General features: G+C 43.6%; 1 protein-coding gene across 1 annotated transcript; it reads left to right on the top strand.

Moving 5' to 3' along the window:
* The first annotated feature begins 11,976 nt into the window (after positions 1-11,976).
* SLC9A4 (solute carrier family 9 member A4) lies at positions 11,977-69,595 on the top strand. The gene is made up of 12 exons (XM_060169551.1): positions 11,977-12,232; positions 17,295-17,758; positions 41,625-41,884; positions 43,121-43,338; positions 46,104-46,306; positions 46,873-46,959; positions 50,983-51,053; positions 53,643-53,804; positions 59,127-59,223; positions 62,458-62,589; positions 63,341-63,428; positions 69,240-69,595. The coding sequence occupies exons 1-12, from the start codon at positions 11,977-11,979 to the stop codon at positions 69,593-69,595; spliced, it is 2,394 nt and encodes a 797-aa protein (XP_060025534.1).
* Positions 69,596-70,005: the final 410 nt, after the last annotated feature.

Raw genomic sequence — 70,005 nt, 5'->3', positions numbered from 1 at the left:
CTCCAGTCCAGTTCAGACTTCTCCTTTTACCCCAGCTTAGGTCCGACCGGCAATGGGACCGAGAGTGTGGTCTATTTTCCCCTCCTGTTCTACTTCCTCCTGTCTGCTTCGGCCTTTTCCTTCGCTGTGTTTAGAGGGAGGAGAAAGGAGAAGGAGGAAAGAGTTTCTTTAACTCAGATGATGCTCTTTGAAATTCTCTCTTACTGGTGGAATGCCCTTTCTTCTACGTGATGCCAAACGTCTGGCTCCTTCTGTTTGAGGCATTCTTGTGGGTTCTTTGCACACCCTCCCCCAACCCCCAGATCCCACCAGGAGCTCCACTGCTCCTGATGCACCTGACTCAGGTCATGCCTTCTCTGGATACCCCTCATCTCCTGCCCCACGCAGTGAAGCCCCTCATGGCCAGTTTTTCCACTGTGATTCACCCACCTCACGGGGAATCAGATGCCCACTTTCCCGCCGCTGCACCTACTGTTTCTCCTCTGGTCCAGCCGGTCTCCTACTTTCAATGATATCCTGCTGAGGGTCAGGCACCAGTCTGATCTTTGAATTCCAAAGGAAAAATGAATTCTCAAGAATTTTGGGGGGGGAGGTGGGATGAATTGGGAGATTAGGATTGATATACGTACACTACTATGTATAAAATAGAGTACTAATGAGAACCTGCTGTAGAGCACAAGGAACTCTACTCAATGCTCTGTGGTGACCTAAACGGAAGGAAATCCCAAAAAGAGGGGTTATATGTATACGCAGAGCTGATTCACTTTGCTGCACAGCAGAAACTAACACAACACTGTAAAGCAACTGTACTCCAATAAAAAATGTTTTTTAAAGTTTTTAAATTAAATTTAATTTTTAAAATTTTTGGCTGCATTGGGTCTTTGTTGCTGCGCGTGGGCTTTCTCTAGTTGCGGCGAGCGGGGGCTACTCTTCATTGAGGTGTGCGGGCTTCTCATTGCGGTGGCTTCTCTTGTTGAGGAGCATGGGCTCTAGGTGCGTGGGCTTCAGTAGCTGTGGTTTGCGGGCTCCGTAGTTGTGGCTCGAGGGCTTAATTGCTCCACAGCATGTGGGATCTTCCCAGACCAGGGCTCGAACTGGTGTCCCCTGCATTGGCAGGCGGATTCTTAACCACTGCACCACCAGGAAAGCCCCTAAACTCCAATAAAAATTAATTTAAAGAAAAGAATCTTTTTTTACTCCTCTACATCCCAGTCCCACAGATGCTGTTGGGATGACACACCTTCAGCTCTGGGAACCTTCAGTCTTCCCAGCCAGCAGACAAGCCCCATCTCTATGAGTTCTTCTCTTGGAGTTCTCACACTTGCATTGAGTCACAGAAAATGGGATTTGTCAGTGGTTTACTAGCATGCAAGTGGGTTCCTTGAGGATGAATTGTGAAAAAAGGTCACAGCTATGCTTTTTCCACATCCATCTGTGTCCTTGAAGCCCAATTAGAGGAGAAGGTTGGAAACCTCCTCTGGCCCGTGATATCGCCACATCTCACTAGCCTGTATCTGTCACTTCCACCTAACCAAAATGCCTGAATACCCACCAGCAATTCTCCTGGGCTAACAAAGGCAGCCTCTCCTTGATGTCACCCACCATCGACAGAATCAGTGCTCCTTGACATCCAATGTCAAAGCCACCCTAAGGGAATTGAGGCAAGAAAGAAAAGCAGGTGTAATTTCAGAGAGAAGAGAGGGAGAACCGACCTACTAGACATTCTTAGTACCAGTGATGGTGGCAGTGGATTGGGGAGGGAGGTGACACTCCTGAAACAGAGAAGAAAGAGGGGGGAAAGTACAGATGCTAGCTCACCACGTTAGTCTGGGTTCAACTAACGTTATGACTCATCTTCTGAGCAGCTGCGACTGGCGATAATGTGTGTAGGTAGAGTAAGATGAAGCATTTCATTTTAAATCACCTGCTGTCTTAGTTCCATCATCCGTTTCATTCATTTAGGGGATGTTGTGGAAAAGAAATTGCTTAGGAACTATGGTGAATACAAAGGGATAGAAACCTTCTGCCTATATAGAGTTCATAATCTCTTTGAAATAAAATGAATCTAAAATTCATCTGGTATCTAATATGTACTAAGCATTTCCCTCTCTGTCATATGTTATGTCACTTCATCGTCACACCATCTTTAAGATAGTCATCATCACCACCACCACCACCACCACCATCATCACCATCACCACCATCACCATCACCACCACCATCATCACCACCACCACCATCACCACTACCACCACCATCACACCATTACCACCACCACCATCACCACCACCACCATCACCACCACCACCACCATCATCACCATCACCACCATCACCATCACCACCACCACCATCACCACCACCACCACCATCATCACCATCACCACCATCACCATCACCACCACCACCATCACCATCATCACTATCATCACCATCACCATCAATATTATCATCAATAAGGCAGCTGAAGCTTGGAGGTGTTTAGGACACAACCAGGATCGCACAACTTCAAGCTTCTCTCCTCTACACTCCCTTAGGGAAGCAATCACATTAGAATTGTAAGACCATGACACTAGCCATACTCTGGAGTGAAGACCTGTTCCATTTCAAAGCCCACATTCATGCCCAGTCCCATCCACCTGCACCACCATGGTGCCTCTCCTCTCCTCCTCACAATGTGGAATCTCCCAGAGTTGATTACACCCTTCTGCAGCACCCTCTGAGTAGTAGTAGTTTGACTCTGGGAAGCGGAGACAGAGCTTGGCTTTTCTGTCCTGAAAACAGGGTCAAAGCTCTTGACTTCACTCCAGCTCAGGATGCTGGCTTTCAGTTTAGGGGTATGATGTGCCAGGCCTTGATCTGAGGTCATCCAGCTTAATTGCTAGCTGTGGGCTTGGAAAGCAAGTCATGTTTCTGGACGGCGCTGACCAATTCTCTATCATTGCTTTCTTCTTCTTCTTTCTTCCTAAAAAAAGAATAAAGTTCGAGCCCCCCAAAAGTAACAAGAGCTCAGAGGCAAGCAACAAATACTTCAGTTCCAGAAGTGCTGTGCAGATACCTTCCAGTAAGGTCAATTATACCACATACTATGGGAAGGAAGAAAAGATGTGCTGATCATTTTGTTTAAAACTATTCTTGGAGGGAGATGATTTTCCACTTCATCATGGGAAGGCACAGAACAGTCAGTTTTGCTCTTGTTTGTTTTGGAACTTTTCTAAGACAGAAGTTGCTTTGGGAAACTGAGGGTGAAAAGGAAAGAAAATCAACCCCCCAAAACTCTGCTCCCAGCTGTGCACAGCTGAAGCCCTGGGTAATAGGTGATTCCCTGCTGGGTGCACCACCCCTTAATTAGTCTCATGACGGTAGACCGGATTTGGTCGCTTAAATTACAAGGGATCCACTGGGGAGAGGATGTCATTCTCTCCCCACCACTGGACTCTGAGTAGACCGGTTTAGAAGAGCAGATGACAAGGATCACAAGGGTTCTTGGGACCTGGCACCACAGATGGTCTGAGCAAGCAAGGTTTCTACTGCTAATACAGTTATCTGGATAATTAGACCAAAAGCTTCAGATAATTCAGTAGCTTGCTGTTGACCTGAAATTCCAGAATAATTCCTTTAGTGCTCTGCTTTGCAAGTATAAGCTGAGCTTTTTCCTCCTTCATATTTCAAATCTCTTTTTCTATGTACAATTATAGTCAGGGAAGTGTCAGCAGTTCTGTGGTGCTCTGATGCCTCATGAATTGATCTTTCCCAAGGAATTAAGTTAACCAATAATTATCATTTGGATCTTATTACCATGTAGACACACCAGGAAGTGCTTGTTTCAATTAAACTATGAGGATTGAATTTAAAAGACATCTTCTTATCGATTGCCCTGACCACTCCCCCAAATGTCTGCATCCTCTTGGTTCTAATCAGGGAATCCTGCACCACATAAAATGTGTTCTTTTTTTTTTGCGGTACGCGGGCCTCTCACTGTTGTGGCCTCTCCCGTTGCGAAGCACAGGCTCCGGATGCGCAGGCTCAGCGGCCATGGCTCACGGGCCCAGCCGCTCCGCGGCATGTGTGATCCTCCCGGCCCAGGGCACGAACCCGTGTCCCCTGCTTCGGCAGGCAGACTCTCAACCACTGCGCCACCAGGGAAGCCCTCTCCATGTGCTTTGAGATTATCTTTCATGACCAGTGATGAGCAGCATCATGTTGTTTCATGCAAGAACCTGCAGCTCATGCTCCAGTTCTGACCCCTTGGGCTGCAGTATTGTATGTATATGTGGGGTGGGTCGTATCAATGGCTCCTGCAGGATCAAGCCCTCCATGGTCTTAGCCTGGCTGGACCCAAGGAGGCTATGGCTCCTCCTCCTGCTTCCAGGCCAATGTGAAGCCCCCCATTGCAAGGTGTACCATCAGGCTTCCATAGGTACTCCGTAAACACATCCGGAATATATCAAGTTAATGCCCTGTGGGTCAAAGGTGGACCATTAAGAGACAGGAGATAGTAAGGACCCTCCGGATAAATCCTTTCTCTTCTTCTGCATCTCCTGTAGAACTTTCTGAAGCATGGTGATTCCACAGGGCTTTCTGGAAGATGCCCCATGTGACCAAGGCACCAATTGCGTTTCCTTGTGAAGCTATGGCTGCTGAGTAATAACAAATGAACCCCCTTCTCTGTCCCACTTCCTAGTTTTTTAAAGGAGATTTATTGAGATATAGTTCACAATCTATACCATGCACCCATTTCAGGTATACAATTCAAAGAGTTTTCAGTATACTCGTAGAGCTGTGGCAGCATCATCACAAGTTTAGAATATTTTATCAACCCAAAGAACACTTCACAGCCATGAACAGTGGCTCTCCATCCCCTGCCTCCACTTCCCTCACCTCAGCCCTAGGCAACAACTAATCTACTTTCTGTCTCTTCAGATTTGCCTGTCTTGGACATGTCATACTAAAAGAGTCTTATGGTCTTTTGTGACTGGCTCCTTTCATTTATCATAATTTTTTCAAAATCATCCACATTGTAACCTATATCAGCACTTCATTCCATGGTATAGATATTCCACATTTTACTTATCCATTCAACATTTGATAGGCATTTGGGTTGTTTCCACTATTTGGCTGTTGTGAATGATGCTGCTAAAAATATTCATGTACGAGTTTTTGACTGGATATATGTTTTCATTTTTCTTGGGTATATATTTATGAGTGGAATTGTTGGGTCATAGGTAACTCCATGTTTAACATTTGATAAACAGATAAAACGGCACCATTTTAGATTTCCAATAGCACTTATTTCCACCACATCCTTGATCCTTGCCAGCACTGACAACATTGGTTATTACTTGTTTTCTGTTTGTTTGGTTGGCTTTTTTTGCCCAGTGTTCTAGTGAATGTGAACGCTATCTCATTGTGGTTTTGATTTGTATGTATTTCTGTATGTATCTCCCTTAGGACTAATGACGTTGAGCTTTTTTTCATGTGCTTGCTGCTCATTTGTGTATCTTTTTTTGAGAGATGTCTTTTCAGATCCTTTGTCCATTTTTAAATTGGATTACTTATCTTTTTATTATTGCATTTTAAGAGCTATTAATAGATTCAGAATACAAGTCTCTTATCAAATATGTGATTTGAAAGTATTTTTTTCCCATTCTGTGAGTTGTCTCTTTTCACTCCCTTGGTAGTATAGTGTTTTTTGGTTTTTGTTTTTAAATTTTGATGAAGTCCAATTTATCTACTTTTTTCTTTTGTTGGTTATGGGTTTTGGTGTGTATATAAGAAAGTTTTGTCTAATCCAAGATCATCAAAATTTACTCCTGGTTTTTTCCTATGAATTTTAGGGTATAGCTCTTACGTTTAGTCCATGATCCATTTTAAATTAATTTTTGTGTATGGTATTAAAAAGGAGTACATCTTTATTCTTTTATATGTGCATATTCAAGTTTTCCAGCGCCATTTGTTGAAAAAGTCATTTTTTTTTACCTATCAAATTAATTGTCTTAGAACACTTGTCAGAAATCAATTGACCATAAATATGAGGGTTTATTTCTGCTTTCTCAATTCTGTTCTATTTATCTATATGTACTTTCTGATGAAAGTGCCACATTATTCTAATTACTGTAGCTTTGTAGCAAGTTTTTGACATTGGGAAGTATGAATCTTCCAACTTTGTTTTCTTGTTTCAATATTTTTTTGGCTCTTATAGGCACATTCCATATGAATTTCAGGACCAGTTTGTCAATTTCTAAAATAGAAAAAAGACACCTAGGATTTTGATAGAGATTGTGTTGAATCTGTAGATCATTTGGGGGAGTATTGCCGTGTTAACAATATTGTCTTTTGACCCATGAACAAGGAGGTCTTTCCCTCCTTATCTGTGGTTTTCCTTTCTGTGGTTTTTGTTACCCTTGGTCAACCTTGGTCCAAAACTATTAAGTGGAAAATTCCAGAAATAAACAATTCATACGTTCTAAATGGAGCGCCGTTGTAAGCAGCGTGAAGAAATCTTGAGTTGTGTCCTGCTCCATCCAGCTCAGGAAGTGAATCATCCTTTCTTCCAGTATATATATCCTGCTGTTGGTCACTAAGTAGCCTTGTCTAGGTTATCGGATTGATCGTCCTGGTGTTGCATACAGTGATTGTGCTCAGGTGACCCTTATTTTGTTTAACAGTGACTCCAAAGCGCAAGAATAGTGATGCTGGCAATTCAGATATGCTAAAGAGAAGCCATAAAGTTCTTCCTTTAAGTGAAAAGGTGAAAGTTCTCAACTTAATAAGAAAGGAGAAAAAAAATCATATAGTGAGGTGGCTAAGACCTACAGTAAAAATGAATCTTCTGTCTGTGAAATTATGAAGAAGGAAAAAGAAATGTGTCCTACTTTTGCTGTCACGCCTCAAACTGTAAAAGTGCTTAGTTAAGAGGGAAAAAGGCATTAAATTGCACAATAAGATATTTTGAGAGAGACCACATTCACATAACTTACATTACATTATATTGTTACAATTGTTCTATTTTATTATTAGTTATTGTTGTTAATCTCTTACTGTGCCTAATTTATAATTTAACTTTATCATAAGTAGGTATGTAAGGATAAAAACGCAGTATCTATAGGGTTAGGTACCATCGGCTGTTTCAGGATCCAGTGCAGGTCTTGGAATGTATCTTCCACAGATAAGAAGACTTCTACATTTAAATCTTCTTTGACTGCTTCCAACACTTTGTTTTTCCGAATACAAGTTTTACATCTCTTTTATTGAGAGTATTCTTAATAATTTTAGTTTTTGATGTTATTGTAAATGGCATTGCCTTTTCAATTTTAGTTCGTTGTGTTCATTTTACTGTAAAATACAATTTACTTTGGTATGTGTCATATCTTGCAAATTTGCTAAACTTCTATATTAGATCTAACAGTATTTTAGTCAATTATTTAGGATTTTCTATATAAGAGGTCATGTCATATGTAAATAAAGATAGTTTTACTTTTCCCCTTCCCACTTGGACATCCTTCATTTGTCCATTGCCCTGGCTAGAACCTCTACTAGAATGCTGAACAGAAGTGACAAGATTGGACATTCTTATCTGGTTTCTGATCTTATGAGGAATTCATTTAGTCTTCATTATTAAGAATGATGTTGGCTGCAGATTTTTTATAGATGTCCTTTATCATATTGAGGAAGTTCCCTTTTATTCATAGTTTGTTGAGTATTCTTAAAATCAGTGTTAGATTTTGTCAAACGCCTTTGCCTGGTCTATTGAGATGGCCATGTGGCTTTGTCCTTTATTGAGATGATGTATTATATTAAATGACATTTGTATGTTAAAACAGCTTGCATTCCTGGGATTAATCCCACTTGATACAGGTTAGGTTTATAATTGCTATATCCTCTTGATGAACTGACCTTTTTATTTTTATAAAATGTCCCTCTTTATCTCTAGTAACATTTTTTCAGTCTTCATGTTTATTTTGTCTGGTGTTTGTGTAGCCACTCTGGCTCTCTTACCAGTTGCTTGCATGGTGTACCATTTTTAACCCTTTTACAGTCAATCTACTTGTATCTTTGAATCTAAAACTCTATCTTCTGTAGACAGCATAGAGTATCATTTTTATTATTGTTGTTAACAACTGGACATTTTAAATAACTTTGTAGTAATTCTTGATACTGATTCTCCCCCTCCCCTACCTCCAGGTTTTGTTGTTGTTTGATTATCTGCTTATTTATTTGTTTAGCTACTTGGATGAACTATTTCAGTAAAGTCTATTTCTCTACGCAGACATTAATGCTGCCCTCAGTCGGTAGAGCCTTGGCCATTCTCATGATCCCCTTGACCTCTTCCTCTCTCACCCAGGATGACAGTGAAACCGGGGTTCTCTTTTACTCTCACTGATCTCCCAGTGAAGCTTCTATCTGGTCTGATTTGTCTGTTGATATCACTCCACACCCAGTAATTGCTAGCTGAATGATCTACTGTTTTCTACATGCCTTGTGTCAGAAATTGCTCCACAGTCTGATTCAGTTAAAGTGCAGGGTAATTTTCACAGGAGTAAACTTTGAGGCCAGTCTTTGACACTTCTCTGACCCCACAATGGCTCTTCACCGGTCTACCCTTTCGTGTATAGATACCATGGAGCAACCAGCTCTTCCTACTTGCTCACTACCTAAACGTCCATTGTTTTTGACAGTGCCCTTAGGCTTGAACTTCCCTACACTCTGTTCCAAATAAAGCAAGTTCCCTTAGTGGTACTTATGGAGTTCTCTGTTCTATGGGCTGCGTCCCACTTTAACAGAACCTCCATTCCACTGCTCTGAAAAGGGATACAGGAACAGCAACCTGCTTCTCTTAGAGAGACACTCCTGCTTTATGAATCGGGTGCTGAACAGGGGCAGTAGCTCCAACTCTTCTTGGCTTGTCTCCCTTTGCACAGAAACTCAGCCCTATGAGCAAGACAGGGCGAGAGGGTTTGGGGCCCTTTATTCTTGGCCTGCCATGCCTGGGGTAGAATTGCAAGCCTGCGAGTAGGGGCTTCTAGAAGAGGAGATCTCTCAGCCATACTTGCCTGCAGTAGAGCTTGTGCAACACATTTCTTGGGGCGAGGAAGGGGCGTTGATGACAAATACTGACAGCCTGATTTTCTGGGTAGAAACTGTAGCCCTGGACAGGGAGCTGGGGTTAAAAGGGAGCCCCATCCTCTTGGCTGTGCCCATCCAGAGTAGAGTTTTCCTCACACTGAACTGGGAAGTAGGAGAGGGAAACAGTCCAGGACACAGACTCTTGCAGGTTTTACCAATATTTAGAAGATTGTCTTCAATTTCTGTATGCTCTCAGTACCATTTCCAGAGACTGAATGGTTGTTTTTGGTTGTTTTTTTTTTGTTTAATTTTTAACAGTTCTCACCAGTGATGGTTTTCCCACTAGGGAGAGCCTCCAGGGCTCTCATGCTGTCATTCTGAAAGTGCTTTTCCCTTGCTTCCCTTTTTCTCTTACTCTTGCTGCCTTTGGTTTACAGAATTCATGTAATCTTTGTCGTACACTGTTTTGTAGGGAACCCGGATTAAGAAGGCACTTTAGAAAGAACATTCAGGCAGCTGTGTGAAAGCACTACTGCATGGGTGGAAGTGATACCAAGAGTTGACCAGGTTGACGAGGAAACCTCATCCTGGAAGAAGATAGCAGGACGCCACAGAATTCTAGTTTTTCTTCTATTACCCTCCCTATAGTGGCATCACTTATCTGACACCATCAGCTATCAATTGATGAAAACATGTTGTCGTGTATTCACAAAGATTCAGAAATTTAGAGCAGGAAAAGGATACCTGGTATAGCATCTTCATTGTAGAGACGACAAAATTCAGGCTTAAACAGGTAAAGTGACTTTCTCAAAGTCAGTCAGATAATTAATGCCTGAGGACAGAGGCTTCCTAGTGCTTAGTTTTGGTCTTTCCACAGAGCACCATGGGAAACGCTCTCTCTCATTTCTTTTTAGAAGAAACATAAAATAAAATTCAAATAAAAAGATAAAATATCTATTATAAAGAAGTTGTCCATCACAAGGCTATTCATGTAACTTTTTCTGAAAAAAAAAATTGACCCAGTATAGTCATCATCTGTGGTTCACCTGATAGTCTCGTTTTAGTGACTGGATCTGGTCAATTTTAGAGGCAAACTGTGAAGGAAAGAGAAGAAAAAAAATCCAAATGTGAGCTTTTAATTCTATTGCCTTACTAAGAAGTTACGTCTAGAAGCTAGCTTTCCTTAACATTTTCCACCTCAATTTTCCAGTGATCTTCGCTGAGTGTGGGGCTGAAATGGGAACCATCTACATGCACTAATATGAATGAAGAAAAAAGATGCAAATCACCCTGCAGTTTGATATGGAATAGGTGTTGAGATAGTCTATGGATTATGAATAATAATTCTCATTCTCTGTTGAGCATTGTTCATCATTGCAACAGAATTCTTATCCTCAGATAGAATAACAGATGTGATTAATAACAGAAACTAACATTTATTAAGCATCAGTTACATGCCAGATACTTTACTTGCTTTATCTCATTTAATGATCCTAGCCACTCGATGAGATAGATATTATTCCGTTCCCTCTTTTTAGACAAGGACGCTTTGAAAGGTAAGTGACTTGGCTGCAGTCATCGGCCAGATGTAGAGGAAGTAGGAATAGATTCATGGCATGCATCTCAAAATTCTTCCACAAACAGTCTGTTATTCTGCTTCTTTTAAACAAATAGGCCGTAATAACACGATTCTTTAAAATGAAAAGTTTGGATGTGCCACAGAATTTTTCAAAACTGGTTTTCAGAGGTATTTCATGGAGCTTGTTCCTCTGCTTGTTCTTTTTTTTAATACTGTGTAAAGTTTATGGAGCGCTAGAGCTTCGTGTTTTGAATTACTGTCCAGACATATTCTATGCTGCCGCCTCCTCCTTCCTCTTTTTTTTTTTGTTTTGCGGTACGCGGGCCTCTCACCGCTGTGGCCTCTCCCGTTGCGGAGCACAGGCTCCGGACGCGCAGGCTCAGCGGCCATGGCTCACGGGCCTAGTCGCTCCGCGGCATGTGGGATCTTCCCGGACCGGGGCACGAACCCGTGTCCCCTGCATCGGCAGGCGGACTCTCAACCACTGCGCCACCAGAGAAGCCCCTCCTTCCTCTTTTACAGTGACCACATGCCACAGTTTTCCAGCACTGTTCTGGTTTCCAGCTGTGGTCTGGTATGATTATTAATAGGTCTCCTGTACTTTCACATGTGCCCTGGTTTGGATGAGAATTACGCCGTCATTCATCCTTGAACCGGTCAAGGTGTAGTATTGTGGCCGCCCACTAGGTGTCAGCAGTGTAACCCCCGCCAGAGAACTCAGGGAAAGCATTTCATTACAAAAGTCATATCTAAGCAAATAATTAAGTGTTTTTCAAGAGCTACCTGCAGCCTCGGCCATTCAAAACAAGTGAGGTAGCAGGGGGAGGAGATAAGGACGGGGTGCAGAACAGGTAGCTCCTTTTCTAGGATCTGGAAAAGAGGGAAGAATTCTCTTCCTGGTTAGAAGGGCTCTAGTGACATCTGGAATGAGCACCGTGGTGCCCTTTTTAATTTTCACTCACAAAGCGAAACCAGTGTGCAATGAGGTGAGGAAACAGCTTTGAATGAAGAAGTATTTTTGCTTCATAGATTGCTCTTCAAATCACGATCGGATGAAGGTCGCACAGGTAGTTCCCTGGGCTTTCTCAAGTCTATTGAATGACTAGATGCATTTGGGCCAGAGGCTGAGTTGCCTGAACACAGATACTTTAAAGGCGATTTTGAAAATATCTATACTCAGAACTCAATGACGTGCTCGGACTCTTCCCGGAATGACCCACGGACTGTGCGTGTTTCACCTGTGACCCAGGTAGATGCTGCCGCTCTCTGGAAACCCTCCTCACTTCAGAAGTGCAGCGCACGAAGGCACCCACAGTGAGAGAAGCCCACAGCATGGGTTTGCAGATGCTTGTGCCTTTCGGTCCTTGGAGTTGGTTGTTCTTCCTGGTGGCCCTCAAGTGTGGTGGAGCATCTTCTGATTTGAATGAATCCACAAATGCCTCTCCCCAGCATGAGCCTGATGTTCAGTTTGCTGCTGCCGGCTCTGAGCCAGCTGAGACGGTATCTGTTTTCGCACTGGATTACGACTATGTGCAAATTCCTTACGAGGTCACCCTCTGGATCCTCCTAGCATCCCTTGCAAAAATAGGTAAGGCCCCAAACATCTACCTGGTTTGGGGAGTTGTTTTCCACGTGAGATAAGGTGTGTGAAAATGCCTTGGTGATGGTGAATTAAGTGGATTTTAACTCTTGCTGCTGTTACATAAAAAATTCTATTCCTGAGTCAAGGGAAAGTCATAACTGATTTTTGTCAAGCCATTTAATACTTCAGGTTGTGTTTTGAAATTTAAGAACCTACATTTGTGATCTCGGTTCTTTTGATTTCCTCTCCTTTCAGGGTAACAACCATGTGACATTTTTTGGCATCAAAAAATCTCGAGTTCTATGCTTTAAGAAATACAGAGTAAAATATATCGAGCTTGGAATGATGCCCGTTGGAAATTTCTGGAACCGTAGAATGATTCTTCTGTAAAATGTGCTTCTTTCATTCTTGGCCATGGAACCATGGGCTTCATCAACGACGCGCATTGTTTATTCTTTAAAAGTGGCATGTGCTCCTTGAAAATTGACAGAAAGCAAGAAACAAGGCAACCAGAAGCAACTCGTATCACTCAGGGATGGGATGTGGTGGGACAGAGATGGTATCTGTCAGCAAAATCTTTGTTTACACCTGAGTCGAATGGAACCAGTGAAGCACCCCTGGTTTCCTCTTGTGACATAAAGTGGATTCAAGTTAATAGATGAAATTCGAACCAGGGTTCTTTGTGCCCAAACCAAAGTGATGGTTTCCACTCTGTGACCATTTAATTTCCAAGTTCACCCCCTTGTCTCCTTAGAAACAGCTTATTTCAGAGTGGGAAACTAATACGAATATCTTAATTGTCAAGAATAATGTGTCCTTTGCTTTAGTTATGAACTTTGTTATTTGAGTAGATAAGATTGCCTCATTGAAATAGACCCTATGAATCATGTTAGAGCTTGTTTATATGTTTCCTCTGGAACAGCTGTGAAATATGGGGTGAGCCATGAAATCGGGCAGTTAACTCCTTGGCATCAGGATACTGGGCTCTGTCTTTTCATCTAACTCCCTGCCCATGGATGTTGGGGGGTGCTGGCATATTCATTAGGTGCCCGTCATAACTGCTGTCCATTTTGAGCTCATAAGATGTGAAGATAGAATGAAATTCTTAGTTTGAAGAACTCTTGTGCAGTTTATCAAATGACTAAATGACACAGAGGGTTGCACATTATTTCTGAGAAGGGCTCAAGTAAAAAGGGGTTTCCAAAGAGATGGTATTCTCAGTTCAGAGCTAGGGGTCTAACACCTGTCATGCAACCACGTGGATACTGAGAACGTTCAAGTTGGTCTTATGTGATCTTGCGTTTTCCTTTGTCAAAAGGTCAGAGATTCTGACCCCACCCACTCCCTTCCTTTTCACAGTGATGGGTGAAGTTGGTCTGGAATCAGGAAACTAGCTGATTCCACTGACTAGCTCTGTCTTTCTTCGTCTCAGTTCGTTCATCTGTGAAATTATTGCTGAGATCTCTTTTTGGTACAAATAAGAATTTTCTAATGGAAAAGAGGCTTCTATTCTATATCAGTGAACATCTCAAGGCGCGAAGTATATGTTTTATGTTAGCATAAGACACAGGTTGTCCTTCAGAGGTGTTGTGTGTGCCCAGACTACATCTACAAGTTCAGAGTCCTGTAAGGACCCTATTGTTCATAGAATTGCTGTTTAAACGTTCTTGATGTTCATGTGGTTGCAACTCAACATACTTTAGAAAAAGAAAATAACTGAAGTAGCTTATCAGTTGGATCACGCTTATTCAAGCACAAATTCATATTTACTGGCCTTTAAGAATTCAGATCATTTTTATATTGTACATGAAAAGAAGGTCAGATTTACTGAATATATACTGTGATGCAAGTACTGGTCTTGTAGCTTTCTATATGGTAGCTTGTTCACCTAGGGCAAAAAAAATAATAATAATGACATAAAACTTGAACACTTAAGGAAACCGTATCGCTTTTTTAGATTCTATATTATAAATCTTGAATCAAAATATAATTAATAATCGCTAGTGTTCTTTTATTCCGTCATTCTATCAAGACACATTTATTGAGCACCCAGGCAAGGTGTAGGAATGATTGTGGTCCCCAGCCTCAAGGGGGAAGATGGGTGAATCTAGCGCTGCCTAATAGGTGCTCAGATAGGGCCATCTTTGACTTTCAGGCTGGACTTTGTCATTCGCGGCCTTTTAAGTTTCAGGCCAGGGAACTAAAACCTCAAAGTGACTGACTCTATTGTCCATTATGGAAGGGGAGAAGAATTTTGAAATGTGAAATTCACATAGCATTTCCCTTAAAGGGCCCTGCTTACAGGTTAAACCCTCTTCCTGCTATCACTGTGTAGATGCAACCTGGCTTCAGGCAGGTGACATTGGATCCATTTCAGGAAACTAGATCCCTGGAAGCAGGACCAGACTCGGGAGACACAGGGCCTGAGAAAATTACACTATGGGCTCTTCCGCCTACTTTACATATTTAAAAAGTTAAGTGTGGTTAAAATGAGCACGAACTGAAGAAGGAGGAGGAGAGAGGAGAAGAAGGAAGCTGTTATTAGGAAATGGACAGAGCAGGACTTTAGAAGGAGGCCTTAAGCTGATCTTGAAGCCAGCGGGCTCTGTGGTTTGGAATAATGTCTCTTGATACTCCATTGTATTAACCTGCCTGCTGATAGTGGATGGAGCAGTTCAAAGCTGTGGTGAGGGAAACCCACGTGTTTTTGGATGGCTGAACCTAAAACTTCCTAAGGAGACATTCCATGGCCCCAACACCTATGGGAGGGAGCCTACGTCCTTAGACTTGAATTTCAGGCCCTCCATTGCTTGGTCAAAATCAGTACACTTCCAATAGCCAGGACATGGAAACAACCTAAATGTCCATCAACAGAGGAATGAATAAAGAAGATGTGGTACATATATGCAATGGAATATTACTCAGCCGTAAAAAGGAATGAAATCGAGTCATTTGTAGAGACATGGATGGACCTAGAGCCTGTTATACAGAGTGAAGTAAGTCAGAAAGAGAAAAACAAATATCATATATTAATGCATATATGTGGAATCTGAAAAAAATGGTATAGATGATCTTATTTACAAAACAGAAATAGAGACACAGACATAGAGAAAAAATGTACGGATACCAAGGGGGAAGGGGGGTTGGGAGGAATTGGGAGATTGGGATTGATATATATACACTATTGTTATTATGTATAAAATAGATAACTAATGAGAACCTACTGTATAGCGCAGGGAGCTCTACTCAATGCTCTGTGGTGACCTACATGGGAAGGAAATCCAAAAAATAGGGGATATATGTATACGTATAACTGATTCACTTTGCTGTACAGCAGAAACTAACACAACATTGTAAAGCAACTATACTCCAATAAAATTTGTTTTTAAAAATCAGTACTCTTCCCAATTAAAATTTGCTCTGGCCAGATGAATCTCCTTGGTGAACGTCAAAACTATCTGGCTGGGCCATCCCTGTCTCTCCCCTCTTTCTCCTGGAGTTCTCCCCTCCTAAAATGCCTTCCCTCTGTTGTCCAACTATGTAAGTCCCACTCATTCTCCAAAACCTGTTCAACTTCTCCTTCCCATGCAAGAGCTTCTCTGATGAACAGCTGACCTGTCCATTCATTCATTTATACACTTAAGAAAGATTCTTTGAGCAATTAGACATGCTGTTATGGACAAGACATCTTGCTAAGCGCTTTGGGGAGATATAAGGATGTGTACCATCCTGCCTGAGTTGGAGGAGTTTAGAGATTAGTAGGGGAGAAAAGTCATGGACCAAAAATGGTAGAAAGGGATCGTTGTTGAACAGGTACAGATAAAATGTTACAATAATTCAAAGGAGGACATATTATTCCCTTGGGAAGAGATTGGGAAAAGCTTAGCCTCAAGGATTGAGCAGAGGACCAAAATAAGGTGGAGAGAAGGACAATGCAGGCAACGATAATAATACGTCAAGACAAGAAAGGAGGCCTCCAGGATGAAAAGGCTTGGCTATAAGGTAGGATGCATGAAGACAGTGCAGGGTGTGTGGGATACGGACTCGGGGAGAGCCCCAGGTGGCCTGCTGTGCCTGGATCTCTTGTCGTATTTGTTGATATATTCAATATACACTTCTCTGTATACTTATACATTATATTGGCTTTATCTTCTTATTTGTTAAGAACGTTTCTAAAATTTCATCAGTAGCTGGAATTGTAGAAAACATGTTTGGTCCCTCCCCCTCCCAGGACTTACAGTGGGTTGTTCTTGTCACAGGGATGCTTAACAAATATTCTCAGTTTAAATTCCATGAGTTGCTTTGTGTGGAGTCTTAGGTGGGGAATTGAACAATCAGATAACGTGGTGTAGAATAGTCATCTGGCAGCAGGATGTGGAATAGACCGGGAGGGGGAGGGAGAGGGAGGAGATCAGGAAGACACCGCAGTAAGTAGGACGAGAAGTGGGGCGGTCCTCAGTGAAGGCAGTGGCTGCAGGAGTGGACAGAAGGAGACGGACTTCCGGGGCAGCTAGTGGGAGACATAACTGATGAAATAGGTTGCCAATTGCACGAAGGGGCAAAGGTGACGGGGTCCCCATAAGAATGCGACTTGATTTCCTCTCAAGTGGCTGACTGGGTGGCAATGTCATTGGTTAAATAAAGGAAACAAAATAAAGACTTTTCATGTGTATTCATTTGTTTGTGGTGGAGAAGGAAGTGAGCTGAGGTAAGTTTGGAAGAAGCTGGGGTTTACGTCTCTGTGATAGACTCTTGCGGGAGCTTCAAAGGTGGGTTTTGCATGAGAGCAGAAGAGTTCCACCGCTCAGATCCCTCAGGATGGGGAAAACAGGAGGGCACGGCTGGCTGAGAAGATGCTGGTACCTGCACTGAGCACGGAAAGCACTTCCTCACACCAAGCCACAGCCACACGTGCAGCTCCTGCTGCAGATGGGTGCTGAGGCTGGGCCCGGAGAGGCCGCCACCTGTGTGGCTTCGAAAGGCCTCTCGCACACCCCTCCCCTGGCGTCCCGGGGGCCAGAGCCGGGTCATTTGCCGACATCTAAACGTGGTTCTCCGCTCTCCGCAGGCTTCCACCTCTCCCACCGGCTGCCGGGCCTCATGCCTGAGAGCTGCCTGCTCATCCTGGTGGGGGCCCTGGTGGGCGCCATCATCTTCGGCACCGACCACAAGTCACCTCCGGTCATGGACTCGAGCATCTACTTCCTGTACCTCCTCCCGCCCATCGTCCTGGAGGGCGGGTACTTCATGCCCACCCGGCCCTTCTTCGAGAACATCGGATCCATCCTGTGGTGGGCAGGGCTGGGGGCCCTGATCAATGCCTTCGGCATTGGCCTCTCGCTCTACCTCGTCTGCCAGGTCCAGGCCTTTGGCCTGAGCGACGTCAACCTGCTTCATAACCTGCTGTTCGGGAGCCTGATCTCGGCCGTGGACCCCGTGGCCGTGCTGGCCGTGTTCGAAGAGGCGCGGGTGAATCAGCAGCTGTACATGATGATCTTTGGGGAGGCGCTCCTCAACGACGGCATCAGCGTGGTGAGATGCGGCCCCCCGCCGTTCCCAGGGAGGCAAGGGGCCTGGCGGGTGGAGAAGGCCAGGCAGGCCTGGGCCTCAGCAGGACAGAGATGGGCCAGGGCAGTGTGGCCCCAGGTCTGGCCACTGCCCTTGGGATCTGCACAGTGGCCACGCTTACTCACTACACTGCTTGCCATCCACTGGCTTCTTTAAAGGAGAAGCAGGAGAGAGGAAGTATGATTCTTTAGCGAATTCGGTGTTTCACTGAGCAAGCAGAAACTGTGGCTAAAGGCTCTTCTGGGTCTAAGGCTCTTCTGGGTTTAAGGCCCTTCTGGGCTTTCGCACTAGGACAAGCAGTACTTGTGTCTTATTTTCTCTCAGTCACGGGACCTCACCCTCCTTCCCTTTATATGCTTTCTTTTTAAGCTCTGTTTTAGATGATGAAGTTAAATAAAAGGTAGGGGTAGGGAGAGAGATGACGGAGGATTTGCACAAATGCATTGGCTTGTGTATCAGTCTCAATTCCGTGACTCCCACGGAGAATGTGACGGAGCAGCTTTGCTTAGGAGTCCTTCCAGAGAGAGGCCGAGAAGCGTTTACAGGCCAGATCAGCGCAGAGCATTAAGGCCCAGAGATGACTTTGGCTAGAGGCGCTGAACTCTTCCTGATTGGCTGCCGCATTGCCCAGTTTCCTTACATTACTGCAAACCTTCACCAGGAGTTAGTCTATGTGATTTTATATAAATTTTGATGTACTTTTCTTATTCTTACATTTATATCACGTCACATAAGTAATACTAGAATGCATTTTCAGTGTAAAAGACTTAAATAGTACAGAATCATAAAGCATAAAACACAAAAGCCTCCGCCTGACCCTCTTCCCTCCCGCTTGGATCCAGTTTGCGTTTCTCTCCCCGTTTTTATCATGGACACATGCATATACGTACGCAGATATAGATGTATTGACACATCATTCTACATAAAGTGGGTGGCATTAAATCACATGTACTGCTTAGATGTAACAAATCTTGGACTTCTTTCTAGGTCTTTTCCACTGTTGCAGAGTATTTCATAGATTACATTTATAAAGATTTATTTAACCAGTTCTTGATGGGTGAATATTCAGGTGGTTGTCAAGTTTTCACTTTAAAAAACAGTGTTGCGATAAGTATTCTTGTGTCTGCAGGCATCTCTTTTCGTACTTGTGAGTCTTTTTATAGGATATATTCTTGGAAGTGAAATTTTCGGGTTAAAAGTAGGTATACTTAAAAATTTGAGAGATGCTGCTATAATCACCTCCTCTTCATTCAAATGATGAAGGAGGGATTCCCACCAGAAGGTTATAGAGTGACACCAATGCTAAACAGATGAGACTAATGACAAGTGTGTTCGTCACCTATACTCACAGCCCGGGGTAGGAGGCCACCGCACACCATGCCGGGCCACATGGGTGCTGCACTGGGGAACCGGGTGAGCTATCAGGGACTGCGGGAGGAACTAGTAGAAGGATGGGGTACCTCCTGGTTCCTAGGGTATGATGTGATTGACTTATTAGTTTTTATTTAACAAACTTTCATTTGATACCTATTGTGTTCTGGGCACAGTGCTAACTGCTTGGGTGGCGATGATGAATGAGACGAGGACCCCTGCTCTCTTTTTTTGTAAATGTTTATTTTATACTGGAACATAGTTGATTAACAATGTTGTATTAGCTTCAGATGTACAGCAAAATGATTCAGTTATGTATATATATGTATCTATTCTTTTTCAGAGTCTTTTTTTTTTTTTTTGCTGCATTGAGTCTTTGTTGCTGCGCGCGGGCTTTCTCTAGTTGCGGTGAGCGGGGGCTACTCTTCGTTGCAGTGCACGGGCTTCTCATTGCGGTGGCTTCTCTTGTTGCAGAGCACGGGCTCAGTAGTTGTGGCTCGCGGGCTCAGTAGTTGTAGCCTGCGGGCTCTAGAGTGCAGGCTCAGTAGTTGTGGCACACGAGCTTAGTTGCTCCGCGGCATGTCTCCTGCATTGGCAAGCGGATTCTTAACCACTGCACCACCAGGGAAGCCCATCAAAGTCTTTTGAGTAATTCCACAGGCTGTCAGGGAAGTTATCCCCAGTACACATGGATATACGAGTACTGTGCCTGGTCCCTTGATAAGGAGGGTAATTGGGCTGCGGGACCTTACCATGGGGTCAGATTGCAGGGGCAACTTGCAGTAGAGCCATTCAGAACCCTTCTCACTTTACCAAGTATATTAAACCTTAATTTTAGTTTTTATGTATACGGCTGCCAAGGTTTTCCAGAAATCTTTATGGGCTTGCATTTCCACACACGGTGTATTAAGTGCATATGTCCTTGTAGCATTGTCAACAAGGGGCATTGCTTTCTTAATGTTTTCCCATCTAATGAGCAAAAAAGGATGACACATGTTTGCTATAATCTGCATGATGATATGAAGCATCTTTTCAAAGATTGTGGATCATTAGTGTTTCTTACGCTATGAATTGGAAGTTCACGTCCTTTCAGGGTTGCCAGACTTAAAAAAAAAAATACAGGTTACCAGTTAAATTTGAATTTCCTATAAACAATGAGTAATTTTTTATCAGCATGTCCCAATTATTGTATGCAAATATCGCTTCTTGTCAATTTTTCTTTGAGACCAGTTGCTGTTTTTCTCTTTTTTAATTGATTTGTAGACTCATTAAATTATCTAAACTTTAAGCTTTAGATAAACTTTAAATTAGCTAAAGTTGAATGTTACATAAAAAGCAAACATTTTCTCCCATTCTGTCACTTAAATTTTTTTAAGTCATGTATCTTCTATCTGTAAAAGTTTTAAATATGTATGTAGTCAAACCGACTAACGTATTCTTTTATTGCCCCGGGTTTCACGTTTTGTTTTCCGAGACTGTGCCTAACCAAAGAACATCACACACGTTTTGTTTTGTTTTTTAATTTTTCTCCCTTTTACAATTAATTATTTAATTCACCTGGCACACAATTTTTTTAGTGTTGTTGTTCATAATTTTCTTTATTTTTTCTTTTTAAATTTTAATTTATTTATTTTATTGAAGTACAGTTGATTTACGTTGTGTTAGTTTCTGCTGTACAGCAAAGTGACCTAGTAATACACATATATACATTGTTTTTAAAATTCTTTTCCATTATGGTTTATCCCAGGATATTGAATATCATTCCCTGTGCTATATATCAATAGTAGGACCTTGTTGTTCATCGTGGCACACAATTGTTTTTTTTTTTTTTGCGGTGCACGGGCCTCTCACTGTTGTGAGAGGCTCATGGGCCCAGCCGCTCCGCGGCATGTGGGATCTTCCCGGACCGGGGCACGAACCCATGTCCCCTGCATTGGCAGGTGGACTCTCAACCACTGCGCCACCAGGGAAGCCCGGCACACAATATTTTATCATGAGGACTTTATGCCAAAATGGATAGTACTGGGGGAAAAAGCATTTGAAAATAATCTAAGATATCTGGGGTGGATTCACCAAGTGGAGGAGACCCACACTTGAAGTCAGAAGCCAGGTTATTTATTCATAATGAGAATCTCTAACTATTGAGCGAGATACTAGACTCATCAGACCTGCCTGTTCTTCCCTGCTGGGCGAGCATCTCAGAAAGCCAAGTTGTCTGCCGGTTGCCAGGGGAGCCTGGACTCCAGCCTGCCATCCCATTTACGTATCTCATTTCTCAGTGTGTGGCCCTCAAGCCACCTGCCTCAGAACCCCCCAGGTGGGCTTGGTGAGCACTCAGATGGCCAAAGAGCAATGACTCTGTGGGAACAGAGCCTGGGAATCTGTATTTTTAACCAGCACCTCAGAGGATGGCTGACGTTTGGGAACTACTTGTTGACGGCCTTTAGGTGGTGAGAGCTGATATATCTTGTTCTAAAACGATGCTACGTCTGGGAAAGGTCTGGGCTAGATTTGTCTCCACCTATTCTTTCTTCAGGTGCTTTCGTCCTTTGGGTTTTGTTACAGTGGAATAAGTCCCCTTGGCTGGGAACCAATTCCACCTCCTAAGGCACCCCTCTGAGCCACGATGCCTCCGTTTCACAGTTTATCCAGAGAGCATCTCATTTTACTCATATCCAAGTTCTTTGGGGTCCCTTGCTGACTGTAACCCCACGAAAGCCATGCCCTTGAGGGTGCTCATCTGTGTCAACATCAAGGCAACCTCCTGGTAGCCCATTCTGAGATAATTATCCAACTTTCCCTTCCTAAATGGTTAGAGAAATTTAGCAATGACGATATCACCTCACTTAATTTTTCACAGACCAAAAAGCTCTTTCTTGATACAACCTACAAACCTTGCTGCTGAGACATAGTCTTTGTTAACAACCCATGAAAACATGGGGCTCTTTTCCCTCTGTGGTGCTGCCTCTGAACTGGAGACTCACTTCAGCCTGAGTTTTCTCTAGACTTTACATCTAGAGCCAGTCACGGCCTGGGGTTTCTTTGCTAACTGCATTTGTTTGACTTTCCCAAAGTTTAATTGTTTCCACTTGGACTTTCTTTTTGAAATGATCATTTCCCAATAAAATTGTAATCCTCAGCTGACCAGAGTATCTGCTTGAGGGCACTGCTGTGACCTCCACGTGGTGAAGCTGCTGCGGTGCTGGCTCCGGGGTGGGGATGGAGGTGCCCACACGTCACTCGGGGTCACCCTGGGGTCACCCTGGGGTCACCCACAGCACAGTGATATTAAGTGTGTACTGGGGCACTTCTGCGTCCCTGCGTGAAACTGGAGAAGCTCGGGGCCGGATTTAGAAAGCAGTTTGAGAGCAACTGGTATTTAATGCAGTGCAGTTGTCTTTTGAGCCAAGGGCCTTGGACTCACCCTTTCATTGAGGAGGGAGCCTTCCCGAGGGCAGCCGTCACAAGCGGGCTCTTTCAGCAGAAAGTCTGAGTCATCCAGAGAGAGACCTGTGATTAGTGGGTTACATGTGACAACTTTGCAGATCCTTATCCCACGAAAAGAGCTGCCTCTCACTAAAGAGGAGATGCTCCGGAGGAGATGCAACCCTCGAAAGAGCAATGAACCTGACCCTCCAGGTCTCTTGTCCACTTATTTCTCCTTCTCGCTGAATATTTTAGGTTATGACTCCAATCATGAGAACTTCCTTAATGGTGGGCAAAGGGAGAAGAGACAAAACCCCAGTAGCTTTCAAATAATAACTAGTATCCCCAGTTGAAATCTCATGGCCAGCATCATAGCAGTAAGAGAGATGCAGCCACTATACCCAGGCCCTGTATGGGGTCACTTGTACATTTATTATTTTATTAAATCCTTAGATTTTCCTGTGAGGCTGAATTAATAGTCACATTTCACAGATGAAGAAAATAAGGCAAAGGGAGTACAATAGATTGCACAGGGGCATCCTGCCTGGCCATGACAGAGCGGACATGGGTGCCCAGGTCTGTCTCTTCCCAATCTCTTTTCTTTTATTCTTACCTTTTGAATTTTCAACTCATGGAGCTGAGAGGAACAGGAGAGAACCAATCTGTTACCCCTGAGGAGACTGGGCTCATGTCCAGTTGGTAGGGAATCCAGTGCTTTCTCCAAAACAGAACTGGCTTGTTTGGCCAAGTCCAGTATGTGGCTCCGGGCAAGATTCTGCTCATCTCTGTGCCTAATTTCTGTAAAATTGGGGTGATGGTATTACTTAGCTCGCAGGGTCACTGGAAAATTGCCTTTAAGCTGTCAGTATAGTGAGTGTTCAGCATGCAGTGAGAACTCCAGGCATGTTGGCTATTATTTTTTATCACACCAACTCAGGGACATGCATCGTGGTTGGCTCCCTCTTAACAAGCGTTTGGTTTTTGGTTTTGGGGGGTTTTTTGCAGTACGCGGCCTCTCACTGCTGCGGAGAGGAGCACAGGCTCCGGATGCGCAGGCTCAGCGGCCATGGCTCACGGGCCCAGCCGCTCCGCGGCATGTGGGATCTTCCCGGACCAGGGCACGAACCCGCATCCCCTGCATCGGCAGGCGGACTCTCCACCACTGCGCCACCAGGGAAGCCCAAGCATTTGGTTTTAAACACGGCACTGCTTCGTGTATTGTAGGCAGATCGTTCTTATATTTGTATTCCTCCCGGGTTTTCCTGCATCAATTTGCTGAGTAAGCAGCAAGGTGATGCCACCACGGTTTCTATCATCTTTTTGCCCCATGTCCCCTCCTCCACCTCACCTGGGAGGTGTCGGCATCCCCCCCTGAGGTTGGAACCCAGGCAGCCTGGCTCCAGAGCATCTCTGCTCCTAACTCCTACTTCATGCTGGTTCTTCACCCCTCCCTCTCTCCCCACCACTTTCTTTCCCTCCTTCCTCTGGTGATGTCTTCATTTCGCATCTTGCTGCCACTGTAGTCCACTCTCTAGGCATAAGGTGGACGAGAGAGTGGTAGAGGGAGCTGCAATGCAATAAAGTTTCTGAGCAGGACCCTTGGGCTAGTCACACTGGCAGGCATTTTATTTGCTTTTTCTTCTTAGAGCTTTATAACAACCTACTGTGGCAGGATTGCTGTCCCCATTTTGTGAAGGAGCAGTATACAGTGCTTAAAAGCAGAGGACACCCCTGTCCCCAGATGTCTATCAACTGAAAAAAATTGCACAACGTGAAAGTCGTGAGTTAAGTTGTCTGGGGCAAAATGTGGACCATAGCCTGGGAGATAGCCTCTCAGAGAGCTTGGACGCACTGCTCCAAAGAGGTCAGAGGGGAGGTCATATATATGTGATATTGGTGAAGGGGGTTCGTGGAGTCAAAGCACACACTTTGGCAGAAGGTTGCCGCTAGTCACGAAGAGCAGATGTCACCGTTAATGATTTTAGTCCTTTTCTAGATATGAGAAGATGCAAGAAATTGGGCTCATAAAATCTCCTGAAACTATCTACCTGGGGCACAGAGAGCCTCATTCCTGATCTCTGCCCTGAACTCCTTTCAGAGGGTGTTTGAGGTCAGCGACTGCAGAGGCCGTTGGTTTCATCCTCGTAGAACCCGCCGGCGAGCAACAATTTTCAGTTGGCACGTCTGTGCCCGCGTGTCTGTACTGGCCCTTCTTGGTCCTTTGAGCCTCTCAGGTGAATTACCAGATCTGCAGGTGCTTACGTTTCTTCATTGTTATTTTTATTATAAACACACAGACTGTCAGGGAAGTCATTTATTGAATATAATTTATTCTATGCGGCTCAATATCCAAAAGATATAGTCCCACTGCTTTTCCCAGCCCCCCATCAGTAACAACAGTTTCTTAGTATTGACCTTATACCTTTCATTCAATTTGCCCCTCTATTTATTATGCATTCTTATTGCTGGCATTAGAGCCTGAATTTCCTGACCCCTTATTCTAGAATTCCTTTGACCTCTTCTCATCTCCTCTTTGCATCCCTTTATCAGCCCAGCTTTGCTGACTAGTTCCTTGTCGACCCTCATGATTTTTCTCCGAAGGCCTCCCGCCATCATCGTAGGACCCAGCAGAGAGCTCTGAGCATCACGGATGCTGAGGCTGCCTAGGAAAGGCTGTGCCCAGGCTGTGCTGTGACCGCAGCCCTCCTCCTCTGATTCCCAAGAGTGACACTCCGCTTGAATTGGGATTTGTCAGGGAAGCTGCCAGCAAACCAGGGGGCTCTCCCTCTGACCAGCTCCCATCATGGAACTTTGGAATTGCTCCCTGAGACTAAAGGCTAGAGGTGGGATGCAACCACGGGTAGGCACGCAGGGAGAGAAGAGTCTCAGTGTCCTTCCTTGCCGCACCTTCGTGGAGTCTGTGGACGCTGTCCTGGGCACTGTGCGCACGGAGATGAGCTGAGCGCCTCTGCCCATCACTCAGTGGTGGGGGACGGTCATGGACCCTGCCGGTGTGAGGATGCCATGGCGAGTTCAAACCAAGCTAGATGGCAGGGAACAGCTTGGCAGAGGAAGCTGCGTCTAATCCAGGAAAGATTTTTTAAAACATTCATTTGAGGGTGAATTTTCCTCCAGGATTCTTCCTGGTTTATATTTTCCTACCTCAAAGAAGTCCTAGCTCCAGGAACATCCCATTCAAGAGGCAGTAAATTGTGCCCAAGAACATGGACAGTGAGGCCAAATGCCTTGGTTCTAGTCCTGGCTCCTGTACTAGTAAGCTGTGTGACTTCAGATGAGTGACTTAACCTCTCTGGGCCTCAGTTTCCTGTCCTTTCCTTTCCTTTCCTTTCTCCAGTTCTGTAAACTGGAGATCAGGTTGTTTGAGGGTTAAAGTGAGTTGATACAGGTAAGCATTTAAAACAGTGCCTGGCACAGGGTTCAGTACAAAGTGTTTCTAATATTATGATTTATAAGAAGAAATATATATTTGGGCTTTGTCCCCATTCAGGGCACAGAGTTCATTAAAACCCTTGAAATTTCCTAAGTGAAGAGAGCTGCCTTTTGTTATGCTAATGAGGCGAATTTTGGAAAGCCCCTAAGTAACCTAAGGAAGGGGGCTGGTTGCCAGTGGAATGGACTTTGTGAGTAGGGGGTTGGAGCTTTCAGTCTCCCTCCCTTAACCACCCACAATCCCCGCCTCCAGGAAAGGAGCTGGAGATTGAATTCAGTGACCCATGGCCAGTGATTTAATCAACCAATGGCAAGTAATGAGGCCTCCGTAAAAACTCTAGAGGATTGGGTTTGGAGAATTTCCAGGTTGGTGGAGATTCGGGGAGCGTGGAGCTCCTGGAGAGGGCATGGAAGCGCCTCACCCCTGCCCCAGAACTTGTCCTAAGCATCTCTCCCACCTGGCAGTTCCTTTTTTTTTCTTAATTAAAAAAAAAAAGTTTTATTGGAGTATAGTTGATTTACAATGTTGTGTTAGTTTCAGGTGTACAGCAAAGTGAATCAGTTATACATGTACAGATAGGTCATTACAGAGTATTGAGTAGAGTTCCCTGTGCTATACAGGAGGTCCTTGTTAGTTGTCTATTTTATATACAGGAGTGTGCATGTCAGTCCCAATCTTCCAATTTATCCTTCTGCCCCTTAACTCCTGGTAACCGTAAGTTTGTTTTCTACATCTCTGTAACTCTACTTCTGTTTTGTAGATAAGTTCATTGGTACCCTTTTTTCTAGATTCCCCATATAAGTGATATCATTTGATCCTTTTGTAGTAAACCGGTCATCTAGTGAGTAAAATGTTTCTCTGAGTTCTGTGAGCCATTCTAGCAAATTAATCGAACCCAAGGTGAGGTTGTTGGAACCTCTCAACTATGGCCGGTGGGTTAGAAGCCCAGGTGACAACCTGGACCTGCGATGGGCATCTGAAGCCGGGGGAGAGGTTGTCCTGTGGGGCTGAGCCCTCAACCTGTGGGATCCGACCCTGTCTCCAAGTAGATGGTGTCAAATTGAGTTAATTGCTTGATGGTGTGAGAAAGAAGCACACACGTTGGAACCTGTGTCAGGGTCGGTGTGTTATTTATAGAAGTCTACCTCCATGAGTGCCTGAGAGCCACAGAGCCTTCCTTACAGCCTAAGCGATGCCCCATCTGTCTGGACTTGGTGGTCTCAGCTTTTCCGCGAGAAGCGCTGCACACAGACCTGAACAGACTCTCTCTGGGGGAGTGTCGGGCAATGTTTTTCTTGGCCTCTTTTTATCTCCTTATTTACCTTCAATTTTTGCAGGTTCCTAGGAAAGGAGGAGAGAGGCTGCAGATACCTTTACAAGTAGACAGTTTCCTCTGGCCAAGAATGTGGGTATATACAAGGGAGGCGGAACCCAACAAGTGTGGTCTTGAGCAAATGACTCCATCCTTTTGTGCCTCGCTTCCTCATGTGTAAAATGGGAACGTTTAGTCTGACCCCAGAGGGTGTTTCTGTGGAGGCTGTGAAATCAGACACACAGACGCCGGCACCTGGTAGGTGAGGAATCAGAGTCCCGTTGCCCTTCCCGGGTTCGAGGGGAGGTTCCACGCAAGATGGACCATCTGGTTGGTGTCTGTCGGCCTGGAAATGGGGATCAGGCCTCAACCCCAGTTGGACACTAGGCGCACCACCCTCCTAGCACCAACAGGGAAACGCCCACCCGGCCCAGGGCCCAGGCATCTTCCTTCTGGCCTGACTCTCATCAAAGCCGCTGGAGGTCTGCCTGGTGAGCTTCCCCTCAGATCACAGCTGCCATTGGTCATCAGTTACGGTACTGGCCGTGGAGCCTGCGGGGGTGTGTGTGGTGCAACACACACAATAGCTTGGGTTGGCACTTGGACCAGGTTGGGCAGTGGGAGGGGCTGGGAGAAATGAAGGGCAGAGGGCAGCCCAGGGTTGGCCCCAGCAAACAAGGATGTTCGGGGGGTCAGATGTTCACCAACAGAGAAGCCAAATTTGACTGCTAAGCTTTCCCAGCTGGGAGACACCTTTACCTCACCGTGCCTGGGGTTTCAGCTGTAGGCTCTTGTTAACCAGAAGCCTGAAAGATCTGCTCCTTGGGCCCGCATAAATAATTCAGAGATGCGCTCAGGCAGTGCAGGGCCGCAGAGGGACACTTCAACCGTAGGTCGTTGGAATTCCTCAAATCTCTTTCAGAAACACTGGTTTGGTTCGTTGTCTTCTGGTTGAAGAAACAGATTAATTGAAGTCTGAGGGGTACAAGTGGGTTTTCCAGCAGCCTGAGCTGTGAGCCCCTGGTGGGTGGTTAGAACTAACTCCAGTTCGCAAGGGCAACAAGAAGAACTGATCCTCGCTGGTTACCAAGGTGTCCTTCCTTTTTCAGGAGGTAGGGTTGAGCAGATATGGAAATGGATTTGGAAAAGAAACACCTCTCGGTAGAAAAGCAAACTCTAAGCTGGGGACTCCAGACAGCCAAGAGAGTTTCCTAGTTCAGTGGTTTTCAAGAGACTCTTCCGCCCCAAAGAGCACGCCTGCATGCGTCCTCTGGGGTGTGTCAGGTGTGTCGGGCTTTGGTGTGGAAAAAATCTGCTCGGGGTCATGTGAGCAGTGCCACGAGCTGGCCGTTTGGAAGAGGTGGTGAGCAGCTAGTCTGTTCCCCCGTGGCTTCCTCAATGATTACGTAAAACGAACGGTCTCTGGCAGAACCTGTCCTGTGGCGGGCTCTGTCACATCACATCCAGGTGATGGGTCAGAGACGGAGCCGCTGGTTCTGTCCCCAGGCTGTGGTTTGCCCCAGTTCCCTCCTACTCACCTGGGATCACGTAAGCGAGCATTATACTAGCAGCACGGGAGAAAACGGAGAGCTCGTGAAATCCAACTACTTTATTTCAAAGTTCAGTCCTGTTTGATCGAGACAGAGTTCCCTTGAGTTTGAATCTTTCATTTATTCATTCGTCATTCATGAAAAAAAAATAACTGAGCAGTACTTTTTCTCAGAAACTGCTCCTTCTGTAACAGAGAAGGGCCAAATCTGACTCCATGTTGGCTCTATTTTTTTAACTTTAATCTTTGCTTTCGCTGCTTTTGTTCACTAAAAGGACACTGTCTATACACAATGGCCTGCCTCGGGGAACCCTGCCCCTCTGCCTGAAGGTTAAACCAAAGTGCCTTTGTTCAGGGAAGCATCCGGACCATGTCCACCTGCGAATGGCTGCAAGAAACAAGAAATGAACACATCCCCTCCCCGAGGCTGGCCATTCCAGGGGGTGTTTGCAAATCTTATGGCCTTTTTACTTTACTTCCTCATCTCCTCCCCCTCTCTGTGCTATAAAAGAAACTGGCATCCAAACCCCGAAAAGATGGTTATTTTGAGACACTGGTCTGCCATCTTCTCAGTCTGCCCAGCACCTCGTGTCCAGTTTATTAGCCTGTCGTGCGCCCAGCAGAGCAAACTTGGACTCGGTAACATTTCCACTGTGCAGACTGACCCTCTCAGAAGAAGCAAATCACTGAGCTAGTCTTCAGTGAATTGACATCTACTGGTCACAACTGATGTTTGCTTTTATAGTTTGAAAAGTTTGGAGGTTAAACAGCCTTAAAATGACTTTTCCTGTCCTGCAGGTGTAGTAGCACCAGATGGTGAAAGTCAGTCCTCTGGGCGTTTGCTTCAAGTTGGCAAGGTGATGGGAGGGGAAGATTGCTCAGACTCAGAGGGGCCGGGCTGGGCGGTTCCTTGAAGAGATCACGGCTGAGGAACAGGGGTGGGTGTGGGTGTGTGATTGCTATTAGCTCTGAACTGCTAAGTTTCATTTACCTACAGGCCACTGAAAAGAAATTTTAGGTAGTTTTAGAGATAGAAGTCTGGAGCCTGGGGGAAAGATTGGAGGGAGATACGTATGTAGGAGCCATTGGCAGGTAGGTGGGAATAGCAGCTATGAAATACGGCCAGTCCTCTCCCCTGCTGTTCTTCAGACTGAGGAGAATGTTCAGACTTTTTCAATTGAAAAGAATTTCCATAAAGAAACATCTTTGCTGCGCCCTAAATCAATAAAATCCTACCACTTACTTCTCTTTGTTAAATTTTCTGACCTCCGCTTAGGTCATCTTCCTGGTCTTTCTGAGATTATAAGCAGCTAATGATCAAGGATGTCAGTCCTAAGAGAGTCGGGAGATCCCATGTTTAATCTCCTGTCCTGAGTTTCAGATCTTTTTTCCCTTCCTTTAAGGAGTGAAGTATAAAAGCTTCTTCCCTTCGTCCCTTTCTTTAGCTTTTTTTTTAAATTGAAGTATAGTTGATTAACAACGTTGTGTTAGTTTCAGGTGTACAGCAGTGATTCAGTTATATATATATATTTCCAGATTCTTTTCCCATATACAAAATGTTGAGTATAGTTTCCTGCTATAAAGTAAGTCCCTGTCGGTTATCTATTTTATACGCAGTAGCGTGTATATGTTAATCCCAAACTTCGAATTTTTCTCTCCACCCCCCCCTTCCCCTTTGGTAACCATAACTTTGTTTTCTATGTCTGTGGGTCTGTTTCTGTTTGGTAAATAAGTTCATTTGTATCATTTTTTTTTCGATTCCAAATATAAGCGATATCATATGCTTTTTGTCTTTTTCTGGCTCTATCGTTCTGGAGGCTGCTACGTAACTGCTGGGTTCCTTATTTCTTAGTTAATTTCCTTTCATAGTCAAAGAAAGTGGTTGCCAAGGAACTGCTCTGTGACAACTGAACGCGCCAGTGCCCTTTCATACCAAATGGAAAATTAACGGGATTCGTTATTTAATTTCCTGTGTCAGGTTGAGGAATACAGTTTGTGTGTGTGTGTGTTATTCTCCGTACCTTTCCAGCATCTGATGTACAGTGAAGATCATTTCTGCTGTACTGTGCTGTGACTCTGAACTTACAGTGTTTTTTTTTTTAATAGATCGTTACTGGAGTGTAATTGCTTCACAATACTGTGTTAGTTTCTGTGGCAGAACAAAGCGAATCAGCGATGTGCACACACCAATGCTTTTTTACAGGTGTAGAGTCAGTACTTAGTTAGGCTTTTTTTTTAAGGAACTGGGTTTATGGCAAGCTCAAGCAATAAGGATTAATTAAAAAGATACACAAGACAATCAGGAAGACATAGATCTTCTATTAGTCCACTAAGGCTGCCATGACAAAATACCACAAGCTGGGTGTCTTCAACAACAGAAATGTATTTTCTCACAGTTCTGGAGGCTGGAGCCTTTCTTCCTGGCTTGTGGCCAATCACCTGCTTTGTCCTCGCAGGGGCCTTTGCTCTGTGTGCACTCCTGGTGTCTCTTCCTTTTCCTTATAAAGACACCAGTCCTATTGGATTAATGGCCCCACCCTTAAGACCTCATTTTAACTTAACCACCTCTTTACAGACCCTATTTCCAAATCCAGTAACATCCTGCAATTAAGACTTTATGAATTTTCTTTTATAATTTTTTAAAATTTATTTATTTATTTATTTATTTTTAACTGCGTTGGGTCTTCGTTGCTGCGCGCGGGCTTTCTCTAGTTGCGACGATCAGGGGCCACTCTTCGTTGTGGTGCGCTGGCTTCTCACTGCAGTGGCTTCTCTTGTTGTGAAGCACGGGCTCTAGGGGTGCGGGCTTCCGTAGTTGTGGTGCGTGGGCTCAGTAGTTGTGGCTCACGGGCTCTAGAGCGCAGGGTCAGTAGTTGTGGCGCATGGGCTCAGTTGCTCCACTGCATGACCAGGGCTCGAACCCGTGTCCCCTGCATTGGCAGGCGGATTCTTAACCACTGAGCCACCAGGGAAGCCCAAGACTTCAACATATGAATTTTGAGGGACATAATTCATCCCATAGAAGATGCCGCAATAACCCAGGGATAGGAAGTGCTTTATGAGGGATCTCACAGAGGCTGTAACTAGAACCTAGCTGGTTTTAGTGATTTCAGATCTTATCTTACAGTCAGCATGGACCAGGTTATGTTCTGGTAATAAACATCCCTCCAAACCTCAGTGGCCTACAGCAACAAAGGTATATTTCTTACCTACACTTCTTGTCTTCTATTGGCCAACAGAGTCCTCTGTCTATTCTATTCTATTCCATTCTATTCTATTCCATTTCATTCCATTCCATTCTATTCTTCAGGACCTGGGCTTATAGAGCAGCCATTGTATTGAGCACTGCTGGTCTCTGCCAGAGGGAAGGAGAGGAGATTCATGGAAAGCCTCACCTCTGAAACAAATGCCCAATCCCGTAGAGGACATATCGCTTCTGCTCAAAACTCATTTAAACACAAAATTTGGCCAGGCAGAGTCACATGGTAGAGGCTGGACATGCAGTCCTATCAGATGCCTTGAAGGAAAAGAAATACTGTGTGAACAGTGCTAATAACTATCATATTCTTACTCCAGAGCCCCTCCATAGATGCAACTTGGCCACTTGCTCAGACTCTGCTGCATTTTTGTAGATCTTTGCATTTCTCTTCCCTCTCCAAGTAGCTTCCACATAATCTCCTCCATCATCTGTCCTCTACTCCTTAGCTTTTATTATTCACAGTTTTTTGTGCTCATAACCCATCCCTCCTTATGGCCTCTCATAATCTCTTCATCTGCCTCATTAGACTTCTCTGTTCATCCACACCTGGTCCATTATCTCCATACTTCTCAGAAGACATGGTTGCTACAGCTCATAACTGAACAGAGGGTTCACCTCAAGCTACTTCGTGGTCCCTAGTCTATGAACACATTTCTCAAGGGTCTGTCAACTCCTGTTCTTGAATGAGAGGGTCTCTGGTTGAAAGCACTGTAGCCACACAAGGCTCCTCCCCCTCAGATGCTTTGTCATAGATGTTACTCTTACAAGGAGCCATGAGCACGGTGGCGACTGTGGTTATCAAGTCTAGGGGGATTGGTAGTCAAAAGTACGCAATCAGTTATCATTAAGCTATCAGCTCTCAGGGTCAAAGAAATCCAGGAGATTTAATATTGTGAAGAGCTTTTTCACTCCAGTTCTTAAGGATAGTTAAAAGTCAGTACGTTTAATGAACCTACATGGTTATAAGTTTTCTTAATTTATGTGAAGTGGTATAGTGTTAACCCAGAGTGTCCTGTAAAAAGTTAAGAATGTTATATTGTAGAGTACCAGTGAACATAATGCAAAGAGGTATGGCCAATAATAAAATTATAAAAGAATTCTAAAAAGTATTCAAATAATCAAAATGAATGCAGGAAAAGAACAAAACCAGAAGAGGAAAAGAGAAAACAGGTAATAAAATGGTAGATCTAATTCCAAGCATGACAATAATTATACTAAATCTTAGTAGACTAAACACTCCAATTAAAGGTCAGAGATTATCAGAATTGATTATAAAGCAAGACCCAAGTACATCCTATTTGCAGGAAACACAACTATAAAGATGCAGACAAGCTGAAAATAAATGGATGCAAAACTATACCAGACGTATGGTAGACCAGGCATTAGAATGCTGGTGTGGTTATATTAATGTCAATTAAAATAGACGCAAAGGTAGAACATTTTACAAAGATAAAGAGGGATGTTTCATAATGACAAAAAGATGTCAATTCATCAAGAACACCTAACAATGATGCACGTGTATGCACCCGGTAGTAGGGCATGAAGTAAAAATGGACAAATTTAAAGGAAGGAAATGACAATTCCACAACCACAGCAAGAGTTTTACTACTTTTCATTGAGAAAATGATAGAACAGATAGGCAAAATGGCAGCAACACACTGAGGAGCTGAGCGCTTTCAACCACCTTCTTCTAACTGATATTCATAGAGCGCTGTCCCCAGCAACTACAACACATACTTTTTTTTTTTTTTTTTTGAGGTACGCGGGCCTCTCACTGCTGTGGCCTCTCCCGCTGCGGAGCACAGGCTCCGGATGCGCAGGCTCAGCGGCCATGGCTCACGGGCCCAGCCGCTCTGCGGCATGTGGGATCTTCCCGGACCGGGGCACGAACCCGTGTCCCCTGCATCGGCAGGCGGCCTCCCAACCACTGCGCCACCAGGGAAGCCCCATACATTTTTTTCAAGTTCAAATACCATGTTCATCAAAAAAGACCACATATTTGACTGTAAAAAAAAGCCTCAATAGATTTACAAGCCGTTCAATCAGAGTGTGCACTCTGTCCCCAGCAGAATTAAATTAAAAATAAATTACATTAAGGAATATCCCAATATTTGGAAATTAAACAATACACTTCTAAGTAATCCATGATTCAAACAAGAAATTACAAGGGAAATTAAAAAATACATTTAACAAATGGTAATGATGTACCAGAGGAAAATGTATGGCTTTAAATGCTTATAGTAAAGATTTTAAAGTTCTAAAATCAATGACATATGTTCTACTTCTTCAGGTAATTTCTTCAAACTAAAGAAAGGAGAGCAAGGTAAATCTAAAGTAAGTAAAATAAAGGCAATAGTAAAAATAATAATAAATGATAATAATAGAATAAATAATAAATTAAAAGCTATAAGACATCTTGCCTGTATCTTAAGGAAAAACTTATTCTTCATAAACGCTTTCAAAAATAGGAGTGATCGGGGCTTCCCTGGTGGCGCAGTGGTTGAGAGTCCGCCTATCAGAGTGGCTAGAGCTGATGGGATATGGAACTACTGGAAATCTCATACATTCCTGGCAGGAATGGAAAACGATCCAATGTCTTTGGCAAACAATTTGGTAGTTGCTACAGACTGAACGTCTGTGTCCCCCGGAAATTCATATGTTGAAATCTAATCCCCAATGTGATGGTATTTGGAGGTGGGGCCTGTGGGAGGCGGTTAGGTCATGAGAGCGGAGCCCTCATGAATGGGATTAGTGTCTTCATAAGAGAGACACCAGAGAGCTCCCTCGCCCCTTCTGCCATGTGAGAACACAGTGAGAAGACAGCTATCTAAGAACCAGGCTTTCACCGCTGAATCGCTTTCACCACTGAATCTGCTGGTGCTTTTATCTTGGCCTTGGCACCCACCGGAATTGTGAGAAATAAATTTCTGTTGTTTATAAGCTACCCAGTCTATGGTATTCTAGCCGCCTGTATAGATGGAGACAGCAGTTTCTTACATTTTTAACTTGTATGTACAGCGCTGGCTACCCGTTCTACTCCTGTATACCCAAGGGAAATGAAAACATAACTCTGTGCAAAAGAGTTGTACGTGAATGTTCATAGCAGCAATATTCCAAGAGCAAAAGCTGGGTGGTGGGCAGAGGCAGGAAACCAATGTCTTTCAACAACTGAATGGATGGACAAATTGCGCTTTAGCCATATAGTGGAATACTACTCAGTAGTAAAAAGGAATGAACCACTGATCCCTGTAACAACAACCGCTGAGTTGAAGAAGCCAAACACAAAAGGGTCTGTACTTTATTATTCAATTTATATAAATAAAAATTAATCTGTGATGACAACAGTAGAACGGTGGTTTCCTGGTGTCAGAGTTGGAGGGAGGGATGGACTTTTAAAAAGGAATGAAGAACCTTTCTGGGTTTGTGGAATTGTTCTAGATCTTGACTGTGGTTATCTTACGGGTGTATACAGTGGCCAGAGTTCATTTGTTTTAGATGCAGCTTACCATATGTAACTCATTCCTCAATAAAATTGATCAAGAAAAATATATCAGCACGTTTGAAATCGACTCTCCACCTCTGCTAAGGCTTGGGTGGTGGGCTGCTGTCCTTGGTCATCGTTCTGTGTGTTGGAAGGGCTTTGCAAACTTTTACGGTGGTATCCATAAAGGGTTACCAGTACTATGATCTTGGGAGGTTGGTGAGCTTGTTAAAAGTAACAGGAAAGGACCATTTTCTGAGACTTCTCTGAACTGTTTTTTTGTTTTTTTTTTTTACAGCATCACGTCTGACACCAAATGTGTGCGTGTTTTTTCCCATACCCACTCTCCAGTTACCACCTTGGTGTCTTACAATTTAATTCCACGCAGAATTAGCACAAACCCCAAAACCCCACAGGCTTAAGGGCTCAGTCCCATAAGACTCTCCAGCTTCAGACACCAGTTCCGAGACTGGACCTCTCATATGTCTGACTGACTGGTTGTAAAATTGGGGGTTCTCACAACCCCTCCTCAGGTTTGACAGTTTGCTAGAGCAGCTCACAGAACTCAGAAAACCCGTTTACTTTCTATGGCCCGTTTCTTAGGAAAGATGCAACTCAGGAAGAGCCGAATGAAAGGGATGCGTAGGGTGAGGTAGGTGGGAAGGGGTGCAGAGCTTCCATGTCCTTGCCAGGGGCACCACCCTCCTAGCACCAACCTGGAAGCGTTCTGAACCCCGTTGGTTAGGTTTTCATGGAGGTTCTATTACATAGACATGACTGATTAATTTATTAGCCACTGATTATTTTTTTAACTTTTTATTTTATATTAGAATATAGCCGATTAACAATGTTGTGATAGTTTCAGGTGCACGGCAAAGGGACTCAGCCGTACCTGTGCACGTATCCATTGTCCCCCACGGCCGCTGTTTATTGAAATCAAGCTCCAGCCCTTCTCCCCTTCCTGGAGGGGGGATGAAAGTTACAACCCTTTACTCACTTGGCTGGTTCCTATGGCAACCAGTCCCCCTCCTTGGGGCGGGGTGTGGGCGGGGTGAAACCCAGGCAAGAGTCACCTCATTAGCATAAGCTCAGGAGTGGTTGGAAGGGGCTCATTACAAATAACAAAGATGCTCCTCTCCTCCGTACCACTTAGGGCATTACAAGATTTTTAGGAACTCTGTGCCGGCTGCTGGGGACAAAGACAAAATATTTATTTCTTACTATGTCCCAATATTGCTCCTCCCCACTGAGTGAAGAGGGTGAATCTAATCTTGTTTTCCCTTAGTGCCAAGGCCGTGTTTGGGCTTTAGCATCGGCTGAGTTTTTCCTTTCAATATGTAAAAAATACACACACATGATTGCGATTTGAAAGAAGTCCAAAGAAAATCTTTCACAACCGTAATGACATCCAGAGCCGTATAATTTGAAAGATAAGAATTGTTTTTCGTGCAGTCATATAGATTGTGTCTGTAAGTGTAGTCTTCTTAATTATATGTACCACTTTAGCTTCTGAAACTGCCATGGCAGGGTGCCCTGGTGTCCGGGGACAGGGCTGGCCCCGTTGACTTTCCCAGGCCCTAGGAACAGAGGGGGTAGCTACTTATAATCTGGAGAGCTATGCAAAAGAGTTTTCGTTTGTGGCCTCAACATGCAGATCTTTGAGTCTCAATCATATTCCCTGAGTTTCCTCTGGATCTGAGAGTCAGATAAACTCCCAGGTCCCAAGTTAACTCATTCAGACTCGTCTTTTTTGAGTCTTGTGCAAGCATCTGGCTCCTTGGAACGTGAGCACAGCTCCAAAGGTACAACACCCAGGGCTTCTAAGACCCATATGTGGGTTGCTCCGAGGTCAGGCAGAAGGTGAAATTGAACTAAGCAAACTCACTGAGTTGGGATACAACCACTAAAGTTCTTCTGGATTTGTTTTGAAACCATAAATCACAATTTTCTTCCAAACACTCAGCCAGGATTTTTCTTAGAACATGGCTTCACTTTTCTAAAATAAGATAGACCCATATTACAGCAGTTTTGTAAAATATGGTTGATACACAAGGAGACAGCTAGATATTGTTCAGGCCGTCCATGCGTCAGACACACAGAGGGTGTTAGATGTGCAAGAGGTTTATAGGGGACACTCTTGCCAGAGAAAATGGAGATAGAGTTCAGGGAGAAGGGAGAGCAGAGTGACCCCAGGGGAAAGAGAGGGATGGAGGGAAACTGGATGCATTTCTACAAGAGTTTATCAAGCCCATCCGGAGTCTTCAGGCCAAGGACACCCATCAGAGGAGTCCCGCACCTTCCGGAAATGGACCTGCTTTAGTAACCTTGCCACACTAGGTCTTTGGCTGAGATATTATATTATATTATATATAATATTGTATATATATGTTTATATACATATATGTGTGTATATATATACACACACACACACAATGTTTATAGTGGTTTTCTCGGGAAATAGTAACATTTTTGTATGGGGGGAGGTTCCTTTGTACTTTTATATCTTCCAAAATTTCTGCACTTCGGTATGTGTATTCTTAAATCTGGTTTGAGACTTCGACAAGTCTCTCTCTCTCTTTTTTTAAAGTAATCCCTTTCCTAATTTCAGAAATTGGCAATGCTCATGGCGCGTGTGCACGCGTGCGTTGTGTGTGTCCTTGCTTGGGCCAATTTGCACCAAGCTTCCTGATTCTTCTTTTTCACCTTCCCCAGATTCTCCTTCTTCCAGAAAATTCACTGGAAACATCTCTTTGGGATAAGAAACAAACCTGTTTATAACCTTCTGTCCACTTTCCCTTACCTAAGTGAGTTTGTAGGTTACTGGCTGATAATTATTGTACACTAAAAATTGGGAACTAATCCAGACACAGAAAAACATGTGTCCTGGGCTCTCCAAAGAAGCATAATGAATCCATTTGGAGAACAAGCCCCAGATTAGGGTCTTATGAAATTCGAAATGAAGTTGTGCCCTGAAAGGATATATAACTAAGATCTTCTAGCCTATTTTACAAGTTAATTGCATTGTAAGGTCATTTTGGCTACAAAAGCTGCATTGGGTTCAATAGAGTCCCTTCCAAAATTCATGTCCACCCAGAACCTCAGGATATGATCTTATTTGGAAACAGTTCTTTGCAGATATAACTAGTTAAGAGCTTATTTTGGATTAAGGTGGGCTCTAAATCCAATGACTGTTGTCCTTATAAGAAGGCAATGTGAAGACGCAGGGGTGACATATCCAAGGAAGACTATAGGAAGACAGGAGCAGAGACGGGATTGATGTGTCCACAAGCCAAGGCATGCTTTCCAGATTGCGTCCCTCCCAGCACCTTCAGAGGAGGCATGATCCCGTCCACCCCTTGCTTCTAGACTTCTATCCTCCAGAGCAGTGAGAAAATAAATGTTTGCTGAATTAAGCCACCCAGTTTGTAGTACTTTGTCACAGCAGCCCTAGGGAACTAACATAGAAGGCAATGTGACAAAGCTGCTCTGGAGAGGGGCACGAGGACCGAGAACTCATGAGCAGAGGGGTCATTGCATGCCTTCCTCACGTTCCCTCCCCTCCATCAACAAAGTTCACTAGATGAAGCATCCTAGATGGGGATTGGTAATACATGAGCTACGTTGAGGACTGGTCCTCTCCGCCTACTCACAGTCCAAAGCCGAATGCTGGGCTGGATACGATTCTTCATCTTCATGTGCAAACAGATAGCAAACAGTGTGTAAAGAGTTTCCTTCATGGCTCCGGGTCACCCAAGAGCAGAGATGCTCATCCCCACAGACTAGCTGGTTCTTCTGCTTCTCTCTGTTAACTAGAGAGTGCAAATGAGATGAAGGGGGGGGCTTTGTTTTAAATGCACCCTGACAGTTTATGATCACGACCATGAACAAGGTAGCAGCCTAGGGACAATTTGCAGGTGATGGTTCATTGCCAGCCTCTCCGTGGGAGAACATCGATCTTCAGTCACAAAGGTGATGTCATGGGAAATCAGCAGAGGCCATGCACCAAGGGGACCTGGAGGGGCCAGGACCGGGAAGGGGACCTGGGAAGAAATGGCTGCAGCTGTATGCAGGTAGCAGACCGTGGCTGAGGGGTCAGCATGAGCACAGGGCAGCTAGCAGTTTGGTAAGCCCTGGGGGTGAAGCCAAAGCAGAATCCAGACGCCTTGAGGGCACCCTGAAGAACAGAGGGGCCGCTAGTGTCTTTGTCAGGAAAGATGAATTGGGGATGGAGAGGGAGTAAGCAGGAGGCAGAGTGTGGGATGATGCCCAGAGGGGAGGGGAGAGCAGAGTGTGAGGGAGGAGAGGGAATGAATGGGACATAGACCTGCCTGTGCTGGAGGCCCCGCAGCACTGCTGCAGTTCTTCAGCGCACAGAATACCATCACGGACATGGTTTCCTGGAGTTTAACTTCTCCCCCTGCTCTGATTTTGTCTTGGTGTAAGCAAAGTTGATAGGTGTGTGCTGTGGTTTAGCAGGACCCTTCAGGGTCTGGAGGCCTCAAAGGTCTTCATGTCCTGCACTGATCTTACTTTACTTGTTTATGTGTCTCACTGTGTGGCAGGTGGCCACTTTTCAGAAGTTCAGTCCAAGTTCTGGGTTGCCAAGTGGCATGAAATAGCGATAAACCGATCCCTGCAGCTTCATATGAATGTGGAAATAAGCAGAGAAATAGTAGGAAAATTGGGGAGTGTGTATCACGTGGACTGGAGTCGTTTGGGGGACTCTAATGAGATACTGTATATGGAAAGCAGGTGGGGTCCAACCAAGAAAGAGAAAGCACACCGTAGGTTAAACAGAGAAATTTTAACATCAAAATTATCAACTATATGGGCTTCCCTGGTGGCGCAGTGGTTGAGAGTCCGCCTGCCGATGCAGGGGATGCGGGTTCGTGCCCCGGTCCAGGAAGATCCCACATGCCGCAGAGCGGCTGGGCCCGTGAGCCATGGCCGCTGAGCCTATGCGTCTGGAGCCTGTGCTCCGCAACGGGTGGGGCCACAACAGTGACAGGCCCGCGTACCACCAAAAAAAAAAAAAAAAAAAACTATAATAAAGGAATAGCTACGAGACGTAAGAAAACTTTTTAGGGTACCCTAGGGCTGAGGGATGACCCCCAAAGGAGGACAAACTTGGAAGGGGTTCTGAGCTCCCTGGAGAAGGTGTGGATGGGCCCCTGGACAGCAGAGAAGCTGGCTGATTTAGCCAAGCTAGAGCTGGTCTGGACCTGATGGGCGAGCAAGGAGGGCAGACAGGGAGCAGTCTTCTGCAGTCAGTGGCACTGGGCAGTGGGAGCCTGGGTTCAAGAGGGGCCAGGGGGCCTTCAGAGGAGCAGACTGCATGGCTGGGTTCACAGAGGAAAGCCTGCAGAGGTGGACCCCTGGCCACAGGCATGCTGCACCAGTGCCATGCTGGGGCTTTTTTGTCCTGTGTCAAGAGGGTGTGGAGAGATCATCAGTCAGCTGGAGGATGCAGGGTGGCAGAGGGACCACTTGCAGGCCCTGTGGCCCTGACAAGACCCCCTGGAAGCTCTCACGCACACATGGCTGACTCTCATCCCTCCCACGGAAGTTGCAGGAAGCCCCTACCTCCTGCAATGCCCCTCAGTTGAGCAAGCTTAACATGGTGCTCATTTTAAAGGAGAAATAAAGGAATGTCATTGTATATTACCAAGCCTATGTTGGAGGGTGCATCTGGAGCCAGAGGAAATCAATTGATAATGACACAGAGCTTAGTGAAGAGACTGGCGCGTAGTAGGTGCTCAGTGATTGAAAGCTGTGAGTGTTATACTTCTTACTCGGAGAAACAATAAATTTAAATTATCTGGAAGGCATTTGAATGTTAGGCAGCCGTGTTAATATTTCTTGTTCTGTAATTTTTGTGGTGTATTATTTAACTAGACACAAAGTTAAGAATCTGTGTGTAAGCTGTTTCTCATTTCTAATTCATGTTTACTTTTTTGTTTTTTCATTTTCTTTTTGTCTAGGTCTTATATAACATCTTAATCGCCTTCACAAAGATGCATAAATTTGAAGACATAGAACCTGTGGACATTTTGGCCGGATGTGCCCGATTCATCATTGTGGGGTGCGGGGGAGTATTTTTCGGCGTCATTTTTGGATTCATTTCTGCGTTTATCACACGTTTCACTCAGAACATCTCAGCAATTGAACCCCTCATCGTCTTCATGTTCAGCTACTTGTCCTACTTAGTGGCTGAGACGCTCTATCTCTCTGGCATCCTGGCGTGAGTACAAACCAAGGACCACCTCTCATCCAATAAAAGAGAGTTTAGGACCACATCTGGTGGACCAGGCTTTGAGAAAGGCCTGACTCCTAATGCCAATCTTCAAAATCGTTTCAGGATCCAGGTTTTTTGAACTTTTGTAAAATCCAATTCAGGTCCTTTGCCAAACAAATGTTCTCTCCAGCATTTGCTTTTGCTCTGTTCTGGTGATTTTCCTGCATAGCAATTATAAGGTCAATTTATAACTCTCAGAAAAGCTGGTGCAGAGAAGAGCTGGGGGAGGTTCAAGGTTAAAGTCTCACTTCAGTCGTTATTTGTTTTCCTTGAAAAATGCATTATTTTAAAGTTAAAGGGAAGCGTGCCGTGAGCTACTATCATTCCTGGGCTCTGCCTTCTGCTACTTCCCTCAAATCACATCACAGCTCCAGGACTGGTCAGTGTGGAGTGAAACTGGGTAGATGGGATAAGACTAGAAATTCAGATTTTTTTTCCTAATGAAAAGATCTTTGAAATGTTTATCCTTGTGTAGATCTTGGAATGAAGCTTCTCAACTTGGCTTATTGTATCTGATCATGTTGCCTTCTTTATGACATCATCCTCATACCCAGCCACTTGGGCACAATGTTATTGTATAGAAATATTTATCTTAATTAAATACAGTAGTGTAACGTCTAGGCACTCATCATTTTCCCACCTTAGAAGTGAGCAAACTACTAAGACAAGGCAAAGTCCTTTCTTTCCCATCCAGACTTGCTAAGTGGCTCTAGAACAGAACATTTTAAAGGAAAAATTTCTCATTAAAATTTTGTAGGAAACATTACAACGTGAGGGGGTCTCGCTGAAGTATTCTTTCTAGGTAACTGCACTGGGTTATTTTGGTTTAAGGCAGGTGAAGTAGAGAGTACGAGGTGGGGCTGACAGAGCTCATGATGGGGGTGGAGGGAGCAAAATAAAAACAGTCCTGCTTCTGGCTCGTGCATGAATTGTGAGCCATTTTGTTGCGGGAAAACCATGTCAAGCCCACCTTCCCTACCACACTCAACTTGTGCAAGACCCCTTAGGGAGGAAGAAGAAAGAAAATCTCAGGAAAAACCTGCAGCCAGAGAGAGGATTGGAGAAGACGTTCTCTCTGGATAGAAACAGGATTTGTGTCTCTGTACCATCACCAATAGGGAGGACTTTCCAATGAGGGGCAAGGTCTTGTGGCTTCTCCCTGAGACTCTTTTCCTTTTGCAGAATCACAGCCTGTGCAGTGACCATGAAAAAGTACGTTGAAGAAAACGTGTCCCAGACTTCCTACACGACCATCAAGTATTTCATGAAGATGTTGAGCAGCGTCAGCGAGACCCTGATCTTCATGTTCATGGGCGTGTCCACCGTGGGGAAGAACCACGAGTGGAACTGGGCCTTCGTCTGCTTCACCCTGGCCTTCTGCCAGATCTGGAGAGCCATCAGTAAGACACAGCAGGGCCCGGAGAGTCCCACCTGCTTCTTTTTTTATTTTTCTTATTCCTTCCTGCAAGGTTAAAGCAAAAGCAATGGGGTGATGCCAACTGGTTTTACTGGTTAGGGGGGTTTGGGTACCTTGTAGTGACCAGGAATGTTCCCCGTTTGCTTCCTCAATCAGTTCAGAATAATCACTGGCCGATAAGTTTCTGCACTGAAGCAAGGCTGAAGCAGAAGCACTTGTTTTTAATTGAGAGAAAACTCTCACATCTACACATTTAAATATAACTCAGTACATTCATCCCTTGCTCTTCACTTCTTTGCCAGCTTATGAGTTCTTGCACCATAAATCAGATACAGATTATAAACTGCGGGCTTTCTTTTATACTTTTGTTACAGGAAAAGTGAGATCTCACAAACTGTAAGGCAAGTACTGTTAGAAAACCGTCTCCTAAATATTACAAGTGGTTTTAGTGAAGGGTTGAGTGTGATATATAGAAAACAAAGGAAGTGAATCTCTATTTTTGAAAAGTGCTTAGTAAAGGCAACTCTACAGTGTAACTGGTGTCACCCCTATAAAATATGCCTAACTTAAAAACACGAGGTGTCTTGACTAATGGCTTTTAATTTAACTTGTATATTTATGTTTCTGGAGCTAGAAAGAACACTCAGTACTGAACTACAAGATATGCTTTACCTTTTGATTAGAAGAGATTATAATTTTAAATGACTTCAACCAATATTTGAAGCGTTTTTTTACGTGAATTTGACCAGTATTTTCAAGCCAATTACTCAAAGAGAAATTGGAGAAATGGCTAAGAATTCATCTTGAACATATCCATTCTAAATTTAGAATGGTTTTTAGGATTTAGGCAAGAATAACAAGCATGTAGAAATATTAAAAATATTCATAAAAATAGCTCTGAATATATGTGCCTATTGGGTCTCCAGGGGAGAAAAGAATTAAGGATTCTGTGATATAAATTTATAATCTCACAAGTCCTACCAGTATTACTAACTAGCTATTTGACCTTGGACAGATAGTTAACTACTCAAAATCTTCTTCCCCAACCACAAAATGGTGGGTCTGGACAAATTTCGTAAGTCCCTTTCAGTTCTAGTACTGTAGGGATCTACAGGGCAGTAGGGTTAATGTCAAGGGGAGTACCACCTCAGAGCTTCTGCCCAGCCAACAGGCATAGAAACCAGCTGGGAGACTAATGTTGGGGAGACCTCACGATGCTTCGTGACCAGCCACCCAGCTCCTTCATTTTCCATCTGAGAGAAATGATGTAACAGTTCCCAGGAGAATGACTTGGCCACGTCACAGCGAGGGACAGAGCCAGGTGTCGGAGTCCAGCTCTCCCACTCCTGCCTGACTCATCCTAGCTAAGAATAGTTCAACTCATGAAGGCTTACAACATAGAAGGTCGTGCTTTATGTTATTCATAGGTATTAAATTATTAAACCTTACGTCCACCTTCTGGTGTGAGTACTCAGTACCTCCAGAAAGCAGATGAGAAGATGCGTACATGAAAAGATTGACTTTTGCCCAAGGTCACAGGACTAGCCCGTGGAGGAGCCGGGACAAACAAAACAAGATGAGAAAAATTAAATTTTACTGTGTCCTGCACTGTCAGTGTCCCTACTATCAGAGGATGCTAGGAAAGAATAACAAGAATGTAGAAATATTAAAAATATTCATTAAAGTAACTCTGAATATATGTGCCTGTTGGGTCTTCAGGAGAGAAGAGAATTAAGGGTACTCTGGTGTAAATTTATAACGTCACATCAAGTCCTATCACTGTTACTAACTAGCTATTTGACCTTGGACAGAGAGTTAACTACTCAAAAGCTTCTTCCCCAACCACAGAACAGTGGGTGTGGACAGATTTGTTAGGTCCCTTTCAGTTCTAGTACTGTGGGGATCTACAGGGCAGTAGAGTTAACGTCAGTGATGCTTGCTGTGATGTCTGTGCGATTAGAAACCACATGAGGATACCGAGAGGTTTACTGTTCTCCAGGGAAACCTCTGCTTTGATGAGTCAGAGCATCAGTGAAGGGACCTTTCTCACTAGGAACCACTGCATGGGTGGCAGCTCAGCCACATGGGGATGGAAAACCAATGTGGTAGAAAACACCTCTGTGTTTTCAGCAAGCTCTCCTGCCCTCCACCTTCCACTTACTGACAGTAAGAAACCCCTCCTTGGACCCCTTGCCAACTTCCTTCCTTTTTTGCATCGAGCCTCAAGAAGAACCAAACCAACCACAGAAGATCCGCTCACCTGCACAGACCCCAGGCACTGTGAGGGCTAATGTCACCTTCAAAATCACACACCTCCTCTGCTGACCCAGGGAGAGTATGAGCTGATAAAAATGCTTCTACCCTCCAAGTGATACCCTTGCTTTTCTTAGTTTTGAAAGGCTGAGCAAAATTTATAAAATAGATTAGAAAATATATACCATTTCTTATATCAAAAGTATCAAGATTTATTACTTTAAATACACACACACACACACACGTGCACACGCACAGAGGCAGTCATGCTGGGAAACTACCAGAGAACACTTCTGACTTGAAGCACTGCCGTCTCACAGCTACCCAAGAAGTAAAAAGTTTTGTAAGCTGTTCTGTTTGGGACAGACTGCCATGGGTGTGATGGAATTAGGTTGCCTCGTTTTGTGGGCACATGCACACGACTTGGGTTCACTAATGCTGCTTTGTCTCCTCGTTCGTGACCCTCTGCTCTAATACGTATTTCCCCCCTTCTAGGCGTGTTTGCTCTCTTCTATATCAGTAACCAGTTTCGGACTTTCCCCTTCTCCATCAAGGACCAGTGCATAATTTTCTACAGTGGTGTCCGAGGAGCTGGAAGTTTTTCACTTGCGTTTTTGCTTCCTCTATCTCTTTTTCCTAGGAAGAAAATGTTTGTCACTGCTACTCTAGTAGTTATATATTTTACTGTATTCATTCAGGTTGGTAGAATTTCTTTCATATTTGAAATAAGTCGATTCTTCTCAGGATTGTGTATTAAATTAGTAAAATACCAAGAAAGGGACACTTTATCTGATTTTCAGACAAGTGCCCAAACTAAATTCCCAAATATTTCTAGATCATGTTTTTGGTCATCCTGTAACCTCGACATTTTGTGACCTTTTAATTGATAAAATGTATCAATCAAAATATCCCTTTGTACAGGTGACTGAGAGCTCGCCGGATGTCTATTACTGAAAATGAGATAACAATGGGTATTAAATAGTTTTTATTATAGCTGGTATTAGCTCTCAGCAAACTAATGGGAGGTTATTTTAAGGAATGAAACTAAATCCCTGCTTTAAATTATAGACATCAGGCCTATTTTTATTGCAGAGTGTAAAGGTATTAAGTAAGAACTAAAGTAAACACTGGAGCATTTATCCAGGAGAAACTAGTACAAAACAAAGACATTAAAATTGGAAGTTCTAAATTTGCAATAGATTTGCTCTCTATCCTGACAGTCTTCACTACAACAAAATGCTTTATTTTGTGGTTTATGATCTAGGGAATCACAATTGGCCCTCTGGTCAGGTACCTGGATGTGAGAAAGACCAATAAAAAAGAATCCATCAACGAAGAGCTTCATACCCGTGTAAGTTATCTCTTGGTCATAATTAATAAGTTGATCAGACGTTCCCTCTTCGTCACCTATGGGAGTGATTTAGAACTTTGATGAGGTGTGTATATGTCACTAGACATGGCCTCTTTCCTCTCCAGCTCCACCAACAGTGACTGTACTAGTTTCCTGGTGCTGCTGTAGGAAATTATCGTAGACTTAGTAGCTTACATCTTACAGTTATTATCTTACAGTTCTGGAAGTCACAAGTTCACAATGGGTTTCACCGGGATAAAATCAAGATGTAGCAGGGCTGCATTTCTTTCTAGGGGTTCTAGGAAAGGGTCTGTTTTCTTGCCTCTTCCAGCTTCTAGAGGTTCTTGGCATTCCTCGGCTTGTGGACCCGTCCTGCTTCAAAGCCAACAATGACCAGTCAGGGCTTTCTCATGCTGCATCACTCTGATACTGACTCTTCTGCCTTCCTCTTCCACATTATAGATCTTTATGGTTATACTGGGCCGATGGGGGTAATTTAGGGTATTCTCTCTATCATCAGGTCAGCTGAATAGCAAACCTAAATTCATCTGCTATCCTAATTCCTCTTTGAATAAAAACTAACATGCTTGCAGGCCCTGGGGATTAGGACCCTGGACGTCTTTGGGGATCATACATTCTGCCTATCGCATCTGTTCTTTGCTCTTCAAAGACTCATGTCTGTTCCACATGCAAAATACATTAACCGATCCCAACATCTCAAAAGCCTCCATCCACTATAGAATGAACTCAGAGACCAAAAATCTCACCTACATCTTGTGAGTTCAAAAGACCCAACTCTCAGCATCTCAACCATCTAAATCAAGGATGGGTGAGGCTCTAGGTATAATCCGTCCTGAGACACAGTTCCTCTTCACTCTGAACCTGTGAAACTCAAGAAACAAGTCATCTTCTCCCAAAAACGCACTGGCAGGACAGTCATCAGATAACGGCTATAGATACTCCTTTTCCAAAAGGGGGAAATATGGAAGGAAAAAAGGAGTCATCTACCCCAAGCAAATTTCCAAGTCTGCCTGGGTTTCCAGTCCTGGTTTCCAGTCCTGGGAACAATCTTCTAATGATTCTTTGCTCCACCTTCTGTGTTCTCCCCTCCACCCACTGAGTCATAGTTCCTTTTTCATGAACAGTAGCAGGTGTTTGTGACTTATTAATTTTGTTTTGTTTTGTTTTGTAATTTTTATTGGAGTATAGTTGATTTACAATGTTGTGTTAGGTCCAGGTGTACAGCAAAGTGAATCAGTTATATGTATACATATATCCACTGTGTTTTAGATTCTTTTCCCATATAGGCCATTACAGAGTACCGAGTAGAGTTCCCTGTGGTATACAGTAGGTCCTTACTAGCTATTTATTTTATGTATAGTAGTGTGTATATGTCAGTCTCATTCTCCCAATATATCTCTGCCCCGCTTGCCCCCTGGTAACCATAAGTATGTTTTCTACATCTGTAACTCTAGCAGCTTATTAGTTTGTTCAGCCTGCTTCTTGCCTGTAGAATGTGGGGCCCAGTAGCTTTCTTTCATTTCATCTTCTCTCTCTCCCTTTTGGGTCCAAGCTAGCATTGCTTCTGTCAGGCTTCAACAAGGGGAGCAGAACTAGTAGGAGATATATAATAAGAGCTTTGTTGTAAGGAATTGGCTCACCTACTATGGGTGCTGGGTAGACAGATCCAAAATCTGTGGGACAGGCCATCAGGAAGGGTGGACTGGGACTCTCAGGCAAAAGCAAGTGGAATTTTCTTCTGCTTTATTCTTCAGGCCTTTCGAATGATCACATCAGACCCACCCAGATTATCTAGGATAATATCCCTTACTTAAAGGCAACTGATCAGTGACCTTTAATCCTATCTACCAAATACTTCCACAGCAACATCTCAATGGGTATTAATAATAACAGGGGAGTAGCCTAGCCAAGTTGACACCTCAGAAAACTATCATGATGAATAATGTTCAGGGTTGCCTGACTTGCTTCCAAAATTATTGTTCTAAAAGAGAAAGAAAGAAAGAAAGAAAGAAAGAAAGAAAGAAAGAAAGAAAGAAAGAAAGAAAGAAAGAAAGAAAGAAAGAAAGAAAGAGAGAAAGAAAGAAAGAAAGAAAGAAAGGAAGGAAAGAAGGAAGGAAGGAAGGAAGGAAGGAAGGAAGGAAGGAAGGAAGGAAGGAAGAAATCATTATTCTAATGGAACATGGGATTTTCTGCTCTTCCTGAACTTATAATAAAGAAGGGTAACAGCTTCCAGTTCAGCAGACATGGCCTAGTGGCAGTTTTGGTGACAACTCTGATAAAAGTGAAAATGAAGTCGATCATGGTCTCTGTTTGTTTTAAGTTTTAAGTCCGACACAGTATTGAAGGGATGGCATTTCATGTGGCTACAGGAAATAGAAATGAGAACTAATGTATGGAAAACATAGGGTGAGAGGCTTCAGCTCTGTTAATGAAGAGTGTCTGGACAGTTGCTTGTATGGCTCACCCAAAGGTGAAGTGGATGTGTGCAAGCAATAACCGGAAACACTCGGCATAGTTGCTGTACAAGAGATTCAGGCTTGGAGGGGATGATTGACCCACATAATTTGGAGGTTTCTTTCATGCCTGAAAGTCCATAACTTTAATGCTGGAGAAACTGATGAAGTCTTTCAAAATCAGACCTGAATTTCATGGCCAAAGTCACCTAAGGAAATAAAGTAATTTTAATTCCAGGAAACGCAAATGAAAAATTTTCAAGGCCATTTGAAACTATTCAACAGATGGGGATAGGGAGTGAGCATTTTATAATCAGTAGTGCTTTAACCCGATTGAAGATTTTTGTTTCTATCTTCATCCCCTCTGTTCATTATTTTAAGAAATTAGATATATACCTAAGACAATAGAACTGGAATATTTCACCCCTTTCTTATTTTTCTTTTTCTCAAAAAAAGGTATAATTATTGGTAGAGAGTACATAATTATTTCAGAATTAATTTAGTATTTTAATTTATTTTGCAAAAAAAATTTAGAAGCCATGTTAAACTTCAATGATTACAAATTTAAATTGTTTGTAAAGTAATAAATTATGAAGAGACTGTGTTTTTTCCTAAATTCCTATAAACAATTTGGATAAGGCAAATGTAGTATAATTGGCTTGGATGGTGAGATGTAAATACTGAGACAAAATGATCAGATAAAAACTGAGGCGTTGGGGCTTCCCTGGTGGTGCAGTGGTTGGGAGTCTGCCTGCCGATGCAGGGGACACGGGTTCATGCCCCGGTCCAGGAAGATCCCACATGCCCCGGAGAGGCTGGGTCCGTGAGCCATGGCCGCTGAGCCTGCGCGTCCAGAGCCTGTGCCCTGCAACGGGAGAGGCCACAACAGTGAGAGGCCCGCGTACTGCAAAAAAAAAAAAAAGTGAGGCATGGGAATTCCCTGGTGATCCAGTGGTTAGGACTCTGTGCTTTCGCTGCTGAGGGCGCAGGTTCAGTCCCTGGTGGGGGAACTAAGGTCCCACAAGCCATGTGGCACGGCCCAAAATAAAAAGAAAAAACAAACAAAACAAAACAAAAACTGAGGCATATAGATAAATTTTGTTGTTATATGTTGCTATTATAATAGAATACCTGTAGAATTATATTTTCAGGAGTCGTATAAATTGGATACTGGCATATTCTTTTCTTTCTCAATGAAATTCAAAGAATTAAAAGTTAATTATTAGGCTTTATATCCATTTGATTTCAGTAATGAGAAATTTCCTAGATCATTCTAGAAAAATAGTATTCAAAGCAAAGCAGGTACCTTGTTTTCATTGCAAGTTATGTGCTTTATTAAAGAAATTATCTGCAGAGGCTTTGTATCACGAAACTAAGTGGTGTTACTGGGAAAGGCATTATAAGCGTCCGTTACATGAACAGTGATGGAAAAGAGGGTGTGCTCCTGGAAAGTAAAGCCCCTTTGTTTTCCAAGGTGGATTAACCCTCTTGTGTGTCTTGTAGGGTTAACGTTTCATCAGCAATCATTTCCCTGTGTTTGGTTTTGCAGCTGATGGATCACTTGAAGGCTGGAATTGAAGATGTGTGTGGGCAGTGGAGCCACTACCAAGTGAGAGACAAGTAAGGAGGCAGAGGTCTCACCACCAAGGAGGGATATATGTGACATGCAGAACCTCAGAAGGTTCCACTGGAAGCTAGGTAGATGGGATAAGATAAAAGTAGAAGGAATCCTGAGGAAGGTGGCCAGGAAGATAAAGGGCCTGGGAGCCATGCCATACAAGAAGCAGGCAGAAGTCCTGGGAAATGGAGAGCTACCAGGTGGAGGAAGCAGTGAACTTGGGCTTGGTTGCTTTAGAGGAAACTAGTACAACTGACAAGTGGAAATTAGAGACACCAGATTTAAGTTTAAAACAAGGACAAGTTTCCCAGTGATACGAGAAGCACAACCAGGGAATAACAGGCTTCAAGAGGCTGCAAAGGAGGGTTGGTGAGTCATCAGGGATCCTGGGGAAGAGATTCCTCCATCGTGGGGGAGGTCCTTCTCGCATAACGATGCCGGGGGCCCTCTTCTCCACAACATCTCACATTTCAGAGCTCATCCTCTTCTGGATTTAGTCTACAGCCATATTTCTTAATGACGTGGCCCTGAGGAGAGTTTATTGAGGATGAGGAAGACGAGATTTTTGAAGTTTTACACTGCTGTTTGGAGGATGTAGGCGTTAGCAGTAGTTCAATTAACCAAATGGTAGACATTTCCAACATATTGATGTTGGTGATGCCAAGAGAGACTAGATCTTTAAAATTCTGGCTCTTGCAGGGTGGTGGCACAGAAACTGAGAGCTTTTGAGTGGGATTTTTTTTTTAAGATTTTTTGATGTGGACCATTTTTTAAAGTCTTCATTGAATTTGTTACAATATTGCTTCTGTTTTATGTTTTGGTTTTTGGCTAAGATCATGTGGGATCTTAGCTCCCCGATCAGGAATCAAATCTGCACCCCGTGCATTGGAAGGCGAAATCTTAACCACTGGACTGCCAGGAAAGTCTCCTGAGTGGGATTTTTTTTTATGAGGTAGAAAGAAACATCGTTTTAGCAGTCCTTACAGTGTTAAAATAGAATTTAAATTCTGTGACTATCCACCGATCTAGAATTTAGGCCATGGATTTTTTTTTTAAGTTCAAATGCCATAGTTATTCCAATGAAGCATTATTAAATATTCTTCCATTTAGCCGAATCTATACCTAACTTTCTAAACTGTGTCAAGAGCAGTAAGACACCCTCACTGTGTTCTAGGTCTTCACAATGTAGTACATGTGATCCTGGGGGTGGGGTGGGGGAGAAGAGAAAGAGCCTGAGCAAATAATTATGGTCAATATGGTGCATGTTGTAACAGAGGCAAATGCATAGAACTATAGCAATACAGAAATGGGAGTGGGTTTGGAAAATAAATGAGTTCTCCAGGCCAAGAAGAATGGAAAGCCTGCCAAGCAACCACAGTAGCAGCAGTGTATTTCCATCTGCAAAGCCAAGGGAGAACATGTCATGGTTTGGATATGGGAGAGTGACAAGGTGAGAAAAAGGTGAGAAAAAAGGAGGACATGACTGGAAAGACAGGGACACGCTTTTATGGTACAGAGCTAAGGAGCTCTCTACAGCCATTAACACTATAAAGTTCTATTTGACCTTTAAAACTCATATCAAAAGGCTATTAAGGGCTTCCCTGGTGGCGCAGTGGTTGAGTCCGCCTGCCGATGCAGGGGACACGGGTTCATGCCCCGGTCCGGGAAGATCCCACGTGCCGCGGAGCGGCTGGGCCCGTGAGCCATGGCCGCTAAGCCAGCGCGTCTGGAGCCTGTGCTCCGCAACGGGAGAGGCCACAACAGTGAGAGGCCCGCGTGCCGCGAAAAAAAAAAAAGGCTATTAAATAGGAGAGTGGCATGGCCATACTTGACTTTTGGAAGGCAAACTACAACAGCCATAAGGAAGCTGGATTAGAAAGAGAGGAATTATCTTTCACATGATCTCCTTAACTCTCCTGTGTTATCACTATTCGTCTCATTTTATTTTATTTATTTATTTTAAACTTATTTACTTTTGGCTGCATCGGGTCTTAGTTGCAGCACGCGGGATCTTTCGCTGCAGCACGGGCTTCTCTCTAGTTGTGGTGTGCAGGTTTTCTCTCTCTAGTTGTGGCATGCGGGCTTATCTCTAGTTGTAGCATGTGGATTTTCTCTCTCTAGTTGTGGCGTGTGGGTTCCAGAGCGCCTTGGCTCTGTCGTTTGCGGCACGCAGGCTCAGTGGTTGTGGCCCGCGGGCTTAGTTGACCCGCGGCACGTGGGAAGTTAGTTCCCTGACCAGGGATCAGACCCATATCTCCTGCATTGGAAGGCAGATTCTTTACCACTGGACCACCAGGGAAGCCCCTAGTCTCATTTTAAAGATGAGCAACCCTGATTACAGCTTGTCCCTTCCTTTTGTTTGGTTGATTTTCAATGTATTCAGGTCCCTAGGCCATTCTTTCTTTATTTTAAAAAATGTATAAATGCTATGATTATTTTTTTTTAAATGTGTTCAAAGTCACATGTGTTCCAGGCACTGTCGTGGTGTTTTTCAGAATAAAGTTAAGTGTAGTTTGTTTCTAGAAAAAGGATATACTTACATAACACATACAGAGACTGAGGATTTCCAAACTGTTGGTTTCCATTTTTAGGTTTAAGAAGTTTGATCATAAGTATTTACGGAAAATCCTAATCCGAGAGAACCTGCCAAAATCGAGCATCGTTTCTTTGTACAAGAAGCTGGAAATGAAACAAGCTATTGAGATGGCAGAGACCGGGATACTGAGTTCTACAGCCTTTTCCATGCCCCACCAGTAAGTGACATCTGCCCTCGATCTAGACTTTCAATGTCAGAATTACAAGGGGCACTAACTCATTGTTCCATTTAAAGGTACTATTAGGAGTGAAGAGGCAGAGATATGACAAAGGAAAAATGGAAGAAATAAGATCTAAGTCTTGGCATCTTATAGCTTGGTCCATGCTCGATCTGTTTCACCTAGTTTCTGAAAATTACTTTCTAGCAAAAAGATGAGAGTTTTTTGACATCTTTCTTTGGGAGGGCGGGGCAAATGAATTTATAGAAGATCTTTAGCATATGTTACAAGTCTTCCTGTTTAGACATGTCTACCCTTTCACCCGTGCTCATTTGCTTCTGCTAATCTTGCTGTTGTCTTTGTCCCATAAGTCATCTCTCTTCCTGTCTTCTATGAGGAGAGACCAGGTCAGCATCCTAGGATGCTAACTTGGATTTGGGCATGAGTGGTATAGGAGCAAGAGGTGTGGTGATTGGTGGGATATTTAAAGAGAAGGCCGTGTTTGTAATTGTGTCTCAGGCAAAGATCTGTGTGCAATTGGGAGAATGCCGCGTTTGTGTGAGACCAGCTGTGAACAGGAGCAAGGAGGGAACTGGCTACCAGTGGGACAGAGGGTGGGGTAAGACTGATTCATACCCCATCATTACAAGATGATGCCCTTTGAAGCCTGGTGCTTCAGTTGGAGTATCTGGAAACCAATTGTCCCAAGAGCTGGTTAGACATTTTTTAAAGCTGCTTTAAGTCTCTGACATTTACCGAGAACTCCTTGAATGTCATAAGAATGAATTCACCCCCTCCCTAAAGATGCCCAGTTTTCTCCCAAGAAATGGTTTACGAATTGGGGAAATTAGTCAGAACGTATATTTAGCATAAGGAACACCAGGTCCTCCATCCTGACATCCTCAGAAGATAATGAGTTTCAATTATCTCCCCACATCCTCACCTCTGAAAAGCAAGTTGAGAGAAGAGCTAAGAATAGATAGCAATGAAATTGTCATTAACACCTGAGTGTTACTTCTCATCCCTTGCTTGCTAATGAATCAGAAACACCATCACCTTTTTTACATGGGGAACATTTCCAGGAGCAGCCCTGAGGGCACCTTTGTATAAACAGAAAGCTTTCTGCCATATTTCTCAGCGAGACTGTTTTCGCGGTTGGTTGGTTGGTTTGCGTGCTGCCCACTACATGGCTTTAAGGAAATTTCTGGTCCTAAAACGGGAATGTGCTAACAAATATTTATTGGAAACACCGTGCTGAGCCATATGAGAGCCTGAGGCAGAAAAAATGATCGGGGATACTGATCTCGTCTTTATTTAAAATGTTGATATATCACTCATCATGGATAACTTTGCATTCTTTTATTTTCTACAATATTGCCTTCAAATCCTACTTCACTTAATTCCTGAACTTTGGGGCATCCCCTTAGCGAAGGGGAGTACTAGGGCACCTGTTATGTGCCACAGCCTGTGGAAGCAGACGGTCCCTGCCCTCAGGGAGTGCACCCCTGGAGCAGGGTCTTGATAGTAATAAAATAGGGCACACAAACATACGATCATAAAGTCCAGGGAGCTGTGAGAGGGTGAGAGGGAACCTCATCTGGTCCCCAGGCATTTGACCTGTTCACTGAAGGATGGATGAGAATTAACTCAACGCTCAGCAGGAGGGCTGGACCTGGATGGATGCAGGCAGTTTAGACCATGAGGAACTTCCTCAACCTTCTGCTCACTAGTGATGTAAGCACTTGGTCTAGGAATGTAGGGGCACTTATCTCAAATGAGAATCAGTCTCTCATGTGCTAAAATATATTTTGAATCTCTGTACATTACGTTGCACTGGTCATAAGCAGGTTTCCCAGTTCCTAACCTCAAGGCAATTTTTAAGCCAGTTTCATTTAGAGGATGCCCTTGTGTTGAGTCAATTATTTTTCAGACATTGACTCAAGATTAGTAAGAGAGCCTTCTAGGTTGGAGACATTTTTTCCCCCTATAGCCCAAACCGGTTAGTTAACCGAGGTGGGAGAGGAGATTTTTTAAACCGATATTTACTACAAGTTTAGTATTTAAGTTGCATTCATTTGATCTCATCAGAAATCTGTAGGACGTCAAGCAAAAAGGAATTCCTCTCCTAAGATCAAAGCAGTAATTTCTTAAAAAACAAACCTTCATACAATAATAGGAAAAAGAAGTGTGTACTCAGCTCACTTTTTGTGACTCCGTATGAAAGGATAACAACAAAACGCACATATATTTTTTTTCTTTAGAAGTTTAAGCAATTGTTCTACAAGAGGTTTAGATTTCCAAACTCTGTGACCTTCAGGAGAACACTACCCCTAGAAGCTGTCTGTGGCACACGGCAGACACTGCTGATTCTAGGGAATTCCTTGACTTTTACGTACATTATTTTATTTGACTCTCAGAACAACCCTATGGAATAAATAGACTATGGACTTGGATTATTATTCTACCTCTAAGGCACCTTGCTTTACCCATGAGTAGGAAGTTCTTAGAAACATCAGTGGGTAGAGGCTCAAGCCGATTAAAAAATATTTGGTTACTATTAAAGAGAAGAGATATTAAAATATTTATAATAAAGATGTTAAAAGAGAAGAAAGTGAAAGATAAAAAATATTTATAGTAAATGTATAGGCATAACACACTAAGCTGTGCGACTTCAAGATACTGTCTTTAGAAATTCCCAAATAGTTACAATGTCACGTATTAAAAAGCACAGATTAATTTATTGCAGTTGAAGAATTTTTAAATTGATCACATAACGACAGGTATAAGTTCACAGTCATGCATTCTGACACCAGAGACACTAGTATGAAGGTTCTGATGCTACGTTCACTTCCATGATGGAACGTTGCCTTGTAGGGAGCCGGGCCCACAGCTCTGCATTCTTCACTCGTTCTCAGTGTTGGTCACCTTGGTGACCTTTCTAAGAAGACACAAGGCAACCACATACACAGAAGAGCTGTTAGTACCATTGTTTACTTAGTGGGCACATCCTTCAGTCAACATACATTTCCCTGGATTTCATGTATAAAGCTAGTAAAAGAGGATGGATTCCTCCAAATAAATCAGGAAATATTTGACCTTTTGGGACTTCGTCTTATGGCATGAAGATAACATCTACTAGATTTCATATCTCTATTGCTGTGTTTAGAACTGAAACCTCTTTTTACAGCATTATAGCATCTGATTTTTTTTAAAAAGTTAAGGGAAATGTCAGCTTTTTATTCAAATACATTTAGATTCAGATTTCCCCAGTTTGATTTCAATGGCCATGAAATTACCAGTGGTCTTTTATTTAAGGTAATAGAGGTTTCTTTTATATCTTGTTCCAGTGATGAGACTTTCACTTTATAATTTTACTTTTTTGCCCTAGAGATTACTAACATTCAGTTTTTCTGAGGATTGTATCTTTCCTGTGCTCATGATATCATTTCAGGAGTGATTTTGCTAACGAAGTAGCAGGTAGGAAAGTCCATGCATCAGTGATTGCCCGAATCAATCATTCATCCTTCTGATTCTATAGCTGCAGCTTCTCAGTGTGAATAAGTACGAGGCAATGCTGCCGGGAACCCTGTACTGCACATCCAGCCAGCAGCCTAAATGGGCTTGAACTGAGTCTGGTCCTTCCCAGAGTGGTTAATTATAAACTGGGGAGAATGCCAAGTTAGATTTCCTATCTCAGGTTTAACTTTACCCATAGTTTTTTCCTATTTGGTCATTTTATTATGAACACACAAAGTGGAACTATTTGATTAGCTGTTGTTTCTGTTTAGCAATAGATTCCTTCCACCATAATAAAGGAATGTGTTCAGATTGTGGGAATGCGTGGGTGTATCTAAATCAGAATAAATTTTATTTGAAGGACATTTAAACAGTTAGGTTGAAATGCCCTGATAGTAATGTTTAAATCACCGAGGGTGGTAACTGAATATCAATAGTGTTGACGTTTGCAGCTCCGCGATATGGAAACTGGTTTCAGTGATTTTGTAGGAAGGGCATTAGTCAGTCGACAGATCGCATTGCTAAGTAAATGCTGGCGTCCTGTGATATCCAGTATCCAAGCCCTTAAAAATCTTTTACCCATTGTGCATTACTTACAAAAATATCCTTGCTATGTATGACGATATCGCTACCAATGTTTGGGGAAAGGGACTTAAAAAGTGGCCTGTCTTGAAACCAATAACTTCTTGTCTCTATGGTCAATTATCCTAAGACCTGTGCAAGCAGGTACCAGCACATCAGCACACGTGTGCTTTTCAAAAACCTGCAGCCAGAAAAGAAAAAACATCGCAGCTCTGTAAGGGTTTATACCAATATGTCAGGGGAGGTAATAGTACTGAGAGATGGGTTTAATTTTCTTTAGTTCTCCTATTTTTGTTGTTCCTATGTTCTACAGTGAGCGTATATTATTCATACAGTAAGTTTTTAGAAATTACCACCACTAGACCGAAGTGATTGAAATCAAATATGTGTGTCACATGAGAATTCTGCACATAGCGATGTCATGACTGAAATCCTCGGAGGACAATTGTTCATTGACTGCTAACCTGGCCATGACTTGGCTTTTAAGCCCTTTTTTTTGGGGGGGGGGGCGGGGAGGGAGGGGTGCTTATGGTGAAGAAGGCTGAAAGAAGTCAACTGCTTCTAGAATCTCAGAGGGTCCAGTGTCTCTGAGCTGGCCTGATTTTCATGGTGGCAATGGTCTAATTCTCCTCGTAAAATATGATTTTAGTTTCTTCCCATTATTCTTTAACTAGAGATAAAGTCCCTAAAGGGACAATTCCAAGATAAATGTACTTATAAAGGTACTCGTAAAAATTTAGTACCTCATAGATTAGTGCTATTCAAAATGTGGTTACTACATGGTGTTGTCCGTGAGCCTTGAAGGAATAATCTTATTTCTGTTGAATCTAAGAGTGAAACATTTGGTTTGCCCTTTGTGGTATCCTTTCCAAAAATGTATTTCCTAATCATTGATTTTTATTGTTTTTTACAAACGTGTCTGTTCCTAATAGATACGGAGGAAAAAAGTAACTGGTTTGCCATGACTTTAAACTCCTTTTTAAAAATGGGTTAGAGAAATTCCCATATACAAGCTATAGGCAAAGAAGCCACATGCTCAAAATGTAAGTCAAGACACACATGCTGACATTTCATATGAATTTACTAAAACAACAGGAAAAGTTATGTTAAAAACATAACCTTTACGTTTATCAATTAGAACTCCTGAAAGTAAATTCATGCTTTTGTGGTCCCCTTGCCAAGATGGAAGAATAATGCTTGGCTTCCCTCCAATGATGTTTCCAGGGCCCAGAGGATACAAGAAACCAAAAGACTCTCCCCTGAAGATGTGGAGTCCATGAGGGACATTCTGACACACAACATGTACCAAGTTCGACAAAGGGTGTGTATAAGACGTGTCCCTGTTGCCTGTCCTGGGATCCAGTCCTCCAGGAATCAGTTCTTGTTCATGTTATTCTCTCCAAAGCAGTCTTCTTGATGAACAATTTCTCTCTGCTTAGTTTGGAGAACAGAAAGTTAATTGTTATGTTTCTGCAGCAAAATCGGCACCCATGGTATAAAGAGAAATGCAAATCCAGTTGCAGGCCCTAGGGGTCAGGCTGCCCTAGCCCTGCAGCCCCAGAGTTTTCCAGAACCAGCAGGGCTCCCTCCCCCTCCAGAGACAGAAAAGCAGTGACACTTATCCACCACGGAAGAAAGATGGCCCCAGGATGCCTGTGATGGTGGAGTTGTCCCAGCGTGGTTGACTGTAATAGAGCTTAGAAAACTGAGATGGTTTAGATTAGAATATCGAAACCACATTGCTGAAAGCCTAAGATAAAAAAGGAGACATTTCAGGGACTTCCCTGGCGGTCCAGTGGTTAAGACTCCAAGCTTCCACTGCAGGGGTCATGGGTTCGATCCCTGGTCCGGAACTAAGGTCCCACATGCCGCTAGGCCAAAAAAAAAAATATATATATATATATATACACACACACACACACAGACACACATATATATATATATATATCCACAAAAAGGAGACATGTCAGGCATAGTATTTTTCAATTTTGGAAAAGGGTATGGAGGCTATACTAGTACTTGGGACCTGGCCCAAAGTTCACAGCAAGAACATTTCAGGGACAGTAAGTGAATCCTCCTGAAACTTTGATTTAATCAAACGGTATTTTCATTTGTGTCCTCTAATTAGGAGTTCTTTAAGTTTGAGGATTCAATGGAACATCCCAATTGTTGACTAGGGTTAGAAGTGAGTTAACTGTGAGGGCCTCGGTTTTGGTGACCAGGTCATGGGACTCCAAAAACTCATCTGGTCAAAACTCATCTTCTCCAGTAGAAGATGCTGAGGTCAGAGGAGTTGTTTTTTGACTTGTTTAAGATCTCAGAACGAATCTGCATTGAGAGCCCATGTCTGCCAACTACCCACCCACAGCTCTTTCCATGACTTCAGAATTACATGGTCCAGGGCAAGGGAATGTCTTCTGGCTGCCGTGCGGAGAAGGTCAGTGATGAAGGGGAATGTGTCAGCAAAAAGGCCCTGCGCCTGCGGGAGGAACCCAGGTCAGCGACACTCACAGCACACGTCGAGTACATTCAGCAGCTTTCAAATCATTCCAGGTGAAACTGTCTCAGCAAGACTATCACATTCCGCCTTAGATGAGTAGTTAAGAGCTTCCTGGTTTGAAGAATGCTGGCCGGCTTAGTGAGGGCTGCAGTCCAGAGGGTCGCTGGTACTCAGACGTGCCCCGTGGGGGTGGAGGTTGAGTTTAGGGAAAGTCCAGAAATAGAGAGAGAGATTCTGGAACTCCAAGCCGCCCAAAAATGAGGCTAACCGTGCATTCTCTCTTTTTTATCAGGTTCCTAAGTAATCACCTTTCTTCTTCTTTTATCAGACTGACCTCCAGGTTTCTCCCTTCTAAGCTGTGCAGGACCTCCCTTCCTTGTTGATCACCTAGAGCCAGTAGGTGATGGAAACTCCCACGGGGAGAACATACATAGTAAACAGAGGGGGACTCCACCCCCGAGATGGCTTTTGCTTCCTCTTTTATTACTTGGGAGAATGACTCACCAGTCCTACCCTTTCTGTCTTTCCTTTCTCATCCTAACCTTTAAAAAAAATTTTTTATAATATATTTTATTTAAACCACTATATCAAAAATATTATTTCAACACATCATGAATTTTAAAAATTACCAATGAGATATTTTATACTCTTTTCTTTTAAATTAATGTCTTCAAAATCAGTGTATAGCTTATTCTTACAGCACATTACGATTCGGATTAGCCACGTTTCTTTTCCTTAAAGCCTCCTTTATTTTTCTTATTTTTAAAAAACTTTTATTTTATATTGGAGTATAGTTGATTAACAGTGTTGTTGATTGACAAAGGTGTACAGCAAAGTGATTCAGTTATACATATACAATATATCTATTCTTTCTCAAATTCTCTTCCCACTTAGGTTACTACAGAGTATTGAGCAGAGTTCCCTGTGCTACACAGTAGGTCCTGGTTGGTTATCATCCTGTCTTTTTTTTTTTTTTTTTTTTTTTTTGCGGTACGCGGGCCTCTCACTGTTGTGGCCTCTCCCGTTGAGGAGCACAGGCTCCGGCCGCGCAGTCTCAGCGGCCATGGCTCACGGGCCCAGCCGCTCTGCGGCACGTGGGATCTTCCCGGACCGGGGCACAAACCCGCGTCCCCTGCATCGGCAGGCGAACTCTCAACCACTGCACCACCAGGGAAGCCCTATCATCCTGTCTTTACGTAGTTCATATGGCTCCTCTCCTCTGCCATGGTCCTCTTGCTCTCTTGAAGGAAAAACCAAAGGTACAATCCCGGACAACTGTCTGTCTGCTTTGTTGCTAGTGGGAAGTCTACAGTTTTGAGGCTTGTCACAAAAGGTGACATCTGTAGTCCTCTAGTTTGGGTGAAAGAGATTCCCGTTAAGCACTTCGTTAACATCTGAGGACCATGCTGGTCTGTGGTTCAAGACAAATTTTCACTGGCCTCTGTGAAGATAAGGAAGACATTTTTCATAAAACTAAACTGATTCAATTTGAAAAACTGTTCTGTATCGAAGATCATGCCCGTCCTACTACTTTGGTTAAAAGACTTTTTCCTTTTTGAACTGATGGTGGTGATACTAATGGGCTGATTTTTTGTGCGAATCTTTGATTGGCAACATTTTAAAATAGCAACCATCTAGACATTGCCGAAGTCGTTTTTAAATTCCCCTGATCCCTAAACAGTAACCGCTGGCCTAGCATAACGAACGTGACCTGGGAAAGAGAGTGTGTGTTGGCTGGGGGGGCACCGAAGTCTGTGGGTACCTCGGGGGTGATCACTGTGGGAGGTCACAGGGGGACAGCGCAGATGGGGGGCACTAGCCTGCGAGCCAGACGCAAGGCTCCCACCGCAGCTTGGTCCTGAGGGGCTGGCCCCGAGCACAGACCTTTCCTCCGGGGCCACAGCTTGTGCCTGTGTAATTGAGGCAAACGCTCAGAGGACCTGAGCACCACCTGCTCGCTCTACTAGTCTTTGTTCTTGGTTTTTCCACGGTCTCCTGAGGCTGGAAGTTGTGCTGAGATGTCTGTACATGTTTGACATCCCCTTCTTTCTACAGACCCTGTCCTACAACAAATACAACCTCAAACCCCAAACGAGTGAGAAGCAGGCGAAAGAAATCCTGATCCGCCGCCAGAACACCTTCAGGGAGAGCGCGAGGAAAGGTCACAGCCTGCCCTGGGGAAAGCCGGTAAGGCGGAGACACTGACTCACCTGAGCTGGGCCGGGCGGAGCAGGGCCTTGTCAGGTGACTACCTCAGTATTTAAACAAACAAACAAAACCACTCCCTGGTTGACAGAAAAAGACAAAACTAAGGGGGTACAGGACACCAGACACCCCCTTCTCTGGGCCTGGGCCCTTTGGAGCCCAAAGCATCGGTCCACGGGGTATGTGGCAGCAAACTGCCCTCCAGGATGGGTCAGTGACTGGGACACACTCCCTGGGCTGTGAGGCTGGACTAGCTCCCACGGTGGCCAGGGACTGGACATTCCAGGGGACCATCCGTGGACAGGGACCCTGGCTCTAGGAAGCTTACTCCTCCCCCAGGGAGATACAGGGAGGAATTTGTTCTCCCCACGTCTCTGGGACCCTATCTTCATGGCAACCACTGTGCATCTGAGCTACTCCATCTGAGGCCATATCCAAGCAATCTTACTGGGACTCTGAATGGAGGCTGGGTCTGGAGTAGCCCCTAATCTCTACCCTAATGTCAGCAGGGCTGCAGGAGAAACTTTGAGAGGTTTATCATGGTCTATTTTATCATGAGAGGGAAAGGACATATACTGAAGGCGGAGGCATTTTGTTTCCCTTAAACTGAAGTAACTGAAAGGCAGTGATCCGAACACGATGCTGCAGAGTGGGTCTGTGTCTCTCACTTTGTCGTGTGAAGCTGTCAGTTGCGTGGCTAACTCTGCTTTTTATTTCTCCTTGTTACCCACAGGCTGGTACCCAAAACATCCGCTACCTCTCCTTTCCTTATAGCCATCCTCAGCCAGCAGGCAGAGATGTGAGGGTGGCTGAATTCACAGGTAACCTGCATCCCTGGCTGCTTCTCTTTTCTGGAAAGGTTCAGATGGTAAACTGTTTCAGGCTTGTGGGCCAAAAGGCAAAATCAAGAATATGAAAGTACATATATGACAAGAAAAAGAGAACACAAGTATTTTATTATTTGAATTCAGAACTATAGTGATGAACACTGAAATTTGAAATTCATATAATTTTTACTTAACAGGAAATATTCTTTAAAAATTTTTTTTCAGCCATTTAAAAGTGTAACAACCATTCTTAGCTCAGGGGCCATACCAAAAGATGCATCAGAGAGATACACCTGGGGGTCATCAATTGCTTACTATTATTATTTTTTTATTTTTTGCGGTACACAGGCCTCTCACTGTTGTGGCCTCTCCCGTTGCGGAGCACAGGCTCCGGACGCACAGGCTCAGCGGCTATGGCTCACGGGCCTAGCCGCTCCGCGGCACGTGGGATCTTCGCGGACCGGGGCACGAACCCATGTCCCCTGCATCGGCAGGCGGACTCTCAACCACTGCGCCACCAGGGAAGCCCCAAAGCTATTATTTTTTAAACGTGTATATAAAATGATTTTCTATTAGCATAAAGTGGCATATAATATATATGATATGCCATGTTCTCTAGTTTAATATTCCTAAAATTTTAAGACTTGGAATCACATTGGAAATTTGAATAAACTAAACACATAGGATTTGAGAGTTAAATCTTTGAAGAGTGAATATAATTATTCCTTACAATGAAACTTTATTTTTTTCTGATATAAAAACATGCTTGATATAAAATCAAAGTCAGCCAGTGGAGAAAAGCATAAAAAAAAATTTAAAAGCACTCGAAACTCCAACACCCAAGATACTCACTATAGAACATTTTGGTAAGCATCCTTCTATAATTCTATCTATATCATCCTGATCTCTACCCTACCTGGACCTGATACAAACAAACAAAAAAAAAAATCACAAACACACAGCAAGGTATTATACATAAACTCATAATACAGTCATTGTTCTTCAATATTGATAAATTGTCTAGTTCACTCAACCATACGTTGTGGACATATTTTAGTATCAACAGATATGAACCTAGTAATCATTTCATGACTTAATAATAGTCAATTATATGAAAGCCCCCTAGCTTATTTAGCAAAATCCTTATTAACAAATATTTAATGCTTCCAATATTTAATGAATATAAGCAAAGATATCTAATAATTTCTTTGGATTACTTGTGATTGATTTTTGCTCAAATAACCAATTACTCCCTTAGTATATATTCCTGGAAGCAAAATTTTTAGATAAAAAATTACGTATATTTAAATTTACCTTCAGATCAACAGTTGTGAGAAAGGTGATTTCTGAACGTTTTCAGCATCACTGGGCTATTCTGAGTTAACGTTTGAGTAGTCTACTATATGACAGGATAAAATCTATATACCACAGTTAATTCTCATCTGAGTCTGTTTGATTTTCAGTGAGGTTGAACATCTTTTCATATTTTTAGAGGCAACCATATTTCTTTCGAGGAAGTTTTTGTTTCTGCTGTTGCCCATTTTTTTCTGCTTTTTTTTTCTTAAAACGAATTTGAAGAACACCATATAACACGAATATCACCCATTGTTTCATATTTGCTGCCAATAATTTTTCCTAAAGTTTCACATTTATCATTTAGTTTTTAGATATACTTGTCTTCAAATTTTTGTATTCTGATTCATCAAACCGGCTCAATCTTCCACAGAAACATTAGAAAAATGATTCACCAAGTAATTTAAAATCTAGAACTTTCATAGTTTAATTTTTTCAATTTCAAGCCAAATGGCTAATAGTTATTTTGATAATAAAGATATTTATCTTTGTGTAGGTTAAGACAGAGACACATTTCAAATTGTTTTCAAATGGCCATGCTCCTGCACCAGCACCTTCTTTTCCAATTTTGTTGTACTAGTCATTTACCCCTAAACTAGAGAGTTTGGACACTTAATTCTGTTTCATCGATCTAGTCATCTATTCCTACGTCACACTCTTCTAAGTAGTATTATTTTATGTTAAAAAGAACTATAATACAGACAAAAGCAAACAAAACAAAAGAACAGCAAGCATAGGGTGTATAATAGATTAATTTTTAAAACTCTTCCTGGTACAAGCAGCTGGTGCTATTTATGTTGCTTGAGTGATAGAGAACACGAAAGCCTCACAGTCACTTCTTGAGATGAATGTCAATATCACAAGCTACGGTAGCAAAAAATAACCACACAGCAGCCTCAGCTGAGCACTAATGTACAAACACGTTATAAATAACATACAGCGGGATAGTAAAAGAATACTACACCTTACAAAGTAGGACTTATCCCAGAGGTGGGGTTGTTTAACATTTGGAAAACACATTTACATTATTCGCCAGATTAATAGGTCAAAGCATCCTTTCAATAGATGCCCTAAAACACATCTCACTCACGCTTTCAATAAAAATCATAAGATCCTAGGAAAACACATATAGGACTTATATGAAGACAACATAAAACTCTCCTTTTCCATGCTTCATTTCCTCTCTGTAAAGAGGAGAATGTTGGTACCTCCCACATACAAGTGTTGCCCTGAGTGAAGCCATTTGGTGCAGGTAAGACTCTTAGAACAGTGCCTGCAACCAAGTAAGTGGGCAAGAAATATTAGCCATTATTGATTTTATTACTAGTGAGGGGTATCGAAGAAGACTTGACTTGGGTAGATAGGGGTGTTCTTGAAAAGAAGACGGTACTTTAGAAATGCCAGTTCTGGGCTTCCCTGGTGGCGCAGTGGTTGAGTGTCCGCTTGCCGATGCAGGGGACGCGGGTTCGTGCCCCGGTCCGGGAGGATCCCACATGCCGCGGAGCGGCTGGGCCCATGAGCCATGGCCGCTGAGCCTGCGCGTCGGGAGCCTGTGCTCCGCAGCGGGAGAGGCCACAACAGTGAGAGGCCCGCGTACCGGAAAAAAAAAAAAAAAAGGAAGAAATGTCAGTTCTACATGAGTTAATCTAGACGTGGAATGAAATCTTAGTCCCAATGAATTTTTTTTTCTTTCAAATGTGCTCAACTGGTTCTAAATTTCATTCGGTGAGGAGAAACAGTGGGTAACCTAGAAATCTGTGAAGGAAAAGTGAGACTTGTTTTATCAGTTATTCTTAAGTTTTAAAGAATTATAATAATAATCAGGATTAGACTGAGATAGTCCTCCGTGGGTATCTGGGCACAATTATTTGCATCCACCTTCTCTCCAAATCTGAAGCCTTTACGCACCAGGACAAGGTCAGGGAATGGCTGGAGGGGCTCTAGGGGAGGTGGAGGGAGGTGTAGCATCCGTCAGGCAGCCCCCTGATGTCCCCCGCAGCTAACCAGGCTGTGACGTGCAGAGCACTGTCCCTCTTCGCTCTCCCCTTGTCCGCCCGTGTTAGGACACCCCTTCTCTAGATGTCTGGGTGCTCCCTGCTGGATTGCAGGCTCCACACACTCCTCCAAGCTCCTTTGCCTTTGGGGCTCCCTTGGTGTTGTAAGTAGAGAGGTCCTGCCTGGACAACCCTCCTAGAACCCAGGAGCACTGGGGAAGGTGAGCGACTTCTGTGGGTGGAGTGTGGCGATGGTTGCCCTACTATGTGAATGTATCTAATGCCACAGAACTGTACACTTCAAATTCATTAAATGGTAAATGTTATGTTTTATGTATTTTACCACAGTTAAAATGAAACAAAACAAGACCATGGGGAGGGCAAGGTCCGGGTCTCTAAACAGCCTTTGTTGTATCAGGAGTGGGTTAGGCTCCGCCCTGCCCTGAGCAGAAACCCTTTCCCTGTCTCTCCTTCACCCACCCCCCGGTGCCCGTGTCCAGAGGTTAGAGCTCTCAGCCAGGTGGAAGGTAGAGGAACAGACACTCAGATTTTGCTGCAAAGGTTTCCATTGATCTCTCCCTGGAACTGCACTGCCTGGCGCCAACCTGGAGGAGGACTGTGCAGATAGGAGAGTCCCCACCCTTCCTCCTTCCGCCTTCCACTTTCCAAGCAACTCCTTCTTCCCGTTTTGGATGGATCTAGTGACTTAAGTTGAGTGGAAGCTTGCAAGTCACCTGCCCAAGCCTCTCCCTAGTTCTAGGACCCCACTTATCAGTAACCAGAAGGTGGGCAGGAGATGCAGCTGGAATCTGTCCTCTGAGGGGGACCTTAGCTCAGAAGGATGGTTGGAAACCAGGAGCGGGGCTGAGGGGAGACAGAGGAAGGAACGGCTCTTGGGGGCAGAAGGACCAGCTGTTGTTTTCTTAGTTAGCGTTTCAGGCACCAAAGCATCAAGAGGAACTCTGGTTCCAGACCAGATCGTAAGCACAAATTAAAGGGAAGTCCTGAAAAAATGGCCAAATATTTTAACTCACTTTTTTTAAAATTCAAAGCAGCTGATTCCCCTCCTCCCACCTCCCACCCCCTCCTGAACTTCCAGACAACCTTCTCAGGACAATTTTGGTCACATTTTTGGAAAAATAGTATTGAACAGGATATTTGAAGTTTTTCTGATGTCCCACATTCCAAACACATTTTATCAAGTATAAACCTGTGTACATATTAGTTCTACCTGTGAAGTTTTTGTTTTGTTTTTTAGAAGGAAGTAGAGAGTGGGAGAAAGAACCCTATTTCAGATTTAAATATAGATCTCTTAAAGTACCTAAGTTTTCAGGAGAATATTTAAAGGGAAAATACATGTATAAGGTGAGAACTTGAAGAAATGAGAAGAAATGAGATTTCTGAAAAATCCTCCCTGGAAGGCATGTGCACAGTGAAGGAGGGAAAGACAACGTCCCGGACGTGGTTTAGATATCTGGAGGGGACATGACATAGGTACCCAATGGCTGCCCTGCACTCCTGACGGAGCTGTCCTGACCCACACACAGCTTTTATAAAGGAGACAGGGACAGCCTGGGGAGGAGCAGATGCCAGCTTCTCAGACAGGCTCTGCTCAAACTGCAGCCCCATCCTCACTGTGTGATACTGAAAGTCACTTAACCTCTTAAAAACCTAAGCCTCCTCACCTGTGAGATGAGGCTCACAATTTTCCTCCTCTCAGAGTGCTGTTGTGAGGATTAAATGGCATAACATGTAAAGAGATCAGCACCGTGACAGCACAGAGTAAGTTCTCAGTAAGTGGACGTTCCCATCCTTGTTGCCGTCGTGGGCCAGACGCACCCTGTGCACACCTCACATCCTCTGAAAGGAAGGCATCACGGCTGTTTTGCTACTCGTGACTCTGCTGTGGTCCTGTCCCATCCCTGTTTCTCTAAGATTAGCTATTTCAAGGTCAAAAGGATGAAACTCAGATTTAATGATTTCTGGTAGCCACCGATTAAAAATCAAACGTAGAGTTAAAAAATGAAAAAAAAATCAAAACAAAACAAAAAACCACAAACAAACCTAGATAAGATCCACCTTTTCATATCATAGTACCTTGGAACCTTCAGCTTACCATTGGTCTTTGACAACACAAAGCATCTTTTTGTGCTTTATGGCTAATGGATCTGATTTTGTGAGAAACACTCCCTCATTTCCCTGGGAGAGACCAGCCGGACGCGCAGGTTTCCGTGCATTTCTGTTTATTTCTCACACCGCGTCTATAGCTTCTACTCCACCCCACCTTGGGGTAGCAACCTCGGAAAGGGAAAACCATGCTGACGAGAAAGGTGAGTGAGTGTAGGAGCTGGAACAGCAGGAGGACTCTTCTTCCCTCTGAGTTCTCTCGCCTGGATATGAAGTCTCCACTCCCTGATCTTAAGTCCTCTTCTTTCCTCCTTCGATTATCCTTTCCCAGATCACGACGGCAGTGACGCAGAAGTCCCCACCATCATGTTCAACACACACTCTCCAACGGGGTCACTTCAGGAAGGACGACGGACACAAGAAATAATCCCGATGAAGAACTTACACAGAGGAGGGAAGTCAGCCCACTTGGGCTATCAAAGAAATAGGACCCAAGAAGAACAACTGGGCGGGGGCAGAAGGGTGGTTTTGAGGCCCAAACCGCTCTTTCACGCAGTAGATGAGGACTTCGAATCTGGGGAGGAGAGTGAGGAAGAGGCCTCAGCCATTGGGTCCCGATGGTCAGCTGAGCACAGACCCAGCAGGGACCTCCAGGGATCCCATAGCCCTTTGCTCCAAAGCAAGTAATGTCACGGTCCACAGGATTGTGTTGGGTTTTTCCAGAGTCCATGTTCCGATTACTGTGAAAGAAGGATGTTCAGAGTTCTGAAGAGAGCCATTGAGTTTTGTTCTTGTTTATTTTTATTTTTTTGATGTGGACCATTTTTAAAGTCTTTATTGAATTTGTTACAATATTGCTTCTGTTTTTTTTTTGCTTGTTTTTTATAGTTTGGTTTTTTGGCCACATGTGGGATCTTAGCTCCCCGACCAGGGATCAAACCCACACCCCCTACATTGGAAGGCAAAGTCTTAACCACTGGACTGCCAGGGAAGTCCCTTGAGTTTTGTGTTTGTTCCTGGTTTTGGGAAGCTATTGTGACTCTCTAAGAGGCAAGGAGATTCTTCAGAGGGCTGGGAACCGACTCGCAGTCTCTTCC

Source organism: Lagenorhynchus albirostris, chromosome 13 (assembly GCF_949774975.1).
Source record: "Lagenorhynchus albirostris chromosome 13, mLagAlb1.1, whole genome shotgun sequence".
Taxonomy (NCBI): domain Eukaryota; kingdom Metazoa; phylum Chordata; class Mammalia; order Artiodactyla; family Delphinidae; genus Lagenorhynchus; species Lagenorhynchus albirostris.
Note: the sequence above shows the minus strand (reverse complement) of the source record. Positions and strands in the feature narration are given on the sequence as shown.

What these genes read in the sequence shown, in the direction of transcription:
- SLC9A4 (XM_060169551.1), top strand. Translation starts at nt 11,977, where the DNA reads ATGGGTTTGCAGATGCTTGTGCCTTTCGGTCCTTGGAGTTGGTTGTTC. An exon ending in CCAGATCTGGAGAGCCATCA is followed by an intron (nt 43,339 to 46,103) that starts GTAAGACACAGC and finishes CCCCCCTTCTAG; the next exon opens with GCGTGTTTGCTCTCTTCTAT. An exon ending in CACTACCAAGTGAGAGACAA is followed by an intron (nt 51,054 to 53,642) that starts GTAAGGAGGCAG and finishes TTCCATTTTTAG; the next exon opens with GTTTAAGAAGTTTGATCATA.